Source organism: Balaenoptera ricei, chromosome 3, assembly GCF_028023285.1.
Source record: "Balaenoptera ricei isolate mBalRic1 chromosome 3, mBalRic1.hap2, whole genome shotgun sequence".
Taxonomy (NCBI): domain Eukaryota; kingdom Metazoa; phylum Chordata; class Mammalia; order Artiodactyla; family Balaenopteridae; genus Balaenoptera; species Balaenoptera ricei.
This window is the reverse complement of record NC_082641.1, coordinates 168797425-168858372: the sequence shown is the minus strand read 5'-3', so window position 1 is coordinate 168858372 and position 60948 is coordinate 168797425. Positions and strand designations below refer to the sequence as shown.

At 51.9% G+C, this 60948-nt stretch overlaps 3 protein-coding genes across 3 annotated transcripts; all 3 read right to left on the bottom strand.

Moving 5' to 3' along the window:
• Positions 1 to 1979: 1979 nt before the first annotated feature.
• On the bottom strand, positions 1980 to 7052 carry LPAR2 (lysophosphatidic acid receptor 2). The gene is made up of 3 exons (XM_059919722.1): positions 6958 to 7052; positions 5411 to 6152; positions 1980 to 4714 (listed from the first exon to the last, which is right to left on the bottom strand). Exons 2-3 carry the CDS (start codon positions 6150 to 6152, stop codon positions 4401 to 4403), a joined length of 1056 nt encoding a protein of 351 aa, XP_059775705.1. The 5' UTR covers positions 6958 to 7052; the 3' UTR covers positions 1980 to 4400.
• Positions 7053 to 7971: 919 nt separating this feature from the next.
• GMIP (GEM interacting protein) lies at positions 7972 to 17380 on the bottom strand. The gene is made up of 21 exons (XM_059919721.1): positions 17287 to 17380; positions 16214 to 16298; positions 15677 to 15752; positions 15508 to 15565; positions 15080 to 15205; positions 14924 to 14988; positions 14704 to 14811; positions 14177 to 14257; positions 13923 to 14093; positions 13696 to 13833; positions 13150 to 13337; positions 12816 to 12922; positions 12652 to 12741; positions 12256 to 12333; positions 12033 to 12187; positions 11616 to 11804; positions 11370 to 11507; positions 11070 to 11266; positions 10352 to 10739; positions 8912 to 8978; positions 7972 to 8778 (listed from the first exon to the last, which is right to left on the bottom strand). The coding sequence occupies exons 1-21, from the start codon at positions 17303 to 17305 to the stop codon at positions 8405 to 8407; spliced, it is 2898 nt and encodes a 965-aa protein (XP_059775704.1). The 5' UTR covers positions 17306 to 17380; the 3' UTR covers positions 7972 to 8404.
• A 1596-nt stretch (positions 17381 to 18976) lies between these two features.
• ATP13A1 (ATPase 13A1) lies at positions 18977 to 35148 on the bottom strand. The gene is made up of 26 exons (XM_059918014.1): positions 34747 to 35148; positions 32383 to 32472; positions 32097 to 32287; positions 30561 to 30633; positions 30216 to 30371; positions 30044 to 30113; positions 29859 to 29965; positions 29210 to 29339; positions 29030 to 29085; positions 28328 to 28454; positions 28111 to 28248; positions 27911 to 28031; positions 27403 to 27560; positions 26914 to 27089; positions 26729 to 26839; positions 25173 to 25298; positions 24206 to 24314; positions 22457 to 22656; positions 22280 to 22376; positions 21413 to 21573; positions 21227 to 21341; positions 20943 to 21139; positions 19952 to 20094; positions 19635 to 19746; positions 19406 to 19549; positions 18977 to 19320 (listed from the first exon to the last, which is right to left on the bottom strand). The coding sequence occupies exons 1-26, from the start codon at positions 35146 to 35148 to the stop codon at positions 19210 to 19212; spliced, it is 3621 nt and encodes a 1206-aa protein (XP_059773997.1). The 3' UTR covers positions 18977 to 19209.
• Positions 35149 to 60948: the final 25800 nt, after the last annotated feature.

Sequence of the window (60948 nt, the reverse complement as noted above, 5' to 3'; positions counted from 1 at the left end):
CTCCTGGCTTCCCACAGCTTGCCAACTCTTTACTTACAGCTTTTAGCACAACTTATACTTAGTTTTGCTACTTACTTTCTCTCCCTCAAACCATGCGCTTGAGATCAGTGACTACGTCAGCACCCAGCTCCGTGCCCCGCACATAGTGCCTAATAAATATTCACCAAATTAATAAAAAAGGGGGTCCTCCGTCCCCATCCAGCTCCCCCACTAACCTTTTTTCTGGATGCTTCCCGAATCAAATCACACCATCTCTTCATTCCCGAGTCCCATTTCCCACAACTCATTCTCCATTACCTGCCCCCAGAACTTCCCATCCTCATAAATACCACTGATCCATTTAGTTGTCCATCCTTCACAAATCCCGTGTGCACCCATCTCTCAGCCCTTACACCCCCCAACACTCCTCTTTCCCCTTACATCCATAAACCCTGAAACCACCTTTCACCATAAACCTCTCCATCCACAAACTCCCCTTAAACCCATCCCTCTCACCCCAAGATGAGCTCCTAAAACCCAGCACCCACAGCATAGCGCCATAAGCCCCCTTTCAATCCGTTCCATTTTAACTCCAAACATCCCTTAGGCCTCAGAACCCCCCTTCAGTCCTCCTCAAACCTCCCGCCCCCCCATCTGCCCTCTCCCTCTCCGCCCAGACTCACCACCCCATCTCTCACCCTGCACCCTCCTCGCCCCTCACGCCCCCAGCCGCCCCGGCCCTGGCCCCTCGGCCCGCCCCCTTCACTGAAGCGACTTTGGGTGGCCCCCGCCGAGCCCGCGCCAGCACCTGGCCTGCACCTCGTCTAGGCTCTGGTCGGTGATGGCCATGATCTGCAGGACGTCGTCCGTGTCGGAGCCCGGTGGGGGCCGGGGCGGTGAGCGGCGCGGGGCAGGGGGGCGGCGGCGCGGGGCGTCCATGAGCGGCGAGGCCTGGCAGGCGCTCAACCAAGGAGCAGCCGAGCCTGGAGAGCTCACGCGGACGTCGTAGCCAACTGCCGCCGTCTGTGCGCGTACCACGCGCGCCCCCGGGCCCCACCCCCCTCCGCCTACGGCCAACCGCCGCCAGCCAGGCGACCGCGCCCCGCCCAGGGACACGCCCTACTATCTCCGTCAGCCAACCGCCGCCGCGCGGGCCGCCGTGCCTCGCCCACAGGCACGCCCCTAACAGCCCCTCCTATCTGCCTAGGACTCGGTTGGGGGTTGCTGAGGCAACGGCGCTTTCTACCCCCACCCTCCTCCAGCCGGAGAGGGCAAGGCCGGCTTTGCTCTGCTTCAGAGACCCCACCTCCCACATCTCCACCTCCCTCAACCATTCCTGCTCAGAGACACTTTACACCGCACACGTCCTTAGAACGCCCCCTTCTAAGAGAGCCCGCACATCTCCTCAGAGTCCCCACTCCTCAGGGACCTCACTTCTCAGAGCCAATCCCCCCCCAGACCCCACTCTTCCTCACAGGCTCCCATGTCTCAGAGCCTCCCACTCCTCAGGGACCTACACATCTCAGAGTCTTAACTTCTCAGAGCACTGCACTCTTCCTCCAAGCCACCCCTTGCTTCTCAGACCCTCCCTAGCCTCTCAGAACCCCTCAACACCCCTACCCCCATTCATCTCCAGAAGCCCGAAGCCCCAGACGCCTGCTCCCCTCAGCCTCAGTGCCAGCAGGTGGGTCACTTGGGCTCCCGGCCTCCCGGTTCCCCCTCCCCCCACCTCTAATATTCCATAGGGGGTAAGGGTATGTGTGGTGATGGTGGTTGGAAGGTCAAAACTGAGAGATTTTCTCAGTTGCAGAAATCACTTCTATTCACCTTTCAAGGTCCAGCTTAAGAGTGACCTTGCTTTATTCATTCTTTTGCTCTACAGCATTCCGCTAGCACGTGAAGGATGCTTTCTGAGGACCTACCCTGTGATGCACCCCCAAATCAGAGCGAGTCTTCACAGGCCTTTGTTTCTAGCTGTTAGGAGTCCTGCCATCAGAGGATTCTTGTGAGAGAGAAAAGGATTTATTCTTGGACATAAATCACTTCTCCAAAGTCATGGGACCTCCTAGAGCCTGTTTGCACTGGGGACAGACTCCAGACCAGGCTCATAAAGGGACCTCAACCTCCTGGGAACCCTTCAGGACAGGGCCCATCTTCTTCCCATTGCTGCTGGAGAGGAAATGCAAACACCGACTGGTCTGATTAGATTCGGGCACTCCAAAGGGAATGGAAATGAATGATGTAGGCTAGTGTAAGAACAACCTGGAAAGCTCCTTGATGAAGGAAACCTGACACTTGGCCCCAGTAACAGGAAGTACTAGAACATGTGGGGACCATGGAGAGCTGGTACCCTGTACAAAAGGTCAGCCACTAGTGCAGCACCACACAGGAGATCTGAAAAGTAGTGGGAAACTTTGGCATCCTTCAGAGAACAGTGGCGGGGGGAGAGGTTGAGAGCTTCAGGGACCATCTGAGACAAAAACCTTAAGTCACCTGGTGGAGAGGAGAGACCTACAGAGAGGGAAAAACTGATGGGACAAGATACCAAAGGAGACCAGAAGAGTGGGTTAGAACCTGGAAGATGCTGAAGCAAGAACAGCCAGCTCAGAGCAGGTTAAACAGAGCTACCTTTGGAGACCATCAGGGGTTCCCACCCCATAGGAATGGTTGGCTGCCTTGGCACCCAAAGTGATACTTTTGTCCAAAAGGCCTAGAGCCCCCTGGAGACAAGGACTATGTACCCACCCACGTGGCTGAAGGTGCTGGCCTAGGTCATCACTTCCGAGATTCAGGCCCCAGGCTCAAGGAGCCACATTGCCTACCTTGAACCCTGGAGAAGTACTTAGCACCCCAGTTTGTTCTTGCCTCCTCACAGAGCTGTTGTAGGGCAGGGAGAGTTTTCCCAAAGGGAAACTCAGCCCCATTTAATGTAGAAAGATCTACACGTTTTTGGTTCTTTGGCAATGCATGCTTTAGTAGTTTAAGAATTCAGCCTCTGATGGGAGGCCTGGGTTCAAATTCTGGCTAGGTATGTAAGCAGAGAGAATCCAGATCCTGGTTTACTCCGTGTCTAGCAGAGTGCCTCTGTGTATCTGAGAGGGGACTCATCATGGGTCTGGCACATCTGAGACCATAGGGTGAAGTGGGGAAAGCCAGGCTGAGCTTGTGACCAACTCCGGACTTTGTGGAAATCCGAAGTCCTTTCCTCAGGGGCCTCTCTAGTCCCTCGATGTATCTCTGTGCCCTTTGGAAACTATGTAACCATGGGCCAAATTTCAATCTCTCTGAGCCACTGTCCTCACATGAAAATATATATAATACCTATGCCACAAGATGCAGGTGGTGATTAAATAATACACCTAAAATGCTTATCAGTGTGCCAGGCACATCAGAGAAGCTTGAGAAATGGCACCTCTAAAATCCTGCATTCTGGTCCATGGACCCCACTACCCCAAGCCCACAGGTGTGTATGTAGGTGATGGAGTGGGCAGTGGGATGGACACACCTGACTATTAACAATCTGGACTCAGACAAAGGGGCAGGCAGGTGAGAGAAGCCTCACACAGGCCAGAGACTACTCTGGGCTCCAGAGGATGGAGACAGAGAGGCAGGTGGCAAGATGAAGGCAGGGAAAGAGGTGGAGGAGACAGAAGCAAAAGGGAACAACAAGAGAGATGGAGCAATAGCCATGCAGAGACCAAAGGGGAATGGGAACAGGGCCCAGGAGATGCCATGTTGCAGGATCCCAGCTCAGCCTGAGCTGAGGTAGACAACTCTGGGACACAGGGACAGACAGATTAAGCTTACAACAGAAAAGGCTTTGGAGACCTCAGAGCGGAAAGGTTTACTCCTTATATTACACCCTCCTTGTAGACCCACTTAATTCTTATGGGGATAGGCAAGACCACTGGAGGCTGCAAGAGGCCATAAACCTTTCCCAGCTCATGCTCAGCACTCCTCAGTCTGTGCCCCTTAACAATCAGCCTCAGGCAGATGGGGCACCCAGGGTCCATCCTTGTTACCCTGTCGCACTGGGCAGCGTGGCCTGAGGGGGCCCTCATCTCTCCCACCTTTACTACCCATGCCACCATGGGCAAGGAAGCAGTCCACAGGGCTTGCCAGGCACGTGCAGTAAAAACAGAAAAGTGTCCGCTAAAAAGCCCCGCAACCTGAGATGACTGAAGAGCCAGATTCCTGCACCCCATTCAACTCTCTCCCAGGCGCTTAGATGACCCCAACCCACAGGCCCTGAGATAGGCACAGTTGTCTGCCTGGGTAGGGCTGGCAGTGGTTTCATGCCAAGCCAGACTGAGGGTCTGCCTTTAAGTCTGGCCCGCAGATTGGGTAGAGCCAGGCGCACCCACAAGTGGCCAGGGGCAGAGCTCTGGCATTTGCTGTACCCTGCTGAAGTCCAAGGTTAGCTAAAGGGTGGAGTCCACCAGGGAATGGCCATTCTCAGGAAGCATGATGCGAGTGCTAGTGCCTGTCTGGGTGGAGGGTGTGTAGCGAACAGACTCGTGGGTGGACCGGCGAAGGCACAGACAGCAGAGGAGGTGGCGGAAGGTGCGGCGCATCTCAGCATCTCGGCATGAGTACACCACGGCGTTGACCAGCGAGTTGGCCTCGGCTAAGAGTAGGAAATATTTCTCCACAGCCAGGACGTTGCAGGACTTGCAGCCCAGACCATCCAGGAGCAGCACGACCTGGCCCGGTGTCCAGCAGACCACAAACGCCCCTGCGGGATGGAGCCTGATGTGAGCAGGGCCAGCTGTTGCAATGGCTCAGAACTGGAGTAGTCTCCAGAGCTTGGGCGACAGCTGTGCAGTTTGTAGGGAAGAGCTGCCTGTCTTGCTGCCTTTGCAGCATGATGGGGCAGCACTGCTGAGAGGGGAAACCTTTCTCTGACTGTCTGCCAGAGGGAAGCCTTTCCTAACTGGTACACAGTGGACAGGACCCTGGACATTTCTACATGGAGATTTGTTCTTTGGGGGAAAGGTCACTGTGGGACCGACCGATTACTCAGTGGGGGAAAAGGAACGATTAGGAAGAGTTGCTCTTTGTTTCTTGGGGGTGGTGTGTGCACCTCCCCTGCTCAGACCATTCTACATTCAACCGCCAGACCTCATTACTCCTGGCTAAGAACTCTTAAGGGCTTCCCATGGAACTCAGAACAAAATATGACTCCTGTCTGTGCCTTTTGAGGCTGTGCTGACCTTCTCTTCCTGCGGACCAGTCACGTGGGCCTTCTCCCCTCTTTGGAGACACTGGGCTGGTCCTGTTTGGGGCTGTCACCTTCTGTTCCCTCTGCTTGGAACTCCTGCCTTGCCTCTGCTCAGGTAGCACCTCCTTGGAGAACATTCCCCACCCAAATCATCCCCTCCCATCATGCTCTATCAGTCTTGCAGGAGTTGGGAAGCAGGGTGCCACTCACCCAGGATGATGACAACAGTCTTGACCAGGCTGAGCGTGGTTTCACGGTAGTGGGGGTGGCAGCTGACATGCTCTGCCATGCGCTGCACCCGCCGCCTCACATAGAAGAAGATGCGAGTGTAGACAGCCACCATGAGCAGGAAGACGAGCAGGCTGGACAGGGCCCAGACGGCCAGGTAGGAGCGGCTGAGCAGGGGGGCCATGCGCGAGCAGCGGTCCAGGGCACAGAGGCAGTGCCAGGAGTGGGCAGGCAGCAGCCCCAGGCCCAGCGCGGCCACCCACACGCCCACGATGAGCATGATGACCCGGCCTCGGGGCAGGCGGCTGTGCAGCTGCACGGCCATCACACTGCGGTGCCGCTCCACGGCGATGGCCAGAAGTGTGGCCACGGACGCCGTCAGGCTCGTGTCCAACAGGCCCTGCCGCAAGAACCAGCCCTGAAGTGAGAGCCGGGCTGTGCGCGGGCCTGTGTGGAACATGAGGAAGAGGTAGGCTACACCGGCAAAGAGGTCAGCTGCGGCCAGGTTGCCAAGCAGGTAGTAAATGGGCTGGTGGAAGCGACGGTTGGAGGCGATGGCCGCGATGACCAGCAGGTTGGTCAGCAGCACCAGCACGCTGACAGTCAGCCCCAGGGCCACCACAACCACATCTTTGGGCCGCCAGTGGGAGCTGAGCTCCTTGCCGCTGTTATTGTAGAAGAAGCCGATGGTCTCATTGTAGTAGCACTGGCCCATGGTGACCATCTGGGGGCACAGAGGGAAAGGTCAGTACAGAAGGTCCTTGTTGGAAGGACACAGGAGGAAGCAGCAGCCAGAGGGAGGGTTAGGACAGGAAGGGCAAGGGTCTCAAACTCAGATGCGTGAGGTCAAAGGGGTGGTGGTAGGGACCAGGGTGACCTGGAAAAGCACGCTCCGTGAATTCGGGGGTGGGGTGGGGCAGTTGTTGCTTAATTACTAATAAGACTCTTAGAAAGGTATCTCCCAAATCAAACGACTGGGTGGTTTTATTTTTAACCTAAAGAATCAAAACAAAACTCATTTGCCCACGCGGCGCCAACCTGTGACCAATCTGTGTGTGTGTGTGTGTGTGTGGGGGGGGGGGGGGGGGGTCGGTTAGGGCAGGACAAAGGGGTGTGGGCTGTGAAAGCAGGCAAGGGAGGGTCAGTTTGGTGTTGGGGTCAGTGCAGGGAGCGGAGCCAAGGGGGCGTGTGTGCGCAGGGTGGGGCCACTGCTAGGACCTTGCAGGAGGTCGGTGTTGGGACATGGAAGTGACTCGGGCAATTAGATTGGGGGCAATGAGGCAGCCCCGTAAGTTGGGCGGCGGGCTTTGGGCGCGAGCGCTCCCGAAGCAGGCGGGGCATCGGGCCGTTCCTAGTGGGACAAAAGGGGCGGTCAGGAAGGCGGCAGCAGGCCGGGCCTCTGGGGGCCCCCAGGTTGGGGGAGGAAGAGGAAGAGGTAGGAGAGGAGGGGGCGGCGCCCGGGCCCCGCAGCACGTGCCGCGCCCTCCCCAGGCCCCGCGCCCACCCTCCCCCGTCCTCGCGGGTCTCACCTGAGCCGCCCGTCACGCCGCAGACAGGGTGGCCTCGCGCCCAAGACCCATGACCGGGCGACGAAGGCTGGAGCAGAAGAGCGTCTGGGTGCGCCTGGCGGGAGCGGCCAAGAGAGGGCTGGAGGCGGGGTCCCGCCGCCCCGCCCCCGCCGCAGCGCCCCGCCCCCACCACCTGGGGGAGCCCCGCCCCGCCCGGTCCCCACCACCTGGAGGAACCTCTCTTCTGCTGCCGCGGCGGGGACAGGGTCGCCCGGAACTGCAGCTCCCCTATTTCCTCTCCGCCTCGCGTCTCCTCGGTCGCCCCTCTCCACTTCCGGCGCGGGACCCCCACCCCGAGTCCCCGCACACCTCACGCGGCCGCAGTTTTGGGCCTTCGCGGGGCTGAGTCACTTGCTGCCCGAGATTTCCCGCCGTGACCTGGCGCCGCCCGGGCCCACCTCCGGGTGGTCTCAGGGTCGGCGCCCCTGCCCCGGCCCCACCCCGCCCGCTCCCTCGTGTCCAATCCGTCGCCGAGTTCTAAGCCACGCCCTGATCCGACCCGGCTCCCACCGCCGCGACCCCAGCCCCTCCTCGGCTATGCAGGCCTAGAGCTACCGCGCGCCCCGGTCTCCCTTGCCCCGCCAACCTCTCTGGCCCCAGCTGACTCTCCGGCCGCACTCAGGTTTCTCGAAATCCCGCCCCCGGCAGCGCTGTTCCCTGCCCGGCCCACGCCTGTGGCGGCCCTGGACTCCCACGGCCCAGAGCACACAGCCCCATTGTCTCGGTTATCTGCACTTAGTTATGTTTGTTTGATTGTGCAGGACCGGATCGCACGCTGAGCTCCGGGAGGGCCGGCCCGGTGTGACTCAGCCAGGTGCCCAGACCCAGCCTCTACTGCATGTAGGTGCTCAGGGGTGTTCTGAGATGAAAGAAAGGGGGCTTTGGTTTCCCTGGTCGGTAAAATGGGGCGAAAGGATGCTGCCTCACCGACCTCTCCCCTGTCACCCTTCCCTGGCAAAGAAAGACACTCAAGGGTATAAAGGACACAGTTTATTCAGAGGCCACCAGACCCCAGGCAGGATGTTGAGTCTGGGTTGCCCACACCCTCCAATATATCTGGTCACTTGGGATCAGCTAAGGAGGCAGACAGAGATGGGGGAGTGGCAACAACCAAAGTAGCAAAAAGCACCCCTATCCCACCGGTCAGAGACTAGGGTGGACCTCAAGGATCCCATGATCTGTATTGACCCTGAGTGACCTCTGAACCTGAGTGGCCCTGTCGCTTGACATTGACCTGTGTCTAGTGGTGGGGGGGATCCTGGTACATTGCTGCTGAAGGGGTTTTAGTTCTCCCCTAGGCCATGTAGTCTTTCCCCATAGGAACTCTCCAGACGCCCCAACATTGAACTCCTGGGATGTTGGGCCCATCTTCTCAGTCCTGGGCTTCTTGGTCAGAGTGCTGGGATAGTCAGAAATGGTCCTCAGCTTCCTCAGGCTGGGTGCCTGGGCAGCAGGTGGCCTTGGGCACAGGCTCGTTGTGCAGCTTGGAGAGTAGCCGGGCCGTCTCCTGCGTGATCTCAAAATGCTTGGGCAGTGGGGTGCGGCGCAGAGGGCTGCCCTCACGGGAGGTGGCGGCAGGGCCGGGTCTTGGCCTCCGCAAGCTCCCTTGGGGCACTGATGTGACAGGGGTCTCCTCGCACAATTTGGAAGCCACCAGGGCCAAGCAGGACAGCTGGTGGGTGACAGGCCGTACACCCCCCCGGGGATACTTCACTGGCTGGCGGCTGAAGTGGCCACGGGACTGTGTCCCCAGGGGTGAGTCCTCAGGGCCTTGGCTGGACACTGTGGGATAGGGTGGTCAATGCTGAGCACCTTTAAGTCCTCTGGATACACCCCCCCATTGTCATCACTCAGCCAAGCTACCCCAAGGCAGGGGCAACCCCAGAACCCCTGGGCTACCCCACAACGCACTCACCTTCCTCTCCCTCATTTTTGGTGTCTTTGGTTACTTCCTCTTCCTGGTCCCTCTGGAGAGTTGGAATCTGCAAGAAGAAACCCAAGAATGCGACCTCCAGCAATAAAATGCCAGTTCTTCGAGAGACTCGTAGACATGCAAAAGTTCCCTTGCAGTTTTGGTATCTGGGGAGAGATGATGCCCTTGAGAGTGTACTGCTTGTCCTCCTGTGAAGAGCAGTGTCATTAATCTCAACTGTGGGCTCTGTGAGGGCAGCAATGCCTTTGTTCAACAGAGGACCAGCCCGGAAAGTGACAGCCTTCTCTGCATTAGGAATGCGTGAACTACCGGTCTTCATCCTGCTCTACTTTCTGCAATTTCAGGCCTGCTTTTTAGCTTACCTGAATATCTTTTAGTTCATCCTTTAGCTAAATGCTAATAGCAGTTGGAATTCTTTCTCTGTGTCCCGAGCACTTTCTGAGGTATTCCAGTTCTCAGAGTCCCACACCTCACCAGCAGCAGCTTTCCCAGCTCTGGGGTGCTGCAGGGGAGATCCTAGCTCTCGGGAATGGTGAGTGTATCAGGATCTGAGGGTCAGGAAGCCTCCCCTAAGAGTCTCATCTGTAAATGGTTTTCATTAACAGTATTTACCTCTTAGGGCAATTACTATGCAAGCACCCCTACATTGTAGGCGTGCAGTCAATGGAGGTTTGCACACCCCTCTTTGGCCTCACTTCCTTCCACCTTCCCCTCACTCATTCATTACAGCATGGGGCTGTGCCCTGAACACACCAGGCATGGTCCCACCTCAGGGCCTTTGTACTGGCTGTTCCCTTTGCCTGGAACACCCTTCCCCTGATCTCCACCTGGCTTACTCCCCCCTCACATCCTTCCAGTCTTTGCTCAAACCCATCTTCTCCATGAGACCCACTCACAGCATCCTGTTTACTGCTACAAACTGCCCACCACCTCTCACCTTGGTGCCCTTGATGTCCCCTACTTCACCCTACCCTTTCTTTTTTCTATAGTATTCATCACCTTGTAACATCCTGTATAACTGACTTTGTCTCATATTTCTTGTTTATTGTTGGTTTCTTTCCCACTAGAAGGTAGGCAACCAAGAGGATGGAATCTTTGAATATTTTGCTAACTGATGGCTAGAAAAATGCCTAGAACAACGCTTGGCACATAGTAGGTGTTCAATAAATATTCTGTTGAAGGAATGAATGGTACTCATATTAATATCTCTGCAAGGCTCTACCCTGTTGTTACTCCATTATTTCCCACCACTCCATTCCTTACCTTTCCTTTCAGAATGAGTGCAGGGTAAATAAGGAAAGGAGAAAGGGAATGAAATAGAAAATTTTCAAGGGAAAGGAAGGAAGGAAGACAGGAGAGAGAGTGAGAGGATTAAATGGAGAGAAGGCTCTCCCCATGTCTGTGGGCCCAGCAGGTTCCTACCTCTGTGGGCGTGGTCTCGGGATGCTTCTCCAGGGCACTAAGGGGCATGGTGTCTGGGTTGGGGTCCGAGGCTAGGAATATGGGCAGGGCGTCCAGGGCAGGTTGTGAGTGTGGTGGCTGGGGGCTGGTTGGGAGGGTCGTAGGGGGTGGGCTGGGGTCTCGGGGCAGGGGCTCAGTGGCCAGGAGGAGGTCATCAATCCCGAAGATCTGCTCATAGTGTACAATGAGGAACTCGATGAGCTGGGCCTGGTGCACGGAGTCTAGCAGGCAGGTGACAGGGCCGGCGCTGGCTACCCCTGGACCGTCCGGCAGCCGCAACAGTGTCGGCCCAAACACAATGCCCAGGTTGTTGGCAGACATCTTGTTCTCCTCATACTGTGCAGCCACCCTGGGGACAGTGTGAGGAGAAGGGTCAGGGCACAGAGGGTATGGTTATTGGTCATCGGGTAGGATCTGCAAGCCAGGCTAGTGGCGACTTGCCCAAGTCATGGGTAAGTGGTCCCAGTCATTGTGTACGACCAGGAGCCACATGCCTGGTGATGGGGGTCAGGGGTCAGCATCCAAAGTCAGGAGTCATGTATTAAGTTTCAGAGCTCAGAAAACACATTCAAAGGTCAGAGGTCAGTGTCAGGGGTCAGTGGTCACATGTCCAAGGAAGGAGTCCTGGATCCGTGCCTCAGGTCAGAAGTCACATGTCAAGGTCAAGGACAGTGCACACCTGAATAGATGGGCCACCAGGTGCCGCAGGGTGTTGTAGTTAGAGTCAGGCAGCTGCACCAAGAGGGTCTTCAGCGAGCGGATAACCTCAGGGCTGGGGCTGGGGGTCCCAGGGTCGTGCCCAGGGTCTGCATGCAGGGTCTTAGCCAGAGAGATGAAGGCGTCGTAGAGGTGGAAGGGGACCACGGGGTCAGTGAGCTGGGGGTGGAATGGCAGGGGGGGACATGGGTGTGGGTGGGCTGCAGAGGGTCCTCAGTCTGAGCCCACCCGGCCTCTGACTCCTGAGCTGCTGAGCACCCACCTCCTGGAGGAATCGCTTGAGAACACTCGAGACATCGTGAGGCGAGTTCCCTGACAGGTCAACCAATGCTCGGCCGTTCTCAAAAGCCTGGCACAGCCGTTCCACGCGGACCCGGGACCCGCTGACCCTATAAATGCCCTGAAGGGCAGGGGTGGGAAGTTGGACAGCTGGCTTGCAATCTGGCCATTGAGAGGGCTGGGTCACTCACTCTTAGGGATGGTCAAGGGTCAAGGGTCAAGGCGGCACCTGCACACTCAGGGCGCGCTGTTCTATCTCGGTGGTGCACCTGGTGATCACAAGGGGCACCTCCTCCGGGAAGTCCCTGGGCAATTGCAGGAAGTTGACCCCAAAGAGGGGGGTCCGGGCTGGGAGCCGCTTATGTCCGCAAAGGATCAGTAGAGTCTCGAGGCAGCGCTTGTGGCAGGTCAGAAAGCACTGAGGGAAAGGTCACAGGGTCAGGGAGGTCATCGGGGGTCAGTGGGGGAAAAGAAGGTCATAGGAATCCTCAGGGAGCAGGGGCAGGGGGCTCATAGGAGATCATCAGATCAGGGCAGGTCCCAGGGGTGGGAAGGTCTTAGGGAATCTCAGGTCAGAGAGATGCCTGGGGTCAGAGAGGTCACTGGGGTTCAGCAGAGGTCATTAGGTCATCGGCCCAGGCCACACCTCCTCGCACTCGGTTCCGCTGACCATGAAAGCCTCGCACTCTCGGCACTTGGCTGGGCCCCGCAGCCGCCGCAGCCGGTGGGTCTGGGCCGCATTGGACAGTGTCCACTTCTTGAACGGGGTGCCTGGCCCGTTCTCCAGCCCATCTCCCAGGTCTGCAGGGAGACAGGGTCAGGAGTGCCTAGTCCACCCCCACCCCACCCCTACCTGCTTCCAGCCTCACCAGGGTCTCGCTCCTCAAAGTCATCTGAAGATTCGGTGCCTGTGGATGAGACCTTCACCAGCCGCCTCGTGCCAGAGCCTGGAGTCAGAGGGTTACAGAGGTTGGGGGTCACAGAGGTCATGGGGAGGCTCCAAGGCTAAGGAAACATTCCTGGTTTTCGGCCTTCCAAAACCACCCACAGATGCCCTTGGGGAAAGGGTCAGAGGTCAGGAGGGGGTGGGTCAGACAGGTCAGGAGTTAGGGGTTGAAGAACCTGGGGGGTGGTTCAGAAGTTGGATCAAGAGAAAGGGTCAGAGGTTGAGAAAATAGGTCAGGGTTGCAGGGTAGGTCAGAGGTCAAAGAATGGGTTTGAGAATGAGGGTCAGAGCCTGGCCAGGGGCTGAAGGATGGTCCCACCTGGGCTGGAAGTGGGAGAGTCCTGGGACCGAGACTCGCTGCCACCACCCATGCTGTCCACATCACTGGCCAGAGTGGGGCCCAGAGTTCCTAGGAGGGGACAGGTCAGTTAGGTAGGGCCTCCTGCCCCAGCACCACTCCTGCCTGCCCTTCACAGCACTCACCCTGCCAGCCTGTGCCAGTGTCCTCCCAAGGGCCTGGCTCAGCTGCACTCTCATCCAGCGGTGGAGGTGGGGCTCCAGAGAGCTTCTTTCTTGTGTCCAGAGGGGAACTGAAAGGAGAGGTTTGAGGGCTCTGATAACCAGGAAACTGGCCTGGAATGACATCACCCTGGCATCCCGTTTAGGCCCCAACTCCAAGTACTTGGGTCTGCAAGCCCTTATGGCCATGAGCATCGTGGCCCCCAGTGCAGTAACCCCAAATTCCCAAGTCTCCCACGACTGGGACAACCCCACCCACCTGCTTGGCTCCTACCTGACCCCGCTCCTGGGGACCCACCTGTGCGTGAACTCCTGGAAAGAGAAGGCTGGTGGCGGGGGCGGCGGGGCGTCGGGCCGCAGCGCCCTCACGAACTCCTGGTATCGCTGGCCCGGCTCAAAGGGCGCGCAGCACTCGGCCAGGGCGGCGAAGGCGCGGGGGCCGCGTTCTGCCTGAGCCCCTCGCAGCCCGAACAATCCCAGGGTCACCTGTGGGGCGGAGGCCTCGGGTGAGAGAGGGGCTGGGACTGGGAGCCTGGGGCGTGGCCTGACCCTGAGAGATACCAGCTCGGTCCAGGCTTGGGGGCGGGGCCGGGCAGTGGGAGGCGGCTTAGGGACAGGAGCGTGCAGCTGGGGTTGGGGGTGTGGTTAGAACCAGGGTGGGTCATCTTGGGGGTAGGACCCCCTGGGAGGGGGCCGAGGGGGAAGTGCAGTCAGGGTCTGGGGGCGGGAACTGGCTGTCCAGCGAGAAGGAGCGGGTCCTGGTGCCCTGGAGGCGGTTTAGGGGCAGGGGGCGCCCAGCCGGGGCGAATGAGTGTGGTGGGCAGCCGTCGGGTTAGGGTCTCACCCGCCTCAGCACTTCGTCCCCCTGCAGCACCAGTTTGCGCACGTGTGATACGATCCGCTGCTTGGCGGCCTCCAGGTCCTGCTGCCGCACATTGGCCTCGCGGACGCAGGCCTGGTACAGCGCCTCGGCCTCCTGCGCCTGGAGGGACCAACGCAGGGAGCGTGTGTGGGACAGATCATGGGACCGGGGGCGCCGAAGCACAGGGGGGCACGGGGCCGAGTCCCCACCTTGGCCTGGGCCTCCTCTCGCGAGCGCCGCCGCCGCTCCTGCTGCTTGTTGGGTCCCGGCTGGGCCTGGGGGGCCGGGTCTTCGGGGGACGCCTGGGAGCGCACCCGGAGGTCCTCGCTGCGCTGCACATACTGGAGCTGGGCCCGCCGCAGTGCCTGCACCGCCTCGTTCTGTGGGCGGAGGAGGAACGCGGTCACTGCTTCTTCATCTCCTCCCCCAGCCCGCTTCCCCAGCCCCCCACCCTAGACCTTACCATCCGCTTCTGTTCTTTCATCCACTGCTCTTTAAACTCCTTCCGCCACTTCTCAATCTCAGTCCGTTTGGCAGCCAGGGGCTGGGAAGGATGGAGAATGCGGATGCTGCCTCAGGGCTACTCGATCATTCCATTCACTGGGGTCACATGTCTTTCACCCTCTGGACCCTTTTCTGGGTCTGCACCCTCTCTCCTGGGTCTTCTCACCCAGAAGACCTCTGCCCTCCCCCAGCCCGGTGTCTCCAGAAAGAGTCTCAGTGGTCACCTCCATCCTTTGTGCCTGGACGCAAAGAGGCCAAGGCTCTGTTCCTGGGCACACGTGGCACCTCGCCCCGTGGCCCGCAGAAGAACAAAAGCACGGTTTTGCAATAGCACAGGAAGCCTGGTTCGAATCTCTGCTGGGTAACCTTGGGCAAGTTCCTCAGCATCCCTGGGTCTCAGCTTCCTCATCAGCAAATGGTGCTGATGGTAACGGTGCCTTCCTCCAGGTGGCTGTGGATGGAATAATGCATGAAGGGCCCCCTCACCTGGTAGTAGTCTCTTTTCTGCTGGGCCACTGTCTCCATGGCCAGGGCTCCCAGGCTGAGATCGTGCTCCAGAAACAGGGTGTAGATGTACTGCAGTGGCATGTGGCTCTGAGGGTGGGGAGAGGCCGTCTGGTGTGGAGGATGCTAAGGATCTAGGGGTATCTGGCTGGGATTCTGGAGGGATTGGGCTCTGGGGGGGGGGGGGTGTGCTCATGGCTACCTGCTGGTGGATGGACACCTTGCCAGCCTCAGCAATCTTCATGATGTTTTTGGCAAACTCCAGCTCTGGGGGCAGACAGCAGGGGTCTGAGTCAGGCAGGGTGTGAGCGCTGCAGGGTCTGGGCAGGGCCTGGGACCCGGTAGGAGGGGTCCTCACCATGGCTGGCTCTCTTCTCAGTCCAGGCCAGCAGCTCCTTGGCGTAGCGGCTCCAGGTCTTAGCATACTCCAGGGCTGCATCCACACCCCCCTTGGTCCGAATGAGCCGCAAGTCCAGTTCCTCCCCTGGGGCAGACGGTTGGACCTCTGACCTCTGAACCCTCCCGTGGAAGCCTTCCCTGAGCCCTCAAACCAGACCAGTGGACCCTGTTCTACACCCTATGGCTTCCGCAAACACCCCCTTGTTTTCATTTGTCCAGGTTGTTTTACACTGATTCTCCACTCAGACTGGGGGCTCCCTGAGTACAGGGGTTCAGATCTGTTGTGTGCACTGCCGTGTCCCTGGTGCATGGAACAGGCAGTTGATGATGGAAGGACTCCTTTCTGCCCCCCCCCCCCCCACTCCCCTGGCCTCAAAGCCCCCCTACCTGTAAGGGGTGCAGGATCCTCTGGGGAGGGACCACTCCAACGGTTGGTTTCACTCGTCTGAGGGGGAGGGAGACAGCATTCAGGAACAAGCAGGGCAGGGGCTCCACCTTCCTCAGACCCCCTCGTCTGAGGTCCCCTCCTCCCTGTCCCCTTGGTCCCATCCCTCACCAAAGTGGCTGTGGGGGTCTTGTCAGGTTCTGGGTCTCCTGAAAGCACAGGGTCTCCAGCCAGCATCTCAAGGGTCCTGGGAGGTAAGGGTGTCAGGATGCCACCCTCCACCCAGTCTGTCCCACCTAGGGGTGCTGGGGGCCCCAAGGCAGTTTGGGGATGGTCCTAGATATCACCTCTGTGACATCTATTGTATCTGGGAGTCCTGAGAGATGGGGCTTTAGGGGGGAAAGTAGGTGAGCTTTTTTTTATGGGACTTGAGATAGAATTTGAAGGATCCCAGGTAACTTTGGGGTTCAGAGTGGGATTATAAAGCTCTCAAATGTTTTAAGGGGTCACAAGGGTCACAAGAACGATACGTGGGGGCCCTAGTATCACTTTGGCGATTTCAGGTGGATTTGGAGGGTTGAATTTTGGTATATTCAGGTGTTTTGAGGATCCAGAAGTTGCAGGTTCCTAATGGGGTTTCAGGCACCTAAATGGTTAGGGATTTGGGGGATCCTGGTGGAATTTGGGGTTACTCAGGCACAGACTCACACGTTCCCGAGTGAGATCTCAAGGTTGTCCAGGCTCCGGAAGATATCACTGTACCTCTTCCTGCTCTCAGGAGCTGAGGGTAGCCCTTGGGGAGGGGAGTATCACACATGGGCCAGCGGAAGCCTCCCTCCCCCCACCGCACTTTGGCAGGTTGTTTGGAGGGTCGGGGCCGGGGGGTGGGGGGCGGGGGAGAGAGAGAGAAAGAGAGAAAGAGAGAGAGGGAGGGAAAGGGAAGAGAGAGAGAGTTCTGTTCCCATGGGGAGTATAGGATGGTGTGGGTGTCTGAGCTGGGATGGAGGGAGTGTGGGCTTGGGTGGGGCCCGACTTGGGACAGGCAGATGGACTCAGGCACAACCCAACACAGAGACAGCTGCTTAGAGGAGCAGAGACACCCACACATGCATGGGCCCAGAAGCAAAGCGACAAAACAGACGTCCTAGATACAACCACACTGTCTCCCGGGACAGAGCCGGCTTGACAATGGAACCACATGGACCTCAGCCCAGACAGATGGAAATACACGTGGGACAGAACGGCACATGGCCTGCCACAGAAACACACACAGGCAGCCTGAAACCACAAGAGGCATAAAGACCAAATGACAATCAATATGCAAAGCAGAGACACAAAGACAGGCGGAAACGAAGTCGGACCTTGCCACATTTCTGTCGCAGGCACCACTTCTAGGGCGCCCAGATCAGCATGTTCCCCTCCCCGGGCAATGGAGTAGCCGGGTGGGGATCCTGCCGCGTTGCCCTCTCCATCAGCGGTCGTGACACCCTGCCCCCATCACAAATATCAGAAGCAGAAGCGGCCACTTCCCCTTCCTGGGCCCCCTCCCCCAGGCATCCGGGGTGAAGACTGCAAAGGGGGAGGGGGGATCAGGGACTGGTGTCCCGGGCCCCCCTCAGCTTGGGGATTCCCACAGTGGAGCATCCCCGTGTCCTTCCCATTCAGAAACTCCTCTCCCGGCTCTCTGGACGGAGAGGGATAGGCGGGGCCCCTCATTGATTTAGGAAGTAGGATACTGTCGGGGGAGGCCCCTCTCTGATCCCGTATCCCGGACCGCCTACCCGGCTCTGTTGAGTCCATGGTCCGGCCCTAGGATCGCTCGGCTGGGACAGGGATTGGGATGGAATCGCGCGCCGGCGCCGGCGGGGCCCAGCCCCGATTTCCTGCCGCGGCCGCCGCTGCCCGGGTTCCGCGTCGCCCCGCCTCGCGGAGGCCCCGCCCCAAACCACGCCTCTGCTGGTCGGCCACACCCTCTAGGCAGGGAAGCGCGGACCACTCCCCCTGCCTGAGCGGCTGGGTATGCGGCTGGGCCAGGACCTCCTGAGTGACCTGCCGAAATGACTCCATCCTGGCCAGGGTTCCCCTCCCCATCTTTGCGGGGTCCCCAAACCCCAGCACACTCCCCTTGCAGTGAGTCCACAGAGTCTGCCTGGCCTGAGGAGCCTGTCCCAAACCTTTCACGTTCTACGACCCAATGACGCCCCTGCCCAGGGGTCTCTTGGACCTCTGAACTCATCCCAACCTGGCTGGGGCAATGGGAGCCCCCTGGTTGGAGGTATGATGTCCTGCCTGATTCCACTTGAAACTGAAGTCCCCTAACACGCTGGGGCTGGAGATAAAATTGGGGGACACCCAGTAATACTCAGTGCTGGATCAGGCTCTTGAAGACCCAGTTAAAGCAGAGCCAGAGCGCCCTTAGCACCTCTCTCAGGCACGGAGGGCACAGAGACCCTCGCCCTGAGCCCCTGCAAGAATCATCCCCAGCAAACCCCAAGTCCAGAGTGCTCCCCTTCTGGTTGCCTCAAATTGCCTCAAGGATTCCATGTGACCCTAGCAGCCCCTCTGCTGGATGGGGTCTGGCACCCCCACCCCTCCAGAAACCTTGGCCAGTGTTCAGGGCCCACCTGATGCTCACAGCTGGTCCCAGCCCCTTTCCCACTTTGGCTCCCAGGGCCTTCCTTGGGCTGTGGGCCACACTCCTCCTGATGGGAAGCCAGTCAGGGTTGGGCTGCTGAGGATGACCAAGGGGCAAGGGCAGGAAAGGGTAGAGAGCTCCTCACCGAGCATCGGTGGGGAGGGGGAAGTTGTCCAGAAGCCACGGCCTGGGTTCCCTGGCCTGAGGTCGTCACATGCAACTTGCCGAAGTTATAAAAATGCACCCACACCCCACACTCTGTAATTTCTGACTGGAAATAGTTTTTTCTAGTTTTTGGCTGTTGAGAAGGCAAGAAATCTCTGACTGTGGCTCTTAGCTCTCATGCTACCTATTCCACAGTTCCTGAGCTATAGTGAGCGAGCACCTTTTGAAAGGAAGGACAGTAACAGTATGAGAGCCAGGCTGCACGTCAGACCCTGGCTATGACCTGTGTGGTGCAGAATCCCGAGTGTGACCCGAGTCAGTGTTCGTAGTGATTTGGATTGAACTTCCTCATATCTGACACTATGAGAGGAAGGCATGCTGTTATTTTTGCATATTATTGAAAAGGGAAAAATGGCATCGATCTTAAAACTCCCTTCAGTGCCTGAGGTGTCAAAACGTGAAGCTGCGAGACCACAGAAACATGGGGGTGCTTGCAAAACTAGGAAATACGCAGAGCTCTCTGGGTTCCGAGCTTGGCCTGTCCAAGTGCTGAATGTGTTGCAGAGGGAGGTTAGAACCTTACACAGCCCATGAGGAGGGTGCCAGGACCTTCCTTGGGGACCACCCAGCCCCCAGCGACCCCTTCTGTGGCGCAGAGATGGAGGCAAGGCTTCTTCAAATCACTGATGCTGCTTTATTTACCAAAGACGCTGGCCCAGAGCTGGTTCCGCCAGCCAGGCCTCAGACAGCCGTAGGGGGTGGGGTGGGGGTGTCCCAGCTCAGTCTTGGTGGGCAAGGCCAGGTCAGCCTCACCGTGGGGGCGGGGCAGTGTTCCCTCCTGGGGCCCTCGCGGGGCTCCTGCCCAGCGGCAGCAGAGTGGGCAGTAGGTGCCAGCACCGCCATCTCAGGAAGGCACTTTCAGCTTTGGGGTCCCCAGGAAGAACTGCAGGACGCGGTCGACCAGGAGTGCCAAGCAGAAGTCCAGGAGTAGGACCTGGGCGATGACCAGCTTGAACTGTGGGACAGGGAGTGCTGGTGAGTCAGGTGCCTGCAGACAGGTCCAGGCCAAGTCCTGGGACCGCGTCTACAGGGCCCCTCACCTCCACAGGGATGTCCACGAGTCCAAACTGGCTGTTGAACTCAGGTGAGGAGCCAAGCAGCAGGCCCACGATGGCCAGGAGTGACACGGCCAGGCTCCACACCAGAGGCCTGTTCTCAGGCAGGCTCTCCATGAAGGGTGGGCCCTGTGGGGACAGGCAGATGGACAGCTGTGTGTCGTGGCAGCCCAGAGGGTGGGCAGGGTGTGCTCGGGCAGGGGCTGGGCCTCACCTTGTAGTTAATGGCGAAGGTGGCCATCTGCATGGCCATGGCCATGATGTACACTGTGCTGTTGACTAGGCTTGGCTCAAATTCTTTGTACAGGTCCACAAATTGCTCCTGCCTTCAGGGACACATGGGGGTCAGGGCCCCTTCATGATTCCTGCTGCCCCCCCGTGGAACCAGGACTCCGCCTGGTGGACTCTGCTGGCCTGGCCCCGGTCACCCCAGGCCAACGTCTGCATGTTTCTCCTGCCACCCCCCCAACCGCAGGGACGCCGCCTCCTCTGGGAGCAGCCTGTCCACCCCCAGGCTGGGAGTGCACTCACTTCTCAGGGCTCCGGGCCTGGGCCTCGCTGTACAGGTAGACGAGACTCATGAAGTGCACGCAGAACTGCAGCATGACAGTGAGGATGGTGTATAAGTTGAAGATGTTGGGCAGGGGCCGCTCTCGGGAGAGGGTCTTGAGGGGCTGCAGGGGCAGAGTGGGGGTCAGGGCCCAGGCTCGCCCTGGGGTCACCCACCTACCCTGCTTCCTGGCAGGCCTTGTGCAGAGTGTGGTCACCAAATTCTGGGGGTTACAGGTCAGCACTAGTCCCCAGAGCCCTGTCTGCCCCCCATCCCCTCAGTCCAGATGCCACCCCCACCTCACTCAATGCCCAGCCATAGGGGTCTTAAGATCCACCCCACCCCCGCTCTAGAATAAACTTAAAGCCCTCCCTGTTGCTCATGGGGCATGTATGATCAACCCAGACCACCTCCCACCCCCTCTGGCCAGCAGGGCCTCCTTGCATCAGCCCATGACCATCTGCGGCCTTTGTGCCTAGTTCTTCGCTGGTTCTCTTGTTCTTTATGCGTTGGCCTGAATGTCAGCATTACACAGACCTCCCTGACCGACCCTGAGGCCATTCCCCACAGCCTGTGTGACCTACTTGGTGTTTTTCTCAGCACTGCATACTGAGTGGTCTTGATGATCGTTTTCCCATCTGTCTCAATTGTGTGGCCCACCTGAGACCCCAGCCTGTGGACAGTGCTGGGCCTGAGCGGCGGCACTCTGAAGAGCCTCAGTGGGCACCCGCCCTGCCCCCTGATCCCCATCTGTAACTTGGGGATGAGGGTTCCCATCCCAAGGGCTGCTGTGAGGATAAAACAGACATGTGGTGGCGCCTTTAAGAGCCTGCCCTGGCTGGCCCAAGCGTCGCCAGTCATCAATCCGAGAAGCTTCCCGGCACCTCTGGGGCAAGAACCATGGCTTAGAGAAGCAGACGGCACTCTTGGGCTGGGGCGGGAGCCCCTGCTTTGCTCAGGGTCCTGGCCCACCTTGGAGCGGGAGATGAAGAGGAAACAGCCAGCCAGGAGCAGCCCCTGCAGCGTGGCCTGGAAGTCACTGAACTTGACACCCTCCAAGTATAGGACACTCTGGCTGTAGGCCAGGATGAGGGCATTGAGCGCCAAGATCTTGAACATCTGCAGCGTGGTCACCAGCGTGCAGCGGCCCTGCTTGATCACGTGGCAAACTGCGGGGGAAGGCAGGTGTGGGCATGGGTGCCAGGCAGGATGGGCCTAGGGATGGGGTAGGGGAGGATCGCGGCAGCAGGACTCACTGCACTGGATGGAGGAGAGTTTGGAGGTGAAGGGCGCAGCGATGCTGGCGTCCCCCAGCTTCACGATGGGCATGCTCTCGTCCTCGAGGTCCCGAAGCACCTGACTCAGGCGGTCCTATGAGGCAGGTAGCAAGGGGTGAGACCTGACCACAAGGGGGTGCTGGTGCCCCCCCTTCTGAGACTCACCCGCTGGGAGGCCAGCTGCTCCTCAGAGGGTGGGAGCCCTGACCTCTGCTTGGCTGCCCTGGAGGTGGCCCTAACTCCACTGTTGCTCAGGACGGGGCTGTCCCGGGGCCGTCGCCGCCGCTCGATGACCCGTTCAGGGGCATTGGCCAGGAGGGCCACACCTGGTGGGAGCGTGTGTCAGAAGCCAGAGGGAGCCTGCCACCCCGGCACAGAGCACGGAGTGTCTGCTCAGCGCAGCTAATCCTGGGGCCAAACCTCCCCATTTTACCTGATCACTCACCCCAAGGAGCGCCTCAGAGAGCATCTATCTTACTTTCTACAAACTACTTAAGGACAACAAAAATACAATACCCAAATAAAGTATATAATGCTATGTAGGTCAAAACTAACTGATTTCCAAAGAAGTTTATTGCCAAGAGTCATAATGAGGTAAATGATGTGTCATAAATATCGTAGTTGATAAACCAAATGAATATCTGAAAAGCACTGAAAGAAACTAGGTTAAATTGGTCTTCAAACATCAACTTGACATCTATATTCTGTTGACACAGATCCGAGGCTATAAACTCTCCCTGGCCTCTGGCCTTGGCCCTTGCAGCCCATACAGTGCCCGGGGGGCCTGAGAAAACCAAGTCGTGTCTGCCCCATGGAGCCGCCCTAGACCCTCACCAGAGCTTCTTGGTGATGCCCGCCACACTTTTCCTCAGACACTTGTATCTCTTCCCGGCCTTGGAGCCATTCAGATCTCCAATGCCACCAGTCCCTGCCCCGCCCCTTCACTACTGCTTCCTCACAGAACTTGCTCAGTGGCGCGCCCCTGATGGTAAGCCGGTGTTGGCAGAACAGCCCCCAAACCCAGGGACTCACCCACATCAGCGTGCTTCAGGGCACCCACGTCGTTGGTGCCATCCCCACACATGAGGGTCACGTAGCCCAGCTCCTTCAGGCTGGTGATGACAAACTCCTGTTTGGGGAAAGACGGGCTGAGTGAGGGTTGCATGCCATCCCCAGGGCCCCGCCCGCCCTCCGCCACCCCGTACCCACCTTCTGTTTGGGGGCCACTCGGGCGAACACTTGCACGTGTGGGATGAGGCGAAGCAGCAGCTGGGGGTCCTCGGCCTGCAGGTGGGCCAGGCCATCGCCCGTGAGGCACAGTGCGTGATCCAGGGCCAGTGCCTTCGGGGAGCCCTGGGCCAGGGGCAGCGTGATGCTGCCGTCGATGGAATGCCACTCACACGGCCGACCTGCAGGGCCAGTGCCCAGGGTCAGGGATGGGGCTCAGCTGCTCAGGTGGACCCTCTCACTTGGACCCCACGTGTGCAGTCCTAGTCTCTCCTCTCTGGAGCACCTTCTTGGCCCCCACCCCAGGTCCATACCAACCTGTACCCCAGACCCTAGGCACCCCACAGAGACCATGCACAGAAACCTCCGATACAAAGGATCTGAAAACCCAGGGCCTAAGCCACTGGCCTGAGATCCTGTGATGGGCCAGATTCAAACCCAGGCAGCCTGACCTCAGACGCGCCACCCCCTCCCCCCAACCCCTCACCTAATGAACCCCCAACCCTGGGGGCCTGCCTGAAACTCTGCTCTCCTAGGGCCAGGGCGCCCTGAATCACTTCCTCAGGCCAGACACTGCTTGCTACCCACTTCCCCTTTCTAGCTGGTTGGTCTAGGTGCGGATGCTGAGCACCGAGGACAGCTGAGGGCAGCCCACCAGCCTTCTCAGCACTGGACAGCTGGCCCTGAGCTGTCAGAGCCTGAAAGGAAAATAATCTCCACCTGGCTCCTGTTGCGGCTGTTATGTTAGAGCAGCTTCACTCGCTCACCAACAGTCTTGGCAGCCACCTCTGGGCCACCTGCCTACGATCCCCAGGCTCTGGAAGAGCCAGTGCCTGGGACTGGGACAGAGACCTGGGATCAACAGCGCAGACGGAGAGAAGGGCTGGGAGGTTCCGGAAGCCCTCTCGGCCGGGCCATACCGGCACCCTCCTCTGGCCTGCAGCCCGGTGACATCACTGGTGCATGTTGCTCCCAAGCCAGGCCCTGCACCGGGTGCTGTCCTGCGGCCTCTGACAGACTCCACCCCACCAGCCAGAGGTGCTGGGGCTGGATTCGTCCCTCCATTTTTCTGATTCTGAGGCACCACTTGCAACCAGTTTGGTTACTCAGGTGAGGCCAGAGACCATGAGTTCTGGAATCAGGACATCTGAGTTCAAATCCTTAGTCACCGTGTTTCCCAACGATCCAGGTGGATGGATTCATTTCTCTGTCTCCTTGTCTATAGAGCAGGGGCCCCAACAGCTGACCTGGTTGGCTTCCTCCTATGTGGGGTGGGAACGGCGAGCCCTCCCGTGTGGGGCAAAGAGTCTGACGAATGCAAACCAAGCCCTCTGCCCCGGGTTCTGGCCACACCAAACACGAGCCCCAGCAGTCCCGGTGCTCAAGAGGGGAGCACTCGCCATGCACAGGCAGCCAGCCAGGCCCAAGGCGGGTGGGAGGCTATGAAACGTGGGCTGGTGTGACCACAACCAACCGCCTTAACATTGTAAGGTGCCGCTGGCCCCAGAGCTGGTGACCGCCTGCATGCTGCCGCGCAGGTGGGGTGTGGAGCTCCCCGGCCAGACAGCCCAAGCGTGCGCACGGGGCAGGGCTGTGATCCGCAGGCCTTGTGTCACGGGTACTGGATGATGCTGGGCGTGCTCACTCAGGCCTGGCACAGAGGTGAGCCACCAGGCGGGAGCTGTTCTTGGACTCAAGGTCCCCCCAGCCCACGACCACGTGGGGCCTCACCTCTCTCCGTGGGAGGCTGCAGGATCAGCGTGTGAGCCTTTTCAATGAAGTGCAGCTCCTGAGCCACATGGCAGGCAGTGAGCGGGTTGTCACCTGTGATCATGACCACCTGGGGAGAGGGCGGAGGCAGTGGAGCAGGGCTCAGTGGGTCAGAACTCCAGCCTGGAGACCTGGGGGCCAAGTCCCTTCTGAGGACAGCCAAAGAGGAAGCGCTTGGCCCCCTAATGGGGACTGGGCTTCCAGGAGCCTCAACCTCCCTCACCTGGTAGAGTTTTCTGTGAATGATATGTGTATGTGCGTCTTTCTGAGAACACCCATAGCCTTTATTTGCAACACAAACTAAGAGCCAGCCCTTCGTGTGGACCCTCTTGGCTTGGTTGATGCTCCAGGCAGGAGATTGGGGGTGGTATGACACAAGCTCTAGCCTTCTGGCTTAGAGACTGGTGATGGCAAGATGGGCCTTGACTGCTGAGGCCGGGTGAGGACTAATCATGTCACTACCCTCTGACACTGCCAGGCTCGCCTCCCACACCCTAAACTGAGTCCTGAACTAGAATACACAAACCACCAAGACTGACAGAGAAAAGCCACTGGGACACACACAGCCTGTCTGGGTGTTGTCTCCACATTCTCCAACCCAGCCTCAGCTTTTTCCTAAGATGGGGCGGAGTTGGGGGAATAGCCCTCATCTCCCAGTGATGCTGGGGGCCTGAGAAAGTGATGTGAGAAGGGTGGGCACAGATTGAGTCCCAGGGCATCCTCAGGCATGAGGGATAGCATGAGCGTCCAAGCCATGGTGGAGCTCAACCAAAAGCCATGGAACCTTTGCTTCCAAGACCCAGATACCCACCGCTGAGTGCCCCACTGAGGATGGAACTGTCCTCTACTGTCACATCCCCCTGTCTGTAAGGAGTAGCCAAGACTGCCCACCCATGGGGCCTGGTGGGGAGGGGTCCAGTGGCTGTACCCGATGGGAGGCGTTCTGGATCTCGCGGATCACGGCCTTGGAGTCAGCCTTGAGTGGGCAGGAGACCACAATGAAGCCGACGAACTTGAGGTTGCACTCCAGGGCCTCTCGCTTGAGCTCCCGGGCCTGTGGATGGAGACAGCAGTGCCCTCATGACCTGTCTCTCCCCCTCCCCCATTTCCCAAGCTCTGACTTGGGTCGGGGGGGGTGGAGGTCAGAGAAGGCCCCATCCTTACAGGAGGGACACTGGAGGGTCAGAAGGTGAGAGGTGTGGGGAGAGTGAGAGGCGCCCTCGTGGCAGAGGGGCTCAGCAGTGGCTGGGTGGCCCTGGCCCCCCAACGGTGCCACTGCCCGCTACCATGGACAACAGCATGACACAAAACCCCTGTATTTCATCTTCTAGAACAGGAATGTTGGGACTCTCGTTTGATAACCACTGAGCAAGAGCTCACATTTCCTATCTCATACCAGAAACTAAAAAATCTCTGCCCTCATGGAACTTGCCTTCTACTGGAGGAGACATGTAATAAAGAAAGTCACAGAGGGGGCTTCCCTGGTGGCGCAGTGGTTGAGAATCTGCCTGCCAATGCAGGGGACACGGGTTCGAGCCCTGGTCTGGGAGGATCCCATGTGCCGCGGAGCAACTGGGCCCGTGAGCCACAATTGCTGAGCCTGCATGTCTGGAGCCTGTGCTCCGCAACAAGAGAGGCCGTGATAGTGAGAGGCCCGCGCACCGCGATGAAGAGTGGCCCCCACTTGCCGCAACTGGAGAAAGTCCTAGCGCAGAGGCGAAGACCCAACACAGCCATAAATAAATAAATAAATAAATAAACCCAAAAGTTTAAAAAAAAAAAAAAAGTCACAGAAATCAGAGCACTGATTACCACGAGAGAGGTGAAGCCAGGGGAATGGGGCAGAGAGGGTCGTGGGGTGGCACAGACCCGGGGGGCTCTGAAGGGTCTGTGACGAGGCTCAGGAACGGGCCTTGAACGAGGCTCTGAACAGAGGTGTGACCTGCTGTGCCTTCTGGAAGGGTCTCATGGCCACTGGGTGCAAGTAGACGAAAGCCACTTGGATGAGGGCCAAGGTGGAAGCAGGTAAAGGAGCAGCGTTGGTACTGGAGGTGGGAGGAGAGCCTACAGCCAATGGGACGTGGGGTGTGACTGAGGGCTGGGGATACCCCAAGATCATGCAGTGACCAGCCTGGATCATGCAGTTGGGCAAGGCAGGGGTGGAGCTGGGCTGGAGATAGGGAATCTAAGGTGCCCCAGGGCGTTCCCCAAGGGGGTGTGAGAGAACCCGTGGATGTGAGGATAGGAGGTGAGACCTGGGTGTGCTCTCTAGGGAGCAGCCATGGGTTCTGGGGTGGGATGGGGTCCGTGGGGAATGGGGCATGCAGGGGACGAGAAGAAACTGAGGACTGAGTGTCACCTGGGGCCTCCAAAGGTAGAGGCCAGGGAGGAGGAAGATGAAATCGTGCCCGTTCATGGTGGTGCCACAGGGGACAGAAGGTGATGCGGACAAGGGGCCGGTAGGAGCGGGGCTTGGGCCCTTACCTGCTGGTGAGTGAGGTGCCCCAGCTCCTTATACCCCAGCGCCAGGACACGGGCTCCTTCCCGGGAAATCTCCGTGTGGATGTGGTGGTAGTCAGGTGGGCACTGGGCAAACTGCAGGGAACGCAGGGGGGATGTCACCAACCGCCCCGCACCCCCCTCCCCACCCTTGGCCGGGGCTGGCTCACCATGGAGTGCAGGGTTTCAGGGGCCCCCTTCGCGGCCGCGATGTAGCAGAGATCAGTGGAGCCAAGCTTCTCGTAGGAGGCGAGCACGGACATTCGCTTTAGGGCACTGGCAAAATGAAAGCGCTGGTGAATTTTCAGCCCCTGAGTTTTAATACTTCGGGGGAATACTTTCTCATCTGGAAACAAATAAGTACGAGTCCTGAGGGCCTTCGCTCCAAAGAGGCAGCCAAGCCCCCACCTGCCCCCTCCGTGCCCTTCCTCCCTCCATCCCCTTCCTCCCCCCACCTCCAGACCCGGGGCCTGCAGGAACTCCTGGCTCTGGGAGGGGTCCGAGCTGGGAGATCTGGGTATGGAGGACCCTGCCCCAGGTCAGAGGTGAGCCTGTGCCCACCCACCTGCCTGAGTTGAACACACAGGTGCCTGAGAGGTACACCCCGCCTGCCCGGGGACGTAAGAGCTGGCGGTGTGGCCGAGGCTCCAGCCCCTCACCTTTGGTCAGCGTCCAGTCAACGGCCGTCAGCATGGCTTTCTCAAGCGGGTCACCCACAAGGGTGCCATCATCCAGCTGCATGAGGGAATGGCATGAGGCCAGAGCCCGGTGTGTTTCTATGGGGATGTTGGACACAGGGGTCACCTCCTTCCCATCTCTGCAAGGAGGAAGAATAGCTGGTTACAGGGTGGAGGTGACTGGGTAGAGGGACCCCCTGGGAATTGCCGGTCACAGTGGGGGCTGCAGGGTATTGTCTTGGTCCCTGCGACACCTGCACGCATCTCATGAATGCCCCCACAGGTCACGTGGCTGCTTGGAGCCCAAGCTGAGCCCCCTGCCACTGTCACTCACACTGAAGAATGCTTGGGGGCTCCCTAGAATGGACCTCTGTGGTAGGGCCTGTGACAGGCCCTCACTTCGAAGGCTTGGGCTGGGCAGCTGTCTGTCCCTTGAGCTCCCAGAACGCTCCCGGCTGGGCGCCTTGCGATCCAGACTCCCCACGCTCACCGGAGCCCGGCCACACCGCGCACCACCAGGCTGTCGCTGGTCAAGGTCCCTGTCTTGTCAAAGCAGCACACCTCCACCTTGCCGGCGAAGGGGATCCGGAAGGGCTCCGTGCAGTACATGTCTGGGTGGTGGGAGCCAGTGTCAGGGGTGCTGCCGGGCCCCAGCCCACTCGGCACCCTGTCCCTGCCCCAGAGACTCACAGAGCTTGGCCAGAGCAATGAGAGAAGTGTTGACGGCCAGAGACAGCTCAATGGGCAGCTCGGGGGGCACGACAGAAGTGAGGATCAGCGTGCATTCCAGAAACAGCTTGTAGCGGTTCCGGCTGGGGTCCTTGGTACCTGCGAAGACAGGGCCTGCCAGCCTGGGGGCCACGGGCACGGGGTCCAGCAGATGGTGGGGAGTGGTCACGGTGCTTACCTTCGATCCATACGTAGGCGGCTGCCGCAATGGCAAAGACCAGGAGGAAGAGGATGAAGATGAAGGTCTCCAGGTTGTTCGCTGTCACCCTCTTGACCCCAAAGAGGATCGTGCGCAGCAGCTTGCCCTAGAGGGATGGAGGGACAGAGATCTTTCCTGGGAGGGTGGCGGCCTTTCCTGCCTAAAAGCACCAGGCCCAGGTTCTCTCTGCTGCTGGGGAGTGCCTGCCTGGGCTGACTGAGCGCCACAGCTGACAACACAGCTGTTCCAGGAACTGCACAGCTATGTGGGCGGCTGCAACTCAGCCAACAGCTACAGAGTTACGGAGACCAGTGACTGAAGACTAGGGGTCAGGGAAGGAAGTGGCTGAGATTGGGGTGGAGGGATGAATTTTCTGGAAGGAGATCTGACCATCGTCTCTACCAAGGAATCCTCATGCCACTTTAGTGAAGAGTTTATGGCCCAACTGTGATCCCCAAGTGTGCGGGACCAAAATCAGTCTACTGCCTGTGAGGCAGAACCTCAGCCGGGGAAAGCAGGCCTAGTCTGGGGCTTGTCTTAGCACTCTGGCCCCCAGCCCAGTACCTGGTATCAGAGTGAGCCTATGGGGTGGATGTTCTGGGGTCTGAAAGAGTTGCCATCTCAGCTGTCCACCATACGCCCCAGGGACCACCCTCCTCAGAACTGGGCAAGGTGCCACACCTGGGATGTGTTGAATCCGGTCCTCAGGACGTAGGCCACACACCCACTGTCCACCGCTGGGGAGACAAAGAACCAGCGTCATTCATGTCTGCTCATCCCGACTCTCTCAGAGCCAAGCAGACTTTGAGGGTTTGGGGGTGGCAGGGCTAGGACACCCACAGACACCCCTGAGGCACCTACGCTTCAGGCCTGTGGTGGCTTTCTGGGGAGGGATGTGCTGCACCACCTTGGTGCCCCCGAAGATGACGTGGAGCCGGGAGTCGGCCTGGAGGTCCAGTACCCGGTTGGGGCTGAGGTCTTCGATGGGTTCCTGGGGACGACAGTAAAGTCAATGGCTAGTCCCACCTTGGCCTCCTTCTCCATCCCCAGGCTGGAGAGCCGGACCCTGGGGCTGGGAAGAGCCTGCCTGACCCTCACAGGGCTCCCCAGCCAAGCCGGTGCACCTCACAGGGGCGGGGGCTCCACGCTGTCTTCTTTCCACCTTCATGTGCAGCATAGACTCCCTGTGACCCTGTACCCGGCCTCACCCCGGATTCACAGCTTCCCGGCTTCTCTCAGCCCACCTCAGCCTGAGATCCCAGGGGGCCTGGCACCCCACCGATGCTCCTGGCCTCTCATCTCCTTCCCTCTCCTCATCACCACCTGGCTCCCCTTAGTCCAGGGCACTGACCTGCCAGGAAACCCAGGATCTCCATCCAGATGCTATGCCTCCTCCAGTCTCCTGGCCCAGCCACCAGCCCTTCCCTGGCCCGTTTCCTCCTCAATGGGTGGGACAGTGACGCGCCTGGGTAGACTGAGGACCCCCCTCCCTCCACTCCTGACCCAGCACCTTCATCTGGGGCACCGACTCCCCAGTGAGCATGGCCTCGTCCACGATGCAGCGGCCCCGCAACAGCAGCACGTCGCATGGCACCAGGTTCTCCTGTGGGGAGCGGCCTGCAGGGCAGGGGCAGGAGGGTTGGACAGAGCCTGAGGCCTGGGCTCCCACCGGGAAGGAGCAGGACTGGGCCTCACCGATTGAGACGATGTCCCCGGGAACAATCTCATTGCTGGCAACGGGCCTCCACTTTCGGCTCCGGTAGACCTGGGAGGGGGGGCTTCAGTCAGCTCTGGGGATGCGCCCACGCCTCGCCCACCCCAAGACCACAGGGACCCTCCTACCCACCCGTCACGCTACTGGCCATACCTGGATCATGTGGGGCTTGTTGCCCATCTTCCGGATCTCTGACATGTTCCGCATCTGCTGCTGCACCAGGGAGGCCTCGAAGGCCACCAGCATGGAGAGTGTGAAGACGCTGTAGTACCAGTACTCATCCAGACACCAGAGTCCCACGCAGAACACCTATGGGACACGGGCCTGTCTGTTCCTGGGAACGCAGGGAGAATGCCTCCGGAGGACTGGATGGCACACGAGGGCCGTTCCGCCCACAGGCTCTGACCACGAGGACAGGGAGAGGTTTTCATGTTTGGAGGTGGACCGTGAAAGCCCCAAGGAACAGTGTGGGGAGAAGGACCAGAGCTGCTGCTTTACCTGGAACACAAAGAAGGGCGCCGTGGCTCTCTCCTTGAACAGCTCTGAGAAGTCAGGCACCACCATCTCGGCCCTGAAAGAGACCAGATGCCACGCCCTGTTCCCGGTGGGAAGTCCCAGGGGCCCCACCCCTGACACCTCCACTTCCGGGCACGGAAGGCCTCCCTGGGCAACTAGGGGCCCTGGTGAGCTTCCAGACATTGGGATGCTCAACTACGGCTCTCCTCGACCGTGTGGCACTGAAGCAGGTGCGTGGACTGCCCCCAGCCCTCTGCTCTGCAGAACCCAGGTGAAGCTTCTGAATCAGCACTGGGCTCCTCAGGCAGCCGCCCCCCTGAGCGGGGCTGGTGCAAGACGAGAACCTATCATCTGGGTGGGTGACAAGGCAAGGGGAGAGGAATGGCTGACCGTGGGACGGGAGCCCTGAAGCTGCACATAGGAGGCCCGGCAGCTAGGTGCTGTGGAGTCCCCTGGGGCCTGAAATACAGTGCCTGAGCTCCACCCCACTATGGAGAGGGGGAGCCTGAGCTGGGATGTTCCAAAGACTCCCTAAATCAAAGCCCTGGAATTTGAGAAGCAGGGCCGAAAGGTGGGCTCTACAGCACTCTGTGTGGTGGCCCTGTCTGGCCATGGGACTAGCCAGGTCCACTATGGCCGTCCTTGTTTTGCCCTGCAGATCTGGAGTGATATCCAGGACATGGGATTTGAGAAAAAGAAACTGCACAGTGGCTGCATTGCAATAAAAACTGAGCCCCACCCTGGACTGTGTAGGGTACCTTTGCGTAAGTGAGGATGGTGTGAAAGTGGACATCCCAGGCTGCCACCATGGCTGACCTGGGTTGGGGAGGGGAGGATCGGTAAATGTTTCCTATAAACCTTCCTACTAGATCGCTGGTTGCAGTAACGTATTTGTAATTTTTTGAAAAGCAACTAGGTCAAGAAATAATTTCCTAGAGATTCTGAGCGTTTTTGAGTCAAGGACAATTATCACCGTGGCCAGGATGGGGGCTCTGAAGCCCAGCTCTGACCCCTCCCAGCTCCTGTCAACACTGGTGGTTTTGGTGAAAGTTGAAGGAGAAAGTGCTGACAGAGCATCTGCATTCTACCTGGTACAAACAAGAGCTATCCTGCTCACCACCATCTTTTTTTATCACCACTCATAAAGTACTGGGATATGTATGAGAAGAATGACAAGAATTTACATTTACAGAAAATATTCAAAATAAAGAAGAGAACACAAGTTACCAACACAAGACAAGGATGAACAGCCCTGGGCCAGGCTCCAAGCTGTGGGCCCTCCAGGGGGTTCCTATCAGCAGGCAAGTTTGAGGGAGACTAGACTAGAACACGTTTCTCAGAGGACGCCTGCCACGTCCACCTGGGATGTTTTGTTGAAAAGGTGGATTCCTCCAAACCACAGGGCATATACAAATGGGGAAGGAGCCACTAGCTGGGATAGGGACCCGGGCTGGTGACCACAGGCAGAGGCCCAGTCCTGTCTCAGCAGGGGCGATGCACGGGGACGCTGGGACTCACTTGTTGCTCCCAAACTTCTTCTCGGCTGCACGGATCTCCGAGTCCTCCTGGAACCCTCTGTTGCTCTGGTAGAATGAGAACGGGTTTCCCACAGGAAAGGCCACGGGGAGGAAACGCTTCTTCTCCAGAGCATCGTAGGAATACTTGATCTTCTGGAATTCGAAGGACAGCACATCCTGGCCGTCTTCGCCCTGTGGGAGGTGTGTCTGTGGCAGAGGCCCCTGATCTGGGAATGTCAGGGCCTGGGGATCCCATCCAAGCCCGTGCTGGAGCAGATGGTCCCTACCTCATCACGGTGCAGGGCTACGAGCTCAGTGGAGCCGTTGTTGGGAGTCGGCACCACCTTCACGAAGGTTGCTTTGCTGGGGTCGAACTCCTGTGAGAGGCAAAGTGCTGCCGCTGAGCCCTTCTCAAGCCCCAGCTCCATGGCTTCCACTGGGGAGGTCACGGGGGCCGCAGCTCTGTGGACATGCTCTGGAACATGCCACTGGGCTCTGGGTGCTGACTGGCCACTCCCCAGTCTGTCACTGGGACAAGGGACAGCACTGCACTGGGCCTCTGGTCCTGCCCATATCATAAAGCCAGGGTCATGAACAGCGCCCAGCGCACAGAGCTCTGCTGACGAAGGTGAACTCAGGCAGGAAGAATGCTGCCCGGCATGAGGTACACTCTCAGTGCACGCAAGCCAAGCCCTGTTACGGCCCACCTGGCCCGCTGCTCCCCCTCAGCCCCCCGTGCCCATTACTATTCTCGCTGTGTCCTCGAGTGACAAGGGATGATGAGGCTCATCCTTGCCTCAGCTAAGGGCACATGCTGTTTTCTCTGCCTGGAACGCATGGTCACACCGCTGGCTTCAGGCCTGCGCTCAGATGTCACCTTCTCAGGACGCTGCCCCTGGATGCTCCACCTAAAGATCCCTCACAAAATCCTCATCCTGGTTTTCTCTCTTTACCATTGACTGCTGAGTTCCATCTCCCCCACTAACACCATGAAAACAGTGTGTTTCGTCGGTTTTGTTCTCTGTTATTTCTCCAGCACCTAAGACACGGAGGCGCTGAATGGAACTGCGTTGGCACTCCCTGAATCCATCCCACCTCTGCTCCACCAGAACCCGTGTTGCCATGTGTTTTTTTTTGGGGGGGGGGGGCGGGGGGTTGGGGGACATGGCGGTGACCCTGAGAAACAAGGCCCTGCCTCTCCAGAAGTTCACAGGCCCCAAAGCAGGCAAAAATAACAACAAGAGACAGAACTATGACCGCAGGAAACGCTATGGTAGAAAAGTGCAAAGCACGACATGCGGCCAGCCACACGCCAGGTGCTTCGCAGAGTTCCTCTGTTTCCTCTTACAATGGCACCCTGAGGTAGGTGTTACAGTTCTCACTTTACACAAGGGGAAGCTGAAACCCAGAGAGCAGAAGCACCCCTGTCTGAGATCTCTGATGCAAACCCAGATCTGTCTGTCCTAACCCCACAGCTGCTTAGTTCTTCTTTCTTCTCCATCCCTGGAGAGAAAGTTAATAGTCACACTTTTTAGCTGCAGGCCAATAGGCAGCTGGAAGTTTGGGGGTGTTACCGCCCAACTTCCCTCCATTCTTTTGTCTCTCACTGGGGTCCTTCATTGTACTGACTTGAAGCCACCAATCCCAGAAGTTTGAGAAGTTTGAGTCTCTCCCCTGGGATAAGAGAGATTTCACTTTCTCAAAAGAGAAAGAGAATTCAGTCCACATTTAGGGTCAAAGAGGGGTGAGGGAGGGTGGTGGTGGTGTGGTTTCTCTTTTTCTTTCTGCAGCCCTGGGTGCTGTTCCCTTTTTCTCTTCTTTTAGCAAACCTGTGGTGGGTGGTGGGATCAGAGGGGAGGCTGACCTCAGTGCCCATGGCTCCAAAACCTGCTGGTGTCATCCGAGGCAGGCTGAGGGCAGTGGCACAGTCACTGATATCAACTGCTAACCCAGGGCAGCTCTCACTCATCCAGATCTCACGACTAAGGGTCACATGCACTACCTCGCTGTTGTATTCTGACGGCAGTCCTCATTACCATCACCCCTGCAGACAGACATAAAGAGACTCCAAGCAGTTAAGTCACTTGCTCACGAACACCCACTGCTCCTCTTAAACGCTGCAGTTAACTGCATTTCAAGCTCATTTTGGTCGTCATGGGGTGGCGGTGGGGGGCTCTGAGCCCTGGCCAGCAGGACTGATGCTCAGTTCTCAAACCAAGCTCCACAGACAGGGAAACCCATCCCACAGGTCTAACCTCACACTACGAACAACAAGGTAGGAGACAGACAACAAAGGTAAGACCGTTTCCAGGAGAAACAACAGACTACTCGCTAGTATGGGAGCTAGTAAATGGTGACATATCCCGGGCCCTGCGCTAAGCTTTTTACAGGTATTACCTTATCGAATCTAAATGACCACACCAGAGAGGAATTCCAGAGAAGGGAAGTAACCTGCGCCAGGGTTACACAGCCAAGTCAGAAGCGGGGCCAGAATTTAGCTAGCGCAAAAGGGTGGAGGGCGCCTCTAGGGACCCGGCTCCAGCAGATGCGGAGGCCCCCCGGCTGGGTTGGGGACGGACACAATCTCAATAGCTGGGATCCGCGGTGAGGCCGGACCATGCCCAGGGTCGGTCTCGGGTGCGCACACTTACCGGGGTGCAGGTGAGCGCGCAGTGCGCGTGCACGGACCAATGTCCCGAGAGGACGGTGAGCGCGTGCGCGAGGCAGATGGTGGCGAGTACAAGCAGCGCGGCCTCGGGGATCTGCGTCCAGCTGCTGCCCCAGCCCCAGCAGCCGGCAGCCGCGGCACCCAGCCAGGCTGGGTAGAGCAGCCCCACGAACGGCAGCACCGTGAGGCGCCGCAGCAGCGGCAGCCGCCGGTATGGCCACACGGCCGCGACCAGCTCGTCGCCGCTCTCTATGAGCGCCGGCCCGGCGGCAAGGAGAGTGCGCGGCAGCGGCCTGGGCTTGGGCTGCCCGGCGGGCTGGGCCCCGCAAGGCCGAGCCCCGCAAGGCACCGCATTGCCCACCGCCGCCGCCGCCGCCGCCGCCATCTTTCCCAGCGCCGCTCTCGCTTCAGGGCAGAGGCCACGGCTCACTTCCGATGTTGTACTTCCGGTAAACTCTGGGCGCCGCCATGGCAGCCAGGAGTGAGAAAAGCCAGGGCAATGTAGGGGTCTGGGTCCGGAAGTGGCTACTCAGGGCACCGCCATGATAGGCTGTGGCCGGAAGGAGAGGCAGGGCGCCGCCATGACAGAGAGGGCTTGAAAGGGCTAAGGCAGCCTGCCCGCTTTGCCACGCAGGACTGAGACCGGAAAAGGCGAGGCAAGGCGGGTTGGGCGCCACCATGACAACCTACATCGGAAGAGGCCAGTCCTCCTCGGAGACTGCACTGTCTGGGCCATGAGGGGCGGAGCCTGGACACTGCGGAGGTGGGGCCAAAGAAGCACCAGTGTTCAGGGGGCGGGATTTATCATGCGGGCGGGTCTTGTGCGCGTGCGGGTTGGGTGGAGGTGGGGTGAGGTTTCCCTACCTCCGGGCCTGGGTAGGGCTCGGGGCTGGTGGGCTTCGAGAGTCTGGACAGGACACAGCCACACCTGACAGGAGGCATCATGTAATAGATAATAATTACACACCCACAAAGTTACTACTTTAACATTAGAATATGAAAAATTGGTGTTCATTTACTTATTGTTTATTATTTACTTTCCTGTTACATAAATGCTATTGTTTCAACAAAAACCACAATAGGACTAATTAACAGTGGCAATTAGTATTTCAGTACTTAGTAGTACTACTAATAGAAAACACATCCAACAAGATGTTTGAGAAAAATGTGTATGATATATTTATAATGTTTCTGGCCTCTGATACAGCAATATTTGAACTACTTTTTAAACTCTTTACTGGACATTAAATTTGTAGGTTATATTGTTGCATATTCTTAAGATTCTTGAGGTATATACATGTAAGACTGCAAAAGGAGAACATAAATGCAATAGGACTTAGATAATATTCTATATTTAATAAAAATAACGTGACATTTCTTTCTGTTCCATTTTACACAGTAGGATATTTTTACTTTCAGTTTTCTTTTCCAAAAATACTTCTTTGAATGGACTGCAACCTCTAGAACATCTTTCTCTTTTATGTGGTGATAAAACTAACACAAAGATGACATCACTTTGAGTTGATTCCCTGCTCTTAGCGGGCCCACAATTACTCTGATTCTCTTTTTTAAAAAAATATTTATTTACTTATTGGCCGCATCCTGTGGCTTGAGGGATCTTAGTTCCCGGACCAGGAATTGAACTCAGGCATAGAGTCCTAACCACTGGACTGCCAGGGGACTCCCTACTCTGATTATTGGTGTCATTCCAATGTGAAGACATCAAGCTAAATATCCTCCCACCTAAAGCCTTTCAGCATGGGTTTTACTAACTAGCAACAACAAGCTTTTTGACTTGTAGGAATTCGTATCTGGCTCTCCAAAACAGGTTTGTTTTGTAGACCAACTATTTGTCAATCAGGTCTTTGCATCTATAAACTTATATGCTGCTATCGGTGCCCAAGATGTTCATCATTTTTGAACATTCCCGAAGCACATTCCAGTGTTAACTTATCATCGTAAGTTAAAGCTCCCTTGCTCAGGGAGAATGGTTTTAAAGCATAAAGTTGTGAAATCACAGTTGGATTCCAAATAGTTACATGTTTAGGAAAGAAACAGAATGTCCCATTTAATTTGCCCCTTCCTGGTGACATTTTGAATTCCAAAGCAGTCTTATTTCAAAAAATGAGTCATTGTTTTGCTGTATGAGTTTTTGTCACAACTATCTCCATAGTGTTTTCTTTTCCAGAATATCATATAGTTGGAATCATGCAATATGTAGCCTTTTCAGGCTGGCTTCTTCACTTAGTGCTGCATTTAAGGTTCCTCAGTGTCTTTTCATGGCTTGATAGCTCATTTCTTCTTAGCACTGAATAATATTCCATTATCCAGAGGTACCACAGTTTATCCATTCCCCTACTCAAGGACATCTTGGTTGCTTCCAAGTTTTGCCACTTATGAATAAAGTTGCTGTACACGTCCACGTACAGGTTTTTAAAATGGCAACATGGTGACATACGTTTCTTTTTTTCTTCCTTTCTTTCAAGTGTTCCAGCTTTATTGAGACATAATAGACGTACAACATTGTGTAAGGTTAAGGTGTACAACATGATTTGATACACATATATATTGCAAAATGATTACCACAATAAGTTAGTTAACACCTCCATCACCTCACATAGTTACCTGTGTGTGTGTGTGTATGTGGTGAGAACATTTAAGATCTACTCTCTTAGCAACTTTCAAGTATACAGTACAGGATTGTTAACTATAGTCACCATGCTGTATGTTACATCCCCAGGACATATTCATCTTGTATCTGGAAGTTTGTACCCTTTGGCCAACATCTCTCCATTTCCCCCACCCCTCAGTCCTGGCAACCACCATTCTACTCTCTATGAGTTCCATGTTTTTAGGTTCCACATATAAATCATGGGATCATGCAGTATTTGTCTTTCTCTGTCTGACTCTTTCAGTTACTATAATACCCTCAAGGTCCATCCATGTTTTCTCAAATGGCAGGATTTCCTTCTTTTTTTATGGCTGAATAATGTGTATGTATATATCACATTTAACTGATATATGTATTTGTAATATATATGTTTTATAAATATATACAGATATATTTATAATATGTATATATCTCACATTTTCTTTATCCATATATTGGTCAATGAACACTTTGGTTGCTTCCATGTCTTGCCTATTGTGAATAATGCTGCAATGCACATGGGAGTGCAGATATCTCTTTGAGATACTGATTTCATTTCCTTAGAGATAGTGATTTCTTTTGCTTTGGATATATACCCAGAAGTATGATTGCTGGATCATATGGTAGCTCTATTTTTAATTCTTTGAGGAAACTCCATGCTGTGTTCCATAGTGGCTGCACCAGTTTACATTCCCACCAGTAGTGCACAGTTTTCTTCACATCCTCACCAGCCTTTGATAGCTCTTGTCTTTGTGGTAATAGCCATTCTAGGGGTGAGGCGATAACTCATTATGGTTTTGATTTGCATTTCCCTGATAATTAGTAATGTTGAACACCTTTTCATGTACCTGTTGGCCATTTATATGACTTTGCAAAAATGTCTATTCAGATCCTCAGCTCATTTTTCTTTTTAAGATGCTAGTTATTTTTTTAAATTAATTAATTAATTAATTTTTGGCTGCATTGGATCTTCGTTGCTGCTCACGGGCTTTCTCTAGTTGCAGCAAGCGGAGGCGACTCTTCGTTGCGGTGCACAGACTTCTCATTGCGGTGGCTTCTCTTGTTGCGGAACACGGGCTCTAGGTGCACAGGCTTCAGTAGTTGTGGCATGCGGGCTCAGTAGTTGTGGCTCACAGGCTCAATAGTTGTGGCTCATGGGCTCTAGAGCACAGGCTCAGTAGTTGTGGCGCACGGGCTTAGTTGCTCCGCGGCATGTGGGATCTTCCCCGACCAGGGCTCGAACCCGTGTCCCCTGCATTGGCAGGCAGATTCTTAACCACTGCACCACCAGGGAAGTCCTCATTTTCTTTTCTGTTGTTTTTCTAATCTCTATTTCATTTATTTCTCCTCTGATCTTTGTTATTTCCTTCCTTCTGCTGACTTTGCACTTAGTTTGTTCTTCTTTTTCTAATTCCTTGAGGTGAAAAGTTAGGTCATTTATCTAAGATTTTTAAAAAATGTAGGCACTTATAGCTATATTAGTGCCTGACATTAAGCTTTTGATTGTCAAGGCATCCATTTCAAAAAACATCCATCTTGAATAAACATCTTGGCAGCTGTATGACACAACTACTAGCAAAATAGTCAGATAAGGAATTAGGCCACCCCCTACCCATGAAGGTCCCTCTTTCATAAAGCCCTGGGTAACCTGGATAACTGACCATTTGAGTGATCCTGCTTCTCCCTTCCTATGCCCTAATTCCTGCTCTTAAGCTTTATTTATTTATTGGCTGCACTGTGCGGCATGCGGGATTTTAGTTCACCCAACCAGGGATCGAATCTGTGCCCCTTGCTGTGGAAGTGCAGAGTCTTAACCACTGGACAGCCAGGAAAGTCCCTCTTTTTTTTTTTTTTAACGTCTTTATTGGAGTATAATTGCTTTACAATGGTGTGTTAGTTTCTGCTGTATAACAAAGTGAATTAGCTATACATATACATATATCCCCATATCTCCTCCCTCTTATGTCTCCCTCCCACCCTCCCTATCCCACCCCTCTAGGTGGACACAAAGCACCGAGCTGATCCCCCTGTGCTATGTGGCTGCTTCCCACTAGCTATCTATTTTACGTTTGGTAGTGCATATATGTCCATGCCACTCCCTCACTTTGTCCCAGCTTACCATTCCCCCCCTCTCCCGTGTCCTCAAGTCCATTCTCTATGTCTGCATCTTTATTCCGGCCTGCCCCCAGGTTCTTCAGAACCATTTTTTTTTTTTAGAAGGAATGTCCCTCTTAAGCTTTATGTTAACCAATAACGTGAGCCTACAAAACTCTAGATACACCAATCTTGGATCCTAATAAAGACAGAGTCCTAGGTCTGTTCTCTCTCTCTCTCTCTCTTTCTTTCTTTCTACCTCTGAACTCACTGTGTAGTCCCTGGGTATGCTGTGCTCCAGGACCTGTGAATAATAAATGTTGTTCCTCAAATTCCCTGATGGTTTTTTCCTGCAGTCATAATAAGAACCAAGGGCTGCTCCAGCCACAACATTGGCTGGAGAAATGTGTGTGTGGCTCCCTAAGAGTAATATGGGCCAGGGTGAGTGCCTCAGGTGTACCTAGCTGATAGCATAATTCAAGTCATGATTATGCAACCAATTTTGATGTGCAGGTTTTTTCCCCACCACCAAGTGTTTCTGACACCAGCTGTGTGTACTACAATTCAACTCAGTTCTGACACTATCTACCTGGAGATAGCATCAGATCCCACAGGATAAGGGCTTGGTCTTATAAGGCTGCCCATCTCCCACTTCAAATGCCAATCAGAAGTCTAGTTTGTTACCTGTGCTTCTGATTGATCAGCTATAGATCAGAGGTTCCTATGATTCCCCTCCTCAGGTTCAGTTAATTTTCTAGGGCGACTCACAGAACTCAGAGAAACATTTAAATTAGTAGATTGCCAGCTTATTATAAAAGGATATAACTAAGGAACAGCCAGATGGAAGAGATGCATAGATAAGTTATGGGGAAAGGGCTTGGAGCTTCCGTGCCCTCTCCCAGTTTGCCACTCTCTCAGCACTTCCAAATGTTCACCAACCTGGAAGCTCTCCAAACCCGTCCTTTTGGGTTTTTTTTTTTTTTTTTTAATTTATTTTATTTTATTTATTTATTTATTTGTTTATGGCTGTGTTGGGTCTTCGTTTACGTGCGAGGGCTTTCTCTAGTTGCAGCAAGTGGGGGCCACTCTTCATCGCGGTGCGCGGGCCTCTCACTATCGCGGCCTTCCTTGTTGCGGAGCACAGGCTCCAGACGCGCAGGCTCAGTAGTTGTGGCTCACGGGCCCAGCTGCTCCGCGGCATATGGGATCTTCCCAGACCAGGGCTCGAACCCGTGTCCCCTGCATTGGCAGGCAGACTCTCAACCACTGCGCCACCAGGGAAGCCCCCCGTCCTTTTGGGTTTTGATTGGAGGCTTCATTACATAGGAATGATTCATTAAATCATTGGCTGTTGGTGATCAATTCAACTTCCAGCTCCTCTCCCTTCCCTGGAGGTCAAGGAGGATGGGACTGAAAGTTCCAACCCTCCAATAACATGGTTGGTTCCCCTGGCAACCATCCCTCATCCTTAGGTGTGGTGGAGAAGTCACCTCATTAACAGACTCAGGTGTGGTTGAATGGGTTTTTCAATGAATATTAACACACCTTTATGGCTCTTACAACTTAGAAAATTCCAAGGATTTTAGGAGCTCTGTGCCAGAAATAAGACAAAGGCCAAATTTACATTTCTTATTATAAAACACAATATCACAAAGTCCAGTATTTCCTTATTGATTTTCTGTCTGGATGATCTGTCCATTGTGAAAGTGGGGGTATTGAAGTCCCCTACTGTTATTGAATTGTTGTCTATTTTTTCCTTCAGATCTGTTAGTATTTGTTTTAATATTTATTAAACATTTAGTATTTACTTAATATTTAATATTTAGGTGCTCCAATGTTGGGTGCATATATATTTACAGGTGTTATATCCTCTTGATAAATTGACCCCTTTATCATTATATAATGGCCTTCTTTGTCTCTTGTTACATTATTTGACTTAAAGGCTATTTTGTCTGATATAAGTGTAGCTACCCCTACTCACTTTTGGTCTTCATTTGCATGGAATATGTTGTCTCATCCCTTCACTTTGGGCCTATGTGTGTTCTGAAAGCTAAAGTGAGTTTCTTGTAGGAAGCATATAGTTTGAATCTTTTTTTTTTTAATTCATACTACCACTCTATGTCTTTTGATTGGAGAATTTAATCCATTTGTATTTAAAGTAATTATTGATAGGTGATGCCATCAATATGGCCTTACTAATGCCATTTTTTTTTTTAATAAGCAAAAGCAAGTTTATTTGGGAATAGCCATTGGAATTGCAATTCAGGAAATGCAAGTTATGGCAGACCATAGACTAATGCTGTCTTAATAATTGTTTCTGGCTATTTGTAGTTTTTTCCCCTCTATTGCTGTTTTCCTTTGTGAATTGATGATTTTCTGTAGTAGTGTGCTTTGATTCCCTTCTCTTTATCTTGTGTGTATCTACTATAGGTTTTGTTTTATGTTTACCCTGTGGCTTCCTTGAAACATCTTACGTAACAGTCTATTTTAAGCTGACAACAACTTAACTTTGATCACAAACAAAAAATCTACCCTTTACTCTCCTCCATTTTATGTTTTTGGTGTTACAATTTACATCTCTTTATATTGTGTATCCATTAATAACTTATTGTAGCAGTAGCTAGCTATTTCTTAGTACTTTTTTTAAAAATTAATTAATTAATTAATTTATATTTTTGGCTGTGTTGGGTCTTCGTTTCTGTGTGAGGGCTTTCTCCAGTTGCGGCAAGTGGGGGCCACTCCTCATCGCGGTGCGTGGGCCTCTCACCATCGCGGCCCCTCGTGTTGCGGAGCACAGGCCCCAGACGCGCAGGCTCAGTAGTTGTGGCTCACGGGCCCAGTTGCTCCGCGGCACGTGGGATCCTCCCGGACCAGGGCTCGAACCCGTGTCCCCTGCATTGGCAGGCAGATTCTCAACCACTGTGCCACCAGGGAAGCCCCTTAGTACTTTTTTTCTTTAACCTTCGTATTAGGGTTAAGTGGTTGACACACCATCACATTACAGTTTTAGAGTATTTGAATATGACTATATACTTACCTTTACTAGTGTATTTTACATTTTCATATTTTTTAAAAGGAATTCCTTTATTTTTTAAAAAATTATTTAATTATTTATTTTTGGCTGTGTTGGGTCTTCGTTTCTGTGCAAGGGCTTTCTCTAGTTGCGGCAAGCGGGGGCCACTCTTCATCGTGGTGCACGGGCCTCTCACTATCGCGGCCTCTCTTGTTGCGGAGCACAAGCTCCAAACACGCAGGCTCAGTAGTTGTGGCTCACGGGCCTAGTTGCTCCGCGGCATGTGGGATCTTCCCAGACCAGGGCTCGAACCCGTGTCCCCTGCATTGGCAGGCAGATTCTCAACCACTGCGCCACCAGGGAAGCCCTTCATATGTTTTTATATTACTAATTAGCATCCTTTTGTTTCAGCTTGAAGAACTCATTTCAGAACTTTTGGTTAGAAAGGTCTAGTGCTCTGAACTCCTTCAGCTTTTCTTTGTTTGGGGAAGTCTTATTTAGCTTTCATTTTTGAAGGACAACTTTTCTGGGCAAAATATTCTTGGTGGCAGTGTTTTTCTTTCAGTGCTTTGAACGTATCATCCCGTTTTATCCTGGCCTGCAAGGTTTCTACTGAGAAATCTGCTGATAGCCTAGGCAGTGGATAAGTTACCTTGTATGAGAGAAAATTCTCCTTTTCTGCTTTTTTTCTTTTTATTTATTTTTGGCTGCGTTGGGTCTTCATTGCTGCGCGCTGGCTTTCTCTAGTTGCGGCGAGCAGGGGCTACTCTTCGTTGTGGAGCACGGGCTCTAGAGCACAGGCTCAGTAGTTGTGGTGCACGGGCTCAGTAGCTGTGGCTTGTGGGCTCTAGAGCGCAGGATCAGTAGCTGTGGCACACGGGCTTAGTTGCTCTGCGGCATGTGGGATCATCCCGGACCAGGGCTCGAACCCCTGTCCCCTGCACTGGCAGGCGGATTCTTAACCACTGTGCCACCAGGGAAGCCCTGTTACATTGTTATTGATCTTGTGAAAGAATTCCAATCTAAAATAGAACCAGAGGATATAAAGTGGAGAATCTCACACACATGCCCTCAGGAAGACAAAACTTAAGGACTAAGAGACTGATTTCCAGTAAAATTCCTGATTTACAGAAAATGATAGCATTGAAATTTTCTCAGATGATGTAGGATTGATCAGAGGTTGTCTCATATTGACTTTGGAAAGTTTTGTCAGAGGCGTGAATGGGAGATGACCCAGGAGATGTCAAGGTTGATCTCACAAAGTGGGCTGAATTGAGCTTTGTTTGTGTGACTGGATCGATTTTGTCTGCTTAGGAAATCTTCCTAAGGCTGGGGGTCTCTGTTTTTTATTTTAACTGACTAACTGAACTGTCCTCTCTTTACATTCCCTGCCCATAAATACAACCTGCCCCAAACCCTGAATGGACTTGCCTGTAGCTTGCTACAGTTTGCTTGTCCTGAATTGCAATTCCTCTAACTATTCCTGAATAAACTCATGTTTTGGAACTTGCCTCAGTTTACCTCTTTATTTAGGTGAACAATCTCTAGCACTTATCGTTGGTTCTATCTTAGTATTTCCATCTCTCTGCTTGCATTGGCCATCTTGCATGTTGTTGTCGACTGAAAAAAAATGCAAAACCTAAAAGTTGAGAATTATGTTTCATTCAGCAGACATACTAAGGACTTAAGCCCAGGAGACAACCTTTCAGAAAGCTCTGAGGGACTGTTCTGAAGAGGTAAGGAGGAGCCAGGATATGTAGGAGTTTTTGCAAAGAAAATCCCATGTAGTTGGAACATCAAAAGATTACTCTTGTTTCTGTAAATCTAACACCTCTCTAAAAAAATAAAGTCTATTAATTTAAAAAAGATTACTGTTAATTAAAGAAAAGCAGACATTTCAAGTTAATGAATTTAGTGCTTTTGTATATGGGAAGATACAAGAGTCTGGGATTATTGAAATTATTCCTTTGAATAATTAACTATCTATGGCCACCTTAACTATCTATGGCCAGTATCCTGTTTTTCTCCATCCTGAATCCCACCGTTGGAGATGGCTGCAGAGACTGAAGCCTCGATGGCCTCAACATCCTTTGTTTACTGAAATGGCAGGCGACATTCTTTGTCCACACTATTTTATCTATCAAAGCCCTTACTGCATTTATCATAGCTGTTTTAAATTCCTGGTCTGACAGTTCCCACATCCCTGTCATGTCTGGTTCTGATACTTGCTCTCTCTCTTCCAATTGTGTTTTTTGCTTTTTAGTATATCTTGTAATTTTTTCTTTTCTTTTATTTTCTTTTTGGCTGCGCCCATGAGGCCTGAGGGATCTTTGTTCCCGGACCAGAGATCAAACCCGCACCCCCTGCAGTGGAAGCACAGAGTCTTAACGACTGGACCACCAGGGAATTCCCTCTTGTAATTTTTTCTTAGCCAGACATAATGTACTGGGTAAAAGGGACTACGGTAAATAGGGCTTCAGTCATGTGGTGGTGAGGTGTGGGGGGATGGGGAAGTAATTCATAGAGCTGAGAGTAGGTCTCAGTGTTTTAGTGAGCCTGAGCCCCTAGACTGTGAACTCCCTTAGGCGGGAGACAATGGCTAGAGCTGACTGGAGCTGGGTATTTCCCTTTCCCCAGGTCAGCTGGACTGCTAATAACCCGGCAGGTTAGGCTCTGGTCAACTAGTTTCCCCTGATGGCAGGCTTTGTGAAGAATAACAGAGTGCTCTGTCATTTATCAGATGGTCCCTTTTCCCTTCTCGCTGCCAGAAGCACAAGGAGATTTTTCTGATATTTTCTGTCAAGCTTCTGGAAGTGAATCTCAAAAAATTGTGGAGGCTCCGCTATGACTGGGTCTCCTTGGAGTTTTTATTTATTTATTTATTTATTTTTGGCTGTGTTGGGTCTTCGTTTCTGTGCGAGGGCTTTCTCTAGTTGCGGCGAGCGGGGGCCACTCCTCATCGCGGTGCGCGGGCCTCTCACGATCGTGGCCTCTCTTGTTGCAGAGCACAGGCACAGGCTCCAGACGCGCAGGCTCAGTAGTTGTGGCTCACGGGCCCAGTTGCTCCGTGGCATGTGGGATCTTCCCAGACCAGGGCTCGAACCTGTGTCCCCTGCATTAGCAGGCAGATTCTCAACCACTGCGCCACCAGGGAAGCCCCAGGGAAGCCCCTCCTTGGAGTTTTAAATTGTCACACTTGTCCACACTGAGCCTCCAGCAACTCATCAGTTACAGTTCAGGTTTTCCTATTTTGGCACTGGTTCCGGCAGCAGTTTCTGCTGATGAGTCTCCGCTCTGATAAGCTGTGACTCCCTGTATTCACCTGTTTGTCTCCCCAGTCTTGGGGGTAGTGGTTTGTCCTTCCAGATCCCAGAAGAGTTATGGATGTTTCAGTCTGTTTATCTTTTTATTTGTTAGGACAGAGTCGTGACTTCCAAACTTACATGCAGAAACTGGAAAACCCAACTTGTTTTCAAATGACAGCTTTATTAAGACATATTTCACATACTATAAAATTCCCCACTTAAAGTGATGAATCGATGGTTTTAGTACATTCATAGATGTGTGCAACCATCACTGCTTAGTGTAATGATTTCAAGGCTCACTTACATTGTAGCATGAATCAGTACTTCATTCCTTTTTATGGCTGAATAATATTCCATTGTATGGATGGACTGCATTTAGTTTTTCCATTCATTAGTTGATGGACAGTTGGGCTGTTTTCATCTTTTGGCTATTATGAATGATAATTGTCCTTAGTTTCAGCTGTGGGCAGACCCAGGATACCCTCCTAGAGCCTCCCTGGTTGGGAGGGTGACCTAGAAAAATTTTTGTGTGACACAGGGCTGGGGATGAACCCAGAATGCCCTTCACCAGTTTCCCTCTTTAAAAAACTTTCTGGGAGATTCTCCACATATTCAGGCCCCATGCCAGACTATGGCCAGGCCTAGGATTCCCTTCTCAGGCTTTCTTGCATAGCCTGGGCCAGTCCTAGCCTCCAGTGGGAGACTTAGAAAAATTCTGGGGAAGCCTATCCAACAATTGGGCCCCACCTCGACTGCCACTAAGCCCAGGGCACCTTCCCAGGTTATCACAGGCTGGCCTGTGCTGGTGGCTGCTACTGGAGGGGGACTTAGAAATATTTTTTGGTGGCTCCTTTGACTATCAGCGTCCATGTAGGACTGCAGCTGTGCCCAGGCGACTTCTCCACGACCCTCTGAGTGTGGCTGCATGTTCATTTTCACAATTACAATTACGGTCATTTTCATTTGTTCTAATTTGATGTTAGTTTTGCATGATTGTGTGACTCTTCCTTTTCACAAACAATACATTGGTTCATCTTCATTTGTTCTAAGTCTCTAAGTCAAAATAATATTTTAGTTTTGTGAGCTCTTTATAACTCAGAGCATGTGTGATGCATAATTTCATGGGTCAACCTGGCTAGGCTACGGTACCTAGATATTTGGTCAAACACTAGTTTAGACGTTGCTGTGAAGATATTTTTTAGATGTAATTAACATTTAGATCAGTAGACTTCAAGTAAAGTAGACTATCCTCCATAATGTGAGTGGGCCGCATCCAATCAGTTGAAGGACTTAAGAGAAAAAAGACTGACCTCCCCCAGGGAAGAAGGAATTCTGTCTCCAGACTGCCTTTGGACTCAAGCTACAACATCAACTCTTCCCTGAGTCTTCTGCCTGCCAGACTGCCCTGCAGGTTTTGTACCTGTCAACCTCCACAATCATGTGAACCAATACCTCAACGTCAGTCAATCTCTCTCTCTCTGTATGTATGTATGTATGTATGTATGTATGTATGTATGTATCTATCTATCTATCTCTCTATCATCTATGTAGATAGGTATGGATCTATCTTTACATGCATGCATCTTATTGGTTTTCTTTCTCTAGAGAAGTCTAATACAGCACATTTTCTCAAATAATGCATTGATTCTTCTTCATTTATTCTAAACTGAAATAACACAGTATTTTTTTTTTTTTGCACTATGTGACTCTGAGCTTGTTTCATTGTTGCTTAGCTGCACTGTGATTTGCTCTAACCTGAAAGGAGAACTTTGTTTGGAGAGCACTGTTTAACTTAGCACATTTCCACAAAAAAGGCCTTGATCTTCATGTGCTTAACTTGAAATAAGGCGTTACTCCTCAGAATGTGACTGTGAACTAGTTTCTACAAATTCTACTGGAATAAAGGGTGTAATTTTTTTCTTCTAACCATTGACAGCATTCAAACTCCCCTTTCCCCTTCTGCCTCACGCATGTGCTTGCTGATCAGGTAAACTGGCATGGTTTAATGGATATATTACTTTGCCAAGCACCCTGTAATGGGCTGAATGGTGCTCTCCCCGTACTTCCACTAGGAGATATGTCCAAGTCCTAATCCCTGGAACCTGTGAGTGTGACCTTATTTGGAAAAAGGGTCTTTGCAGATGTAATTAACACAAGGATCTTGAGATGAGATCATCTTGGATTTAGGGTAGGCCCTAAATCCAATGACAAGTATTAGAGATACACAGAGAAGAGAAGAGGATGAGGCCATGTAAAGATGGAGGCAGAGTGATGCAGACACAAGCCAAGGAATGCCAGAAGCTGGAAGAAACAAGAAAGGATTTTCCCTCAGAGTCTGTGTAGGGAGCACAGCCCTGTTGACAGCTTGGTTTCAGACTTCTGGCCTCCAGAACTGTGAAAGAATAAAGTTCTGTTCTTTTAAGCCACACAGTTTGTGGTAATTTTTTTTTCTTTTTATAAATTTATTTATTTATTTATTTATTTATTTTTGGCTGCGTTGGGTCTTCGTTGCTGCACGCGGGCTTTCTCTAGTTGCAGCGAGCAGGGGCGACTCTTCGTTGTGGTGAGTGGGCTTCTCATTATGGTGGCTTCTCTTGTTGCGGGGCATGGGCTCTAGGCACACGGGCTTCAGTAGCTGTGGCATGTGGGCTCAGTAGTTGTGGCTCGCGGGCTCTAGAGTGCAGGCTCAGTAGTTGTGGCGCACGGGCTTAGTTGCTCCGTGGCATGTGGGATCTTCCCAGACCAGGGCTCGAACCTGTGTCCCCTGCATTGGCAGGCAGATTCTTAACCACTGCACCACGAAGGAAGTCCCTGGTTTTTTTTTTAAAATATGCTTGGCTCCTTATTTATTTATTAAAAAAATATTTATTTATTTGGTTGTGTTGAGTCTTAGTTGTGGCAGGTGGGCTCCTTAGTTGCGGCTCGCCGGCTGCTTAGTTGCCACTCACCAGCTCTTAGTTGTGGCACATGGGCTCCTTAGTTGCAGCAGGTGGGCTCCTGTAGTGGTGGCTCAAGAGCTCCCTAGTTGCGGCTTGCCGGCTCCTTACTTGCGGCACATGGGCTCCTTAGTGTGGCAGGTGGGCTCCTTTAGTTGCGGTGCGAGGGCTCCTTAGTTGTGGCACGCATGTGGGATCTAGTTCCCTGACCAGGGATCGAACCTGGGCCCCCTGCATTGGGAACATGGAGTCTTAACCACTGTGCCACCAGGGAAGTCCCAGTTTGTGGTACTTTGTGATGGTAGCCATCCATCCAGTATATATATATATACTGGCTCCTTCCCTACCTCTTTGGAGCAGTTTACTCAGAGCTATTGAGTGGCTGTCTCCTGGGTTATAGTCATCAGTCTCAGTCCTATAGAAATTACTCAGTAATTTAAGTCCTGAATTGTGACTTAAGTCACAAGTCTTGTGACTTAAGTCACAGGTCTCATATTGTGTGTTTCTCTTGAAGTTGATATGACCTGGACAGCATCAGATGGTCTCTAATTACAGGGCTGCATGGCCCCCTTCAACTGGTTCAGCAGCCACCATTAAAGAGATGCTAGATGGCAAGAAGTGCTCCTTGTTCATGGGGTGCACACCAACACCCAGGGCTTTGCGTTTCAAGGCAACAAACACTACTACTGAGGTCATCCCAGCTTTTTAGAATTTTTAAGGCTACCCACCTTCCCCACCACCACAGGAATGTTGTGGCGCCCACTTGCTGGAGGTGCCCCTGAAAACATTTTCAAGTCTCTCTCCAATAGCCCTGAGAGGCCACACCAGGCTTGGCTGCAGTAAATTCCCCATGGGCTCCAGGTCATACGTTGACCACCCCCATTCCTGGGGGTTGATGGCAGTTATGTCCCTCCTTGGGGCTTTCAAGACAATCAGTGCCCTATAATAGATGCCTCTGATGGATGCTCTCTGCTTGGTGCCTCCAATGGATGCAGTGACTCTGTGCTCTCCTGGGCAGGGCCTAGGATGCCCCAGAGTACGTGGACATTGGGGCTGCTCTTCCTGCTATGCCTGAGGGCCGCATGCACCCCCTCCCACCACCCTATCCCTGCTTCTGCTCTCTCTGATGTGGCTTCAGTGAGTTAGTCATCCCTGACCCTTTGTGTCTCTTGTGCTCAGCCCTCCCTGGGGCAGGAGAATCATCCTGTTGTCACCTGCACTGCCCTTCACAGCCCCGGGAGCTCCAGGCCATCCATCAGGCGCCCTCACCGAGGGTCTTTCTTGCTCTCAGGGTCCCACCAATCCCCGCTATGTGGTGTGTGAGAGGAGATCCCCACCTTGACAGGTGGCAGCAGGACCTCGAGAGCATGTCCCACTGTGAGAGGGGCTGAGGAGAGCACTGCGAGATCACTGTATCAGTCTAGACAGTGAATGGTCCTGTTGGGCTGAGCTAAGATGCTCGCCGGCTTAGAGTCCTGATGCTGCTTGGCGTGAATATTTGCACCCAAAATTTCCAAGGGAGGCCAGGAGAGGGACCAGGCGTGTGTCATATTTTTTGTTGTCCATGACATTCCTGCAGCTGCTGCATAAGACAACTCCCCAGGCCTGCATGAAGCATGGGGGGTTTGGCCTAGCTTGATGGATACAGCACATTTCATGCTTTGATGCCAGGAATTGCCTGACTTCCCCTACACTCTCTTCCCCCACCTCATCCCCCAAACTGGGCCCACCCAGGACTGCTTGGGACTTGGGTCCCCTCCGTGACTGCCCTAGCCTGTTCCCTGCAACCAGAGTGGAACTTTGAAAGATGTTGGGGAGTACCTCCTAAAATTGGGCACAATGCAGGCCTGAAACAGTGCTGGAAACAACCTCCCTGGCTGCCCTGTCCAAACCAGGCTGGTTCCTGCCACAGGAACGGGGTTTAGGGATATTCTGTGGGAGAACTTCCAATGATGGGCCCTATACGAGACTATAGCTGGGCCAGGAATGCCCCCTCTGGACCTCCCAAGCTGGCCTGAGCCAGGTCCCTTCACTGGAGGGAGACTTTGAATGTTTCTGGGAGGTTCCTCTGATGCCCAGTGCCCAAGCAATAGGTGGCCAAGCTCAGGACACTTTCCTGCCTCCTGACTGGGCAGGGCCAGGTCCCTCCTTCAGAATGGGATTTAGGAAGATTTTTTGGGGTTGCCTCCTACCACTAGGACCTGTGTGGGGCTGCGGCTGGAGCCAGAGGCACCCTCCTGGATTTCCCTCACTGGTTTGAGCTGATCCCCACTGTGGAAGGAGACAAAATATTTTGAGAGGTTTATCTGGTGACTGGGCCCCCACGGGACACTCCTTGGGCCTCAGTGTCTGGTTTGGGCTGGTCCAGGTCTCAGGAGAGAGACGTAGAAGACTTTTCAGGAGGTGTTCCCAATGACCAGGGCCCATGGGGACCAAGGTTCGGCTCTGGGCACATTCCTGGGCTCCTGGCCTGTGCTGATGTGCCCATTCTAGAGGGTATGGAAGTAATCAAAGACCACCCAAATGAGAACAACAGAGGCTGCTTATTCAGAGCTTGCTAGAGCCAGGGGGTCAGCTGCATTTGGCAGACTCAAAGGCAGGCAGTGGAGAGGGAGAATTTTATTGTGGAGAAGGGAAGACTCAGGTGTGCCCATCGGAGGCTGTTGGTTTGAGGAAGCCAGGGGTGGCTGATGAGAAGCAGGTGTCCTATGCGATTTGTTGGGGGGCATATTTGGCTTTTGGGGGGCAAATATTAGGGAAGCTGCAGTCATCAATCAAGTCTTGACTCTCTGGACCAATTGCTGCAGAGTTTGTAAGTCAGAGATCCCTTGTCATGTATGGTCTGGCCTTTATCCTTTTTTTTTTTAAGATTTAATTTTATTTATTTTTGGCTGCGTTGGGTCTTCGTTGCTGCGCGTGGGCTTTCTCTAGTCGTGGTGAGCGGTGGCTACTCTTTGTTGCGGTGCACGGGTTTCTCATTGCGGTGGCTTCTCTTGTTGCGGAGCACGGGCTCTAGGCGTGCAGGCTTCAGTAGTTGTGGCACGTGGGCTCTAGAGCGCAGGCTCAGTAGTTGTGGTGCATGGGCTTCGTTGCTCTGCAGCATGTGGAATCTTCCCGGACCAGGGATCGAACCTGTGTCCCCTGCATTGGCAGGCGGATTCTTACCCACTGCGTCACCAGGGAAGTCCCTGGCCTTTATCCTTTTGTACAGTCCACCTTTCAAGAGTGATTTGAAAATCTTTTGGGAGGCATATCTAACAATTAGGACCTGCCTGGGACTTTGGTCAGGCCCAAGGCCTTCTCCCCAGACTTCTGTGACTGGCTGGTCCTCACCATGAAAGGGGGATTGAAAGGCATTTCTGTGAGGTGAACGTGATGAATGGTGCTCATGTGGGGTCCCATGTTGGCACAGGATGCTCCCTGGATGGCTCTGGATAGTTGCCTCCTCTGGAGAGAGACAGAAAGATTTGGGGGGGGGTGCTTTTTCAACAACTGGGCCCCATGTGGGATGCTGCCAGGCCCTGGGCACCTTCTCAGGGCATTCTCCCCATCCCAAGTCAGTGCCCTTCCTCTGGAGGGGGAATTGAAAATGTTTTTTAAAAATTTATTTATTTATTTTAAAATACACATAACATAAAATTTATAATCCTAATAATTTAAAAACAGTTCAGTAGTGTTAAGTGTATGAAACAGGGCAATTGTTCTGCCTATGAGAGCTCTGGAATCCATAATTAACTGAGACTTGACCTGTGACTTATACCCTGATCCATGACAACATATGTACAAAGACTGATTTTGCTGAGAAGGCTGAAAAAAATACTACTGTAATTTAACTGATTTATTTTGTAAGACTCTTTACTTATAGTGAACCACATTTTGGTGTAATACTGGTATAATTAATAAGGTAAATTTGATTTTACTATTAAACTGATATCAGTGATCAAATTTATTGGGAGTATGAATTAAAACCCCCGCAGGCTGTTCTTCTGAGGAAAGCTGATTGGCTAGAGAAAGAACAGATTTTGTTAATAATCAGTTAACTGTTTCATTACATCAGTCTATCGATACTTTTCATAAAGTTCATATTTAATAATGGAAGGAGGTAAAAGAGTTGTCATGTTTGTACTTGGTTATGAATAAGTCTGTGTTGCAATATTTGGTAAACTGAAATGTTTCTTTCAAGCAATATCTATCCTTCATTGCAAGATACAAATAATTAGTAATATCTTTCTACTTCTTTTGTTCTATAAATGTTGAATGATTCAGAAGGAAGGATAATAACAGTGATTTGTAATTCAGAATGCTTGACTAATGGTCAGAGGCTTGGCCCATGTAAGTACAGGTCTAATCTCAAGTACTCTGTTTCAACCCTGGTTTATCTTTGAAACACCAGTGTCTTGGTTCTGACTCTTGGCAAAAACGGAATGAAATGTGGCTAGCTAGTGATTGATATAGATCTGTGCTAGGGTCTGCAAAACATGAGGGTGCAGCCTTAGCAGTTTACCAGTATTGGTTTTAGAAAACGTACAGATTGATGGTTTGCAGTTGGTTTCAGTTATGTTCTTTGATTTCTACTGTTGAGACCGGTTATGCAACCTGCCTTTGGTGGTGTGCTCAGAAAGGCATTACAAACTCTTCCTCAGATGAGGCTGTGGCTCCACTGAGACCAAGATGTCTCACACAATTTTGGTGATTCATGATCTGAAGATGAAATATGTTCTGTGAAACTGAGAAAGGACCCTGTGGGTTACTACTGGATGTCTCAGGTCTCTCTGATGTTGGTCTGTGCCTTATTTTTCCTGCTATAACATATAATGTCTTTAAGTTTCACCCATGTTTTAGCATGTGTCAGAATTTCATTAATTTTTAAGGCTGAATAATATTCCATTGTATGGCTATACCACATTTGTTAATTCATTCATCAATCGCTTGGGTTGCTTCTCCTTTTTGGCTATTTTGAGCAATGCTGCTATGAACGTGGATGTACAGATATCTCTTTGAAATCTTGTATTTAATTCTTTTGGCCATATACACAAAGGGAAATTGCTGGCTCATATGGTAATTATATTTTTATTTTTCTGAGAAACTGCCAGACTGTTTTTCATAGTGGCTGCACTATTTTACCTTCCTACCAGCAGTGCGGGAACGTTCCAATATCTCTGTTTCCTCACGAACACTTGTTATTTTCTGTTGTTTTTTTTTTTTGATAGCAGCCATCCTAGTGGGTGTGCAGTGATATCTCATTGTGGTTTTGATTTGTATTTCCCTAATGATTAGTAATGTTGAGCTTCTTTTTATATGGTTGTTGGTCATTTGTAACATCATCTTTGGAGAAATGTCTATTCAAGTCTTTTGTCAATATTTAAATCAAGTTATTTGGTTTTTTTGTTGTTGAGCTATAGGAGTTCTTTATATATTCTGGATATTAAACTCATCAAATATATGATTTGCAAATATTTCTCTCTTTCTGTGGGTTGCATTTTCACTCCATTGATTATATTCTTTGATGCACAAAAGTTTAAAATTTTGATGTAGTCCAATTTACCTATTTTAATTTTTGTTGCTTATGTTTTAGTGTCATATCCAAGAAATCATTGCTAAATATAATGTCATGAACATTTTCAACTATGTTTTCTTCTAAGAGCTTAATAATTTTAGGTCTCCTGTTTAGTTCTTTGATCCATTTTGAGTTAATTTTTATATTTGGTGTTAGGTAAGGGTTCAACTTCATTCTTTTGCATGTGAAGATCTAGATTTTCTAGCACCATTTGTTGAAAAGACTGTCCTTTTCACTATTGAATGGCCTTGGCACCCTTGTTAAAAATCACTTGACCATATATGTGAGAGTTTATCTCTGAGCTCTCTATTCTATTCCGTTGGTCTACATGTCTTTTTAAATTCCAGTACCACATTGTTTTGATTACTGTAGCTTTGTAATAAGTTTTAAAATCAGGAAATGTGAATTCTCCAAATGCTTGGCCCTGCTGTGGCTCCTCATGGGACTCAGTTGCTGGATGTGCTTCCTAAAATTTCTTCTAAGTTCACCTTTGTGGAGATGGCTAGAGGCCCAAGAAGAGTACCCTAACACTGCCATGAGACCACATGGGGCATGGTTGCTACATGTACATGTTGAAATTTTTTCTAGTTCTCCCTTCAGAAGAGGTACTATCCCAAGTCAGCCACTTCAGCCTTCCCAGGCCAAGATTATGAGGGGAATTGGGATGAGGCCAGGTAAGTGGCAGAGCTCTTGCCCTGACACAAGGACCTGGAATAGGACTATTCCTGCTCAAGATGGCTATTGGGAGTTTACTGGCTTTTGCCTTTATGTGGCTCCTCCAGAGCTGTGGGTGTCCCTGGAATGGAATTGAATCTGGCCTTTATGGCCTGAGTCAGAGTTTCAGGAGGCTGGCAATGATGGCAGGGTTGTTCTGCTATGCCTAATGTGGTTGTGGCAAACTTCTTGGTGTTGAACTCTTTTGTTCTTGCAGCTGTCCATGTAAGTCAGGTCACGATGTTCCTGTAACCCCCCAACAAGACAAATGCTATTCTCTGTTCTGCAACTTTTTATCTCTGTATGAATGGACTCTTAAGGGTTAGAGCCCTGAGAATAGACTATCCTGTATACTTAAGGCTATAGGCAACATTCAAAAAGTGCAGAGCCAGCATGACTAAGCACAGGCAACAAGGCACAAAGTTTAAAGTAAAGAGGAACAGATCTAATATGGAGTCAGAGTTGTTCTTCCCTGTTACAACACCTCCTACTTTCCTTACTGGAAAGTCAGCCTGATTTAAATTCTTCTGAATTGGATGGACCTTTAATAGATGTCCCAATAAATGTCTGGGCCACACAGGCAAATGAATTTGCATTGCTACTATTGATATATGAAGTGACTGTATATGTTATCTGGAAGAAAAATTAACTTTTCCATTAGTAGACTAATATGGTGTACATATTAAAAAACAAACAAACAAACAAGCATTTTCTGAATAATGAACACATTGCCCATATTTATCAATCATGTATTAGAAAACTGCCTGGAGAGTACTTGTCTCTCACTGTCCTACTTCACTCTCTAGGTCTCCACTATAGACTCTTTTTCAAACTGTGTGTTGCTCTTATTAACCCTTACTTTTTCAGCATGCTGAGCACAAACCAAACCCTCCCTTATGCCTGTTTACTAAACACTGGTCAGGTTAACTAATCAGTCTGACTGTTGGTTATATCAAATCTAGATAGAGCAAAAGAACCAGAACTGGTCTTCATTCCTGCTGATTGAACACCTGGTGGACTAAAGTAGAAAATATGGATGAATGACAAGCTATGGTATTCAAGACTGAAAAATAATCACTGCATTATTTTCTTCTGGTGAGTTATTTGGGGCCCAGACCGCCTGTGTAGAAGTTCAAGGACCGGCCCTTGACCAGATAAAGACAATTAATGAAAAATATTCTCTTTGCGTTGAAAACAAACATGACCTTGGAACTTCCCTTGGTGACATACTAGGAAAATATTGTAACAAACTCTGTAGATTCCACAAGTGGCAACTTCAAACCTCTCTGGGAGATTGTAAACGACTCTAGCACTACCCTTTTTGGTACAGATGTCTGCCAAATCACCAAATGATTTGGATCCTGCACAAGCCACTCTTTGTACACTCTGTACAGTGGTATTTTTAAAAAATAATTAATTGATTAATTAATTATATTATTTTTGGCTGCGTTGGGTCTTGATTGCTGCACTCGGGCTTTATATAGTTGTGGCGAGCGGGGGCTACTCTTCATTGCGGTGGGCGAGCTTCTCATTGTGGTGGCTTCTCTTGTCACGGAGCACGGGCTCCAGGTGCGTGGGCTTTAGTAGTTGTGGCTCATGGGTTCTAGAGCGCAGGCTCAGTAGTTGTGGCGCGTGGGCTTGGTTGCTCCGCGGCATGTGGGATCTTCCCGGACCAGGGCTCGAACTCGTGTCCCCTGCATTGGCAGGTGGATTCTTAGCCACTGTGCCACCAGGGAAGCCCTGTACAGTGGGTATTTTAACTGTTCCCCTGAATAAGCTACCAAATACCACAAACTATTGTTGATGGATTTGTCCTTTTGTCAATATACAATCTCCTAGTTTGTCTTATTTAAGAAATTAACCTGAGTTTCTACGTTGTCTGAGATTAGGATTGCCACCTCAGCATTCTTTTGTTTACTATTTATATAGAATCTATTTCCATCCTCTCATTTTTATCCTACTTGTGTCTTGGATCTAAAGTGTGTTTCTTGTAGATGCTATGTAGTTAAATTACATTTTTTAAAAAAATTATTGTCTCTCTCTGCCTTTTAATTGGAAATTAATTGTTTTTATTTTGGTAGTGTACCATTTAATTCTCTTCTCACTTATTTTAGTTATTTTCTTAATGGCTACCCTGAGGGTCAAAACTAACACCTTAAACTTAGAATAATCTAGTTTGAATTAGTATCAACATAGTTTCTATAGTATAAGAAACTATGTAATACTGCCAAATGTAAAATAGCTAGCTAGTGGGAAGCAGCTGCATAGCACAGGGAGATCAGCTCGGTGCTTTGTGACCGCCTAGAGGGGTGGGAAAAGGAGAGTGGGAGGGAGAGGCAAGAGGAAGGGGATATGGGGATATATGTATACGTATAGCTGATTCACTTTGTTATACAGCCTAAACTAACACAACATTGTAAAGCAATTATACTCCAATAAAGATGTTTAAAAAAACCTATGTATTAAACATATATCTTTTATATTCTTACTGTCACAACTCTACCTTTATATACTTGTGTCTATTAACATAGATTTATGTTAAAGTTTTACTCATTTGACTTTTAAATAATATAGGAAAAAAAGAGAACCTATGAACCTAAATACAATCATACTGGCTTTTATATTTATCTACATAGTTTCCTTTACGAGCATTTATTCTTCATATGACACTGAGTAGTTCTCAAGTGACATTTTTTTCAGCTTGCAGGGTTCCCTTTAGCATTTCTTGTCAGTGAGATCTGCTAATGATTATCTCCCTCAACTTTTGCTTATCTTTGGAACATCTTTATCATTCATATTTAAAGATAGTTTTACTATATGTAGAGCCCGGTTTGAAATATTTTTTTCTCTTAGTACTTTAAATATGGCATTCAAATCAGGCTTTTCAGTGCATCCTGTCCTTTGTCATTGCTAATGAGAAATAAGCTGCTAATCTTATTGATGAACAATTATATGTGACAATTAGTTTTTCACTTGCTGCTTCAGATTCTGCTTTTGTCTTTGTATTTTGACTGTTTGATGATAATATGTCCTGGCTTTGATTTCCTAGTTTATCCTAATTAGAGTCCATTGACCCTTTAGATATGGAGATTCATATCTTTTACCAAATTAGAACATTTTCAGCTGTTATTACTGCAAGTATTATTTTTCTCCTTTCTCCTCTCTTTTAGGCTGAAAATACATGAACATGATGGTTCTAGGGAACAGCAAGATGCCCCTCAGGTGGGATGCACAAGTTCCATAATTTATTTGCCAGCAGAGGGCATGCCCACCACATACATGGTTGTTCAGGCATAGGAAGTAATGATGATGCAGGCTAGAATAGTAAGGATATTCAATGAGTGATCAGTGAGTGATTAACATAACATCTTCAATTCAGTTGGATCAGTGTCCACAGGAGCTTGATAATGACCAGGACATCAAAAAGAAAATAATCCATACAGCAGTGGTCACATAGAGGCCAAACAATGGACAGTGAAGCCTGAAGGAGAGTTGGCAAGCCCTGTAAACAAGGACATGGCTACAAGAAGGTGACAGATCTGTTGGTGCATGATTGTAGCAGAGTGGAGGGACCAGCAGATGACAACATAATGGTCAACAACCAATACAGTAAAAAGCACACACTCCATGGAGCCAAAAGCCAAAGCCACAGAATACTGAACAATGCAGCTTATGTAGCTGATATTCTTAACTTAACTTCTCTATAAGCTTACCATTATCTGAGGAACAATGCAGTTAGTAAAACACATGTCCAAAATTGAGAGGTTTGGGAAGAAGAAGTACATTGGGGTGTGGCGCCTGCTATCCAGGAGGGAAGTTAAGATGATGGCTGCATTGCCTGTGAGTGTCATCACGTAGAACCCAGAAACAAAGAAAGGATGAACTCAACCTGGGGATACTCTGAGAAGTCAACTAAGATAATGTCTTCTCCTGAGCTGACATTATTTTCACCATCTGCTTATTTCATAGCAACTGAAATAGAATCAAGTATTCTCTCTATATTGCCAAAACAGATGGACAAAAATTAGTCAATTTTTACATAATAGTCCCTACTAATTCATAGGTTTTTCTAACAATTCCAAACAATGAGAACTCAAATTTCCTGATGTATAAAATAATGTAAATGATTTAAATGTAAATCCAAAGCCACAAAGAATGCAAAAACTAGATGGAAGTAGCCTAAAAGCACATTAAGGTCTTTTAGGTGCTTCACTTGATCCCATTAATTAAATATTTATCTAGGAAGCCTACAGTTTCTATTTCACTTAGATATCCACTCTTAATTGGTACACTCTTGATTAGTGTAGGAACAATGAGAGAAAAAAATCAAGTGATAATAAAAATGAAACGAAAACTGAGATATGGTAGTTGATGTGATAAATTAATTCCCCCTGGCATGGAATATGATGATACAATAGTGACTGTGATATTAAAATAAGCAGTGAGTGTTGGACCAAACTGACACAGCCACAATGATAAAATTTTTGTATATAGTTTCAATTGGTTTCATGACACCAATAAGGTAATTTTTTCTTGTTTCCCTCACAAATACTAGTTTGCTTTATATTCTGTTGACATAAAACAAATAGATGACTAGTTGTTTCTTTAGCAAACATGGGGTTATTCAAGATCAAGAAAAAACTGCATTTCCAGATTTGCAACCATGGCGAGACATGTGCATGTCCCCAACAAAAAATGGAGAGGAGAACTGTTTCAAATAGGGGCAAATGAAGTTGAGATAGCTCTAGTAAACAGAGTCCATTGGAAAAATTAAGAGTACAGTAGCTTTTCATTGGGTAAGTTGTGACAGTTTCTTATTGGCTGAGCTCTTGAAGGAAGGAAGAGGAAGTCTTTTTCGTTTTGGGCTCTGTTATTGTTATAAGGTGTGAAAACTTCCCTGTCTGACATCCAGACTATCTTAAGTGAGATTTCCTTTTATTATTTTTTGACAATTTCTCCCTTTTGATCAAGATTGTTCTCTGAAAGCATCACTGATTGAGAGTCAGGTTTTCTGGTTCCAGTGACTTTTAATCCCTCAATGCAAAGAAGGACATTCCTGGATGTACTGTCCTACATCAAATGGAAATTGCACAGATTTGAAACCTATTGACGTTCACATCTGAATCACAGGGAGTTGTACGAAGGAGAACCTGAAGTACTTATTACGTGAAGTCCCTAAGTTAAGATTACAGAGATTGGTGATCATCTTTAGCATTGTGTCATCATCAAAGAGGAACTTCCAACAGACATGGTCTATATATCTTGGGAAAGCTATCTCATCAGATGTCAGCTGCTTCAGTTCTGGGAAATCTTTACTTTCAGGTCAACAGATGGCTGTCAGTTTGAGTCAAAGTTTTGTGCTTTCTTTAGGTGTGTTTGTGAATACAAGAGTCTATTTCCTGAAATTTGGTGACACAAAGGTTGGTTATCAGTACCTGATAGAGGCCTTACAAGTGAGTTTGAAGATAGTCCTTCTGGAGCAGCTGTCCCCAACTTTTTTGGCACCAGGGACTGTTTCGTGGAAGACAATTTTTCCGCGGACGGATCGGGGGCAGGGGGATGGTTCAGGCGGTAATGCGAGTGATGGGGAACGTCAGATGAATCTTCGCTTGCTCACCCACCCGCCGCTCACCTCCTGCTCTTTTGCCTGGTTCCTAACAGGTTGCAGACCGGTACTGGTCTGTGGCCCGGGAGTTGGGCACCCCTGTTCTGGAGGTTTCATTTCTAAAATCCCCAAATATCCAGGTTGCAAGTGTGAGGCTTAAGATCTTTGTCTCCCATGAGTGCACTGTGAAAAGATCGCTTTACCAAAACATGCTTACTTTTAGTAGAAGAAATTAGGACTTCACAATATTGTAGTACCTCTCCATTTATCAGTTGTGGGTCAAAAGAGGCAAGAGTCAAGTGCGTTGGGTA

Coding starts and splice junctions, on each gene's coding strand:
- GMIP (XM_059919721.1), bottom strand. Junction 14,812..14,923: donor AGGTGTCCATCCACCAGCAG/GTAGCCATGAGC, acceptor CCCCACCCTCAG/AGCCACATGCCACTGCAGTA. Junction 12,742..12,815: donor CACTGGCACAGGCTGGCAGG/GTGAGTGCTGTG, acceptor GTCCCCTCCTAG/GAACTCTGGGCCCCACTCTG.
- LPAR2 (XM_059919722.1), bottom strand. CDS start 6,152: ATGGTCACCATGGGCCAGTGCTACTACAATGAGACCATCGGCTTCTTC. Junction 4,715..5,410: donor GACTGTTGTCATCATCCTGG/GTGAGTGGCACC, acceptor TCCATCCCGCAG/GGGCGTTTGTGGTCTGCTGG.
- ATP13A1 (XM_059918014.1), bottom strand. CDS start 35,148: ATGGCGGCGGCGGCGGCGGCGGCGGTGGGCAATGCGGTGCCTTGCGGG. Junction 28,455..29,029: donor CCGGATTCAACACATCCCAG/GTGTGGCACCTT, acceptor CCATCCCTCTAG/GGCAAGCTGCTGCGCACGAT. Junction 21,574..22,279: donor CCTGAAGCACGCTGATGTGG/GTGAGTCCCTGG, acceptor CGCTCCCACCAG/GTGTGGCCCTCCTGGCCAAT.